General features: G+C 43.5%; 2 protein-coding genes across 9 annotated transcripts; one reads left to right on the top strand and one right to left on the bottom strand.

Moving 5' to 3' along the window:
- Window positions 1-18,084: 18,084 nt before the first annotated feature.
- NSDHL (NAD(P) dependent steroid dehydrogenase-like) lies at window positions 18,085-47,443 on the bottom strand. 5 transcript variants are annotated; one of them, XM_058713953.1, is made up of 9 exons: window positions 47,313-47,436; window positions 40,118-40,185; window positions 39,152-39,263; window positions 35,507-35,665; window positions 27,064-27,210; window positions 23,245-23,373; window positions 20,816-20,958; window positions 19,586-19,688; window positions 18,085-18,503 (listed from the first exon to the last, which is right to left on the bottom strand). In XM_058713953.1, exons 3-9 carry the CDS (start codon window positions 39,221-39,223, stop codon window positions 18,171-18,173), a joined length of 1,086 nt encoding a protein of 361 aa, XP_058569936.1. In that variant the 5' UTR covers window positions 39,224-39,263; window positions 40,118-40,185; window positions 47,313-47,436; the 3' UTR covers window positions 18,085-18,170. The 5 variants fall into 5 exon arrangements, with proteins under 5 accessions (XP_058569936.1, XP_058569934.1, XP_058569939.1 ...); XM_058713951.1 differs by lacking the exon at window positions 40,118-40,185 and having other exon boundaries at window positions 47,313-47,443; XM_058713956.1 differs by lacking the exons at window positions 39,152-39,263; window positions 40,118-40,185 and having other exon boundaries at window positions 47,313-47,439.
- A 158-nt stretch (window positions 47,444-47,601) lies between these two features.
- CETN2 (centrin 2) lies at window positions 47,602-52,012 on the top strand. Of its 4 annotated transcripts, none has more exons than XM_058713957.1 (5): window positions 47,602-47,723; window positions 48,692-48,850; window positions 49,383-49,511; window positions 50,847-50,984; window positions 51,434-52,012. In XM_058713957.1, the coding sequence occupies exons 1-5, from the start codon at window positions 47,625-47,627 to the stop codon at window positions 51,521-51,523; spliced, it is 615 nt and encodes a 204-aa protein (XP_058569940.1). In that variant the 5' UTR covers window positions 47,602-47,624; the 3' UTR covers window positions 51,524-52,012. The 4 variants fall into 4 exon arrangements, with proteins under 4 accessions (XP_058569940.1, XP_058569943.1, XP_058569941.1 ...); XM_058713960.1 differs by lacking the exon at window positions 47,602-47,723 and adding an exon at window positions 47,775-48,109; XM_058713958.1 differs by lacking the exon at window positions 47,602-47,723 and adding an exon at window positions 48,145-48,326.
- Window positions 52,013-71,419: the final 19,407 nt, after the last annotated feature.

Here is a 71,419-nt window from a genome sequence, read left to right as displayed (position 1 = left end):
ACAGAAGTTTTTTCGAGATGAATAAATCTTTATTCATTTATTATATTTCTCCAGGGAAAAAAGCAGGGTAGAGAGAGAAGGTCAGCATGTGCTTCAAGATAATAGAAGGAAGAAAAAAATAATGGAAAAGATAAAAATCTAAAATGCCAACCCTAGGGGCGCCTGGGTGGCTCAGTCGGTTAAGCGGCCGACTTCGGCTCAGGTCACGATCTCGCGGTCCGTGAGTTCGAGCCCCGCGTCGGGCTCTGTGCTGACAGCTCAGAGCCTGGAACCTGTTTCGGATTCTGTGTCTCCCTCTCTCTGACCCTCCCCCGTTCATGCTTTGTCTCTCTCTGTCTCAAAAATAAATAAACGTTAAAAAAATTTTTTTTAATAAAAAAAAAATAAAATGCCAACCCTAAACGGGGGTGGGGGAAGGAGTGGGCTTCCTGCTCCATGAGCTTGGGAAGAAGAGGAAGGGATCAGGAAACTGGCACAGGCAGGGCCCCACCCTATGAAGTCAGGACTCCACATAAAGCTAAGTAAATGTGGATTCACATTTGTCTGTCTTCTATTAGCTCATTTGTGGCCACTTTGATGCAAGTTTCTTGCACCAGCAGAAACATTCCTATATGGCGGGGATATACTTTCATCTCCCCTTTCCCTGGCCACCACTCCCAGGTTCCACAGGCAGTACCCCACTAGACCTCATGTCCCTTGGTCTGGAGGGGTTAAACTGGCCCGTGCACAAATAGGACAAAGGTTTGGTGTTCATTAGAACAAGGAATGAGCTTAACCTGGAGGGAGTTTGGGCTAGGAATGAGAAAGAAAGAGGGTGCCTACTTGCTTCAGTTACTTGGACAAATCTTTTACTCAGGAATTAGATTTATTCATGTGAAATAATTGAGGAAGGGGATGGAGTAGGAATTTAGTCTTCAGGACTGCCATTCTGAGGGGCAGGTAATGAAACTGGTTTGGGAGAGAATGAGACTGAAGAGCTCATGTGACATCCAAGTAGAGAAGATGAGCCGACAGCAGGATATTATAGGGCTGGGCCTCAGAAGGACTTTCCAGAATGGAGACCAAGTGTGTTGGGGTAAAGGCAATTCTCAATGACCCCTGGAGGCCACAGAGGACATGGCATCACCTAAGCAGTATGGTTAAGAGTTGAGTGCATGTAGAATGTTAAGGAAGGTCAGGGAGGAGCCCTGCCCAGCTCCACCAAAAAGAATCCCCAATGAGGAAGGAGCCTGAGCAGAAAAGGTCAGAGATCAGGCATCAGGAGTCACATTTGCCAGGACTCATCCTGTTGCAAGGAGCAGAGGAAGTGAGCATGGCATAGAGGGAACAGGATGCCCACTAGGTTTGAACTGCTTGCTCCCAAATGATTTGTTCGCTCTAAGAGCCAAGGACTACTATAGCCACCAGCTAAAAATGCCCAGGATGTACAAAAGATGGCAACAGAGACCTTACCATTGTCACTAGCCACTTTTGCCACCCCTTGCCACTCCCACACCTCCCCCTACCAGGGAAGGAAGGAGAGTAGGAGCTGGTTTGTGCATGGCAGGGGATTGACAGTGGAGATTCCCAAAAAACCCTCAAGAATTCAAAACTCTCCCATGAGTTAGTGTCCGTTAATTTTCTTGAAGAGGGTGTGGTGGTGTGAGGGCCTCAAGGAGGCTGCACTAGGGGAAGGGAGAGTTAAATCAAGTCTGAGATTGACATTTTAATCTGCTCTCTATTTCAATAACCAAGCTTCTAAAACCTGCCCAAGATGCTATTAATGAATGGGCATGCCTTGCTTGACGTGGCTCAACTGAAGAGAGTGATTAGAGATACCTAAATAGCTGACGGGGTTTAATGCCTTCTATGTTGGACCCTGTGCCCAGAGCTTTATAGAAATCATCTCAGTCTACCCCTACAGCAGCCTTCTGAGGGAAACACTAGGACTATCCCCATTTTACATATGAGGAGACAAAGGCCCAAGGTCACACAGCTAACAAGTGGAGCTGGACTCCTAACTTCCACTGTTATTAGCTCAATTATTCAGTACATGTGGAACCGGGTTGGGGGCATTTGTGGGAGCTACACTAGTCTCACCAATGGCAAAGCTAATACTTATTAAAAGGTTACTATATGCCAGACATATTGCTAACAGCCTCTGTTAGTAGATGTCTTGGGAAAATTCTCTTGAGGGACTTGGCTTCCCTTTTTTCTAACACTTCCTAAGGAGACTTTCTTTTTTTGGTCAAAATTAAGTTACTAGAATTGTGCAGGCCTTAAATGGAAGAGAGGCTGATGCAACTTGCTGCTTATGCCAGAGTTTAAACACCTGTACAGAATGTCACATTTGAAAGAAAGCATGTAATTGGCTTTTAGCAAGATATTTCTAGAAAGATCAGAGAATGACTTGTATTTGGGCAGCCTAACCTTGACTATCTGACTGCTTGAAAGGAGAGAGAGAGAACTACACATGGTCCAGATTAGGACACTGAAACTCAGAGCAATGGGGTCATTTGCCCAAGGCCACTCCACTCAGGAGTAGCTGAGTCTGGAGAGCAATCTGAGGCAGCCAGAGACCTTCAGAAAAATCTCTCTGCTGGGTACCACTAAATTCCCCCAGGAGACTCAGTTTGCTGGTTCTGAAAGCCCTAGAAGGGATAGTACACACATGTGGATGCATACCTCCAGTGTGGATGGGGTGCTGAGGGACTTTATATTTGACAGATTCTACTTCCTCTGCCAGGCTGGAGGTCAAAGCTCACCTTGAGAGGAACCTTCCTGAAGGTGCAGGTCAGGAGGGGAAGAGACAACCTTTGAAACATACACATGTCCAGGCTTTACCCCTAGAGCTCCTAATTCTTTGAGATAAGGTCTGACAATTCTCATTTTTAACAAATGTCCCTGGAGATTCAGATGTACTCCAAAGATTAAGGACTGTGGCTCCTGAGTAAGGCATGCAGGGCGGGGTGGGGAGTTTCAGGAGAGTAAAGCAGGGGTGGAGCTGGAAAAATTGTGTGGCCAAGGAAACTTCCTCAACCTGGTTTGTCAGCCTTGGGTCCTAGGGCATGAAGGTATTAAGGATACCAAAGATATGAAGGTAACTGAAGGATGTTCACATTTATTTAAAATGCATTTTGGGGGGCGCCTGGGTGGCTCAGTTGGTTAAGCTTCTGGCTTTGGCTCAGGTGATGATCTCACAGTTAGTGATTTAGAGCCCCACATTGGACTCTGTGCTGACAGCTCAGAGCCTCAAGCCTGCTTCAGATTCTGTGTCTCCCTCTCTCTCTGCCCCTCCTCAGCTTGCACTCTGTCTCTCTCTCTCTCTCAAGGATAAATAAAACATTTAAAAAATTAAAAAAAATTAAAATACATTTTGGGGCACCTGGGTGGCTCAGTCGGTTAAGTGGCAGACTTTTGATGTCAGCTCAGGTCTTGATCTCAGGGTCATGAGTTCAAGCCTCATGTTGGGCTCCATGCTGGGCATGAAGCCTCCTTAAAAAAATGCATTTCATTAGAAAGTTTGACTATTGGTGTGTTATTGTTCTCAAATTGAATTTTATCATTTACATTAATATGAATTGATGCTGCAAGACTTCGTTTGCAATTGAAGGATAATCTAGAAGTTTGAAATAAAATACAAATTCATAGAAAAAAATGCAACTTAGAAAAGTCCAAATAGTCTTATAACCCTTTAAAAATTGAATCAGCAAGTAAAAGTCCCCTGTCCCATAATAGTCGATTTTACATGTCAACTTGACTAAGCTACCCTCCCCATTTACTCAATCAGACACTCTTCTAGGTGTTGCTGTGAAGGCATTTCATTGATGTGATTAAAGCCTTATAATCAATCAATTGGCTTTCTTTTTTTTTTTTTGGTAAGGGACTTAACATTTATTTTTTTTTTGAAGATACATTTTAAAATAATAGATTACAGATATCAAATATGAGGCATTTTGAAAGCCTCCATCAAATTTCCATTTATTATTCATTGCTGCTTATCTTTTTTTTCCATTTAGAAACCAACTATTTATTTTGAGAGAGAGAGTGAGCACACGAGCAGGGGAGGGGCAGAGAGAGAGAAGAGAGAGAATCCCAAGAAAGCACAGGGCTTGCAACATGGGGTTCCATCTCACAAACCATGAGATCATGACCTGAACCAAAATGAAGAGTTGGATGCTTAACCAACTAAGCCACCCAGGTGCCCTTGTGATCAATTGACTTTAAGGGAAATTACCTTGGATAATCTGGGTGGGTGTGATTCAATCCATTGAAAGGCCTTAAGAACAGAGCTGGAACTCTCACAGGAGCTAAAGTTGCCATTCCCAGGAGGCCTGCCCTTCTTCCTAGTCTGTCCTATGGCTTCCTGGTCAGCCTCCAGCATAATGTAAGCCACTTCCTGGTAATAAACTTGTTTATATAACTATTATTGATTTCTTTGGTTGACCCTGATTGATACACCTCCCCTCAAACAAAATTTTTATGTGTATTATTTTCCTTATTAAAATATTGAAAATAGGGGCACCTGGGTACCTCAGTCAGTTAAGCGTTCAACTTCAGCTCAGGTCATGATCTCGTGATTTGTGGGTTCAAGCCCCGCATCAGGTTCTGTGCTGACAGCTCAGAGCCTGGAGCCTGTTTCGGATTCTGTGTCTCCCTCTCTCACTGCCCCTCTTTTGCTCGTGCTCTGCCTCTCTCTGTCTCAAAAATAAACATTAATTTTTTTTAATATTGAAAATATTTTCAACTTTCCAGTACGATTTTTTGACCTATAGTTATTTAGAAGTATGATGCCTAATTTCCAAACATGCTAAAATTTCCAGCTGCTTTTATTATCAATTTGTAGCTTAATTGCATTATTATCAGAGAGTACACTGTATATGATTTCAATCCTGTTCCCTGTAGATATCTTTTGAGTTTTTAATTCATTTCCTTAAACATAGTAAACGTAGTTCATTTATAGTATGTGTCTGATAAGGACGGTTGCCACAGGTGAGGTCAGGAAAGTGACTGAGAGTTGAACTATGGAGCTAGTGTCTCCCTGTGGATCTAGGACAGGTTACTGGGAGTCAGTATTGTCCACACTTTAGTTACTTGCGTGCTATCTTCACCAATTTTTGCCATATCTAAGTACCACATATACAATTATTTACTTAATGTGTTCTTTAAATTGACTCATTCTTCCAAAGTCATACATATTTACATAAAAGGTAAATTTTATATTACTATTCCAAATGGAAAACTAGTCATTTGCCATAAATAGAGGGGAGCCATAAAAAGAAACATTACAATAAAAAGGGAATAATATGACATATTAACTAAAATATTGTGGTTTTATGAATGGTTTAAGACTGAGGCCTGTTCTTTTATTGTTAAAGTAGAAAATTTACCAAGTGTTTGAGGATCTAATGAAATGCTAGCAGTATAGCGCAGGGCAGTAGGCAAAGGATGGACTTTCCAATACACATTATCTGTAACATAACATTAAAAAACACTTTTCTCAACATTTTGCAATCATCATTGCAAAAAAATCATCAATGGATGCTAAGTCTATGGGAGGGGGCAAGTTACATGAAAATTATTTGCATGGGGGGAATGCAACTATACAGGGGAGAACTTGGCTATCACTTTGGGTAATCAAAATTAACATCATCCACTGAGAAACTTAACAGAAGTCCATGGGGGAGGGGAAGAAGAAGAAAAAAAGAGGTTAGACAGGGAGAGAGCCGAAGCATAAGAGACTCTTAAAAACTGAGAACAAACTGAGGGTTGATGGGGGGGAGGGGGCGTGGGAGGGGGGGGAGGGGGCGTGGGAGGGGGGGAGGGTGGGTGATGGGTATTGAGAAGGGCACTTTTTGGGATGAGCACTGGGTGTTGTATGGAAACCAATTTGACAATAAATTTCATATTTAAAAAAATAAAAAAAAATAATTAACATCATCTATGGACTTCAAGCTGTATTACAAAGGTATAATCATCAAGACAGTATGGTACTGCCACAAAAACAGACACTCAGATCAATGGAACAGAATACAGAACCCAGAAATGGACCCACAAACATATGGCCAACTAATCTTTGACAAAGCAGGAAAGAATATCTAGTGGAATAAAGACAGTCTCTTCAGCAAGTATTGTTGGGAAAACTGGACAGTGACATGGAGAAAAATGAACCTGGACCACATTCTTACACCATATACAAAAATAAATTCAAAATGGATGAAAGACCTAAATGTAAGACAGGAAGCCATCAAAATCCTCAAGGAGAAAGCAGGCAAAAACCTCTTTGATCTTGGCCACAGCAACTTGTTACTCAACACGTCTCTGGGGGCAAGGGAAACAAAAGCAAAAATGAACTATTGGGACCTCATCAAAATACAAAGCTTCTGCACAGTGAAGGAAACAATCAGCAAAACTAAAAGTCAACCAACAGAATGGGAGAAGATATTTGCTAACGACATATCAGATAAAGGGTTAGTATCCAAAATCTATAAAGAACTTATCAAACTCAACACCCAAAAAACAAATAATCCAGTGAAGAAATGGACAAGGACATGAATAGACACTTCTCCAAAGTAGACATCCAGATGGCCAACCAACACATGAAAAAATGCTCCACATCATTCATCATCAGGGAAATACAAACCAAAACCACAATGAGATACCACCTGACACCTGTCAGAATGGTTAACATTAACAACGGGCAACAGCAGATGTTGGTGAGGATGTGGAGAAAGAGGATCTCTTTTGCACTGCTGGTGGGAAAGCAAGCTGGTGCAGCCACTCTGGAAAACAGTGTGGAGGTTCCTGAAAAAATTGAAAAAACAGAACTACCCTACAACCCAGCAATTACACTGCTAGGTATTTATCCAAAGGATACAGGTATGCTGTTTCAAAGGGGCACATGCACCCCAATGTTTATAGCAGCACTATCAACAATAGCCAAAGTATGGGAAGAGCCCAAATGTCCATCGATGGATGAATGGATAAAGAAAGTGTGGTATATATATACAATGGAGTATTACTCGGCAATCAAGAAGAACGAAATCTTGCCATTTGCAGCTACGTGGATGGAACTGGAGGGTATTATGCCCTAAGCGAAATTAGTCAGTCAGAGAAAGACAAATATCATATGACTTCACTCATATGAAGACTTTAAGACACAGAACAGATGAACACAAGGGAAGGGAAACAAAAATAATATAAAAACAGGGAGGAGGACAAAACACAAGAGACTCTTAAATATGGAGAACAGAGGGTTACTGGAGGGGTTGTGGGAGAGGAGATGGGCTAAATGGGTAAGGGGCATTAAGGAATCTACCCCTGAAATCATTGTTGCACTATATGCTAACTAACTTGGATGTAAATTTAAAAAAATTAAAAAAAATTAATACCATCTAGATGATACCCTTACAAGGACACAACATCATTTAATTGGGTACTCATGTGGGAAAAAAATGTCCTTGGATCCTACTGCATATGATACAAAAAATTAGTTTCAGACAGACTGCAGGTCTAAAATATGAAAGGTAAAACAACAAAGCTTCTAAAAGAAAAACAAGAGAATATCTTCGTGAACTTTGAGTGGTGAAAAATTTCTCAACCATGACACAAAAAGTACTAAATATCAAATAAACATTTGATAAGTGGAATAAATGAAAACAAAGAACTTCTGTTCATGAAAACATACTGTTGAAATGAAAATCCACCCCAAACATGAGAGGAGATCTTCACAATACAGAAATCTAACAGAATACTCATCCACAATATATCAAAGAAACAAACAAATAAACAACTATAAATCAACACTAAGGGTAGGTGAGCTAATAGGAAAGCAGGTAAAGATCAGAACAGGTACTCCGTCTCAGTAGTTCTCAGGAAAATGCACATTAAGGCCATAAGATGTCACATTTAAAAGAAAGAACACCAAATGTTGGCAAGGATATGGGGGCAACTAGAACACTCGCAGATTGCAGATGGGAGGGTAATTTGGTACAACCACTTTGGAAAATTCTTTGTCTTTATCTATTAAAGCTAAATATATGAGTTCTCTGACCCAACAACCCCATTATTGTTAGAAGTTGAATTGTGTCCTTCCAAAATTCATATATTGAATTCTTCTACCCTGCCCTGTACCTCAGAATGTAACTGTGTTTAGAACTAGGGTATTTCAGGAGTCATTCAGTAAAAATGAAGTCATTAGAGTCCCACTCGGAACCTTAGGCCAATATGACTTCTTATAATGAGAGGAGATTAGAACACAGACATGCACGGAGGGAGCATGTGAAGACACAGGGAGAAGAGAAGTCTGCAAGCCAAGGACAGAGGCTGCAGAAGAAAGTGAAGCTGCTGACATCTTGATCTTGGACTTCTAGTCTCCAGAACTGTAAGAAACTAAATTTCGGTTGTTTAAGCCACCCCATCTGTGGTACTTTTTCATGGTAGTCTGAGCAAACTAAAACAGGTATATAGTCAACACAATTGAATATACATGTTCGACAAACAGCATACAAAAGGAATATCCATAGCAGCATTATTTATCATAACCAAGAGCAACCCCAATGCCCATCAAAGTAGAAAGAACAAGTCAGTCATGGCATGTCCACAACAGTGGAGCATGAACTCCAACCGCAAACATATGGATGAGGCTCTCCTACATAACGTGGAGGGGCAGAAGCCAGATGTGTAAGAGCACATACAGTGTGGTTCCATTTATGTAAAATATAAAAATGGGCAAAGCTAATCTCTGCTGCTAGATGTCTAGGATACCGGTTAGCCACAGACACATAGTGAGTAGGGGGGGACCAAGAGAAGGGGCTTCTGGTGTGCTGGTCATATTATGTTTCTTGATCTGAGTGCTTTTATACAGACATGCTGTCTTTGTGAGCTGTCTTCAAGCTGTACACTTATATATGATATGCATAATATGCATATTCTTTTGTGTCTATTTTGTTTCAATACAGTTTAAAAACACAAGAGCACCAAATTTGGAGGGTTCCCCCTGCCCCCAGTAGTCTGCAGGATTGGAAGAGAATTGAATAGGAATGGCCTTTCTTTATTTGTTACAAGTACCATTGACAATGTTCCAGCCTATGTGCTGGGACACACGGGGTGAGGAAAATGAGCAGCTTTTGCCTGGCGTTTAGTGGGGACTGGCAAGAGCAGATTGCCTGGCTCATGGAGACCCTGGCTGCTGGGGGGAAGACAAAGGCAGGCTCAAATAGAGTCAGGGAGACCTGGGACGAGGCTGTTGACATCATCCATGTTATCAGTGGCATAGTTGAAGACAGGACACCAAACCAGTCCCCTGACTCTGTGCACCATAGCACATCTACTATCTACCCACGGGGGACCCTGGTGCGGTAAGGACAGCTGCAGCCCTGCCCCTCCCCACCATGCCTCATGATCCTTGTGGTCTAAATGTCTCTCCACTCTAACTTGGAATAGGCTCCTGCCTCCAGGCATTGCAAACAGCTATTTGCCCAGCTCAAGTACTGTTCATCTGCTGGGGTCCTGAATAGAAAGAGTAAGGGGATTCTTCTCCTTTGTTCCACAAGGGGGATACACAGGCTCTGAGGGTGAAAGAAAGAGCCCCACAGGGTTATTTCTGGGATATCTGAAGATACATCTGAGTTTTTGTAGTCTTTTGTTTAAAAATTCCAGTAAGAGCATCTCAGTGATGTGGAACAGGGCAGGGGTGTGTAGATCAGACACACACACAGTCACAGAACCATTTGTGTCATGTGTACTGTATTGGCCAAGAGTGCCCATAGCTGGTCATTTTCTAAAGCCTGTGGAGTGGAGGAGGGTAGAGGGCCCTCCCAGATCAGTGTTCTGTGGGATGGTTGCAAAAGGCACAACATGTTACCACAAGACAGGCTCACAGCCCAGCAGTCACCAGACTGCCTGTGGCTAGATCTGGGCACGGAATGGAAATGATGTCACTAGAGCTTCACGTTATTTCATCCAATTAACTGAGAGTTAATTAGTATGTCCCAAGTGCTTTGAAGCTGAGGAGCACTGTTTATTCACAATTAAGGTGGAAGTGGTAAGCTCAGAGAGGCTGCACAAGGGGGTGCTGGCATTAGAATGGGAAGATGGGCAAGGATTCTGCTTCTGTCTTGCTGTGAGGAGCTAGGGAACATTTGTGCAAGTGTCTGTAGGAGTGTCCTGGGGCTGCTGCAATCAAGTGCCACACATCAGTGGTGGTGGGGGGGTGGGGGTGGGGGAAACTAAGACAACAGGCATTTATCCTTTCACAGTTCTGGAGGCCAGAAGTTTGAAATCAAGCTGTGGGCAGGGCCATGCTCCCTCCAGGGGGGGAAGATCCTTCCTACCTCCTCCAGCCTCCAGCTTCTGGCATTACCCCAGGCATTCATTCCTTGGCTCAGGGCCACATCACTCCAATCTCTGCCTCTGTCCTCCACAGAGCTGTCTTCCCTGTGTCCGTATCTCTATTTCCTCTTCTCATAAAGGCCATCATATTGCATTAGGGCCCACCTGAATGACCCCATATTAATGTAAATGATAAAATTCATTTTGAGAACAGTGGCACACCTAGAGTCTTCAGTCCCACTTCTTCTAGAAGCCTTTGGCTCTCTCAGTCACCCCCACATTCCAGTGCTGAAGAAAGAGTGAGGGAGGGAAACTCTTAGGAATGAAGCACTCATTGGGCACTGGAGATCAGATGATGGGTCCTGTTATGGGTTGCATTATGTCCCCCCAAAAGATATGTTGATGTCCTAATTCCCAGTGCCTGTAAATGTGACTGGATTTGAAAATGGGTCATTACTGTTTTCTCATTGTTGCAGGGCTCTCTCTGGCTCTGTGGAGCACTCCTGCTGGGGTGGAGAGAGGTAGGCACCAGAGTGCCAATGCCTGTGCTGGCCTTGCAGGGATCACAGGCAGGCCCTGCCTTGAAGTACTTCTTAGTGCGGAGGGAGGCAGGTACACAAGCCAGGAGTCTTGGGCTAGAGTCATGGGTGGAAGAAGCCCCAGGCAGGCACAGTGGGAGCCTGGGAGAGAGTACAGCAGGAGCTTCACCTGGCCTGGCTGCCAGCCCAGTAAAGACTTGTAGGAGTCAGCCAGGCAAGGACAGCAGAAGGCATTCTGGGGAGAGGCCCCCATGTGCTGCCATTAGCAATGGGCTTCCTAGTCCAGTGGGAGTCCCTTTAAAGCTCCAGATCAGACTGCCTGCAGGGTCCCTGGTTTAGAGGGGCCATAGATGTCAAAGGTTATCTTGGGCTCAACGCTGAGGGCAGCTTTTTAGCATTCAGTGGACTGGCCAGAACTGACTTTGATGAAGGGAGCAATCAGACAATTGACTGTGAATAGGACAAGGACGTTGGGACCCTTGGTTCTGCGGTACCTCAATGCAGCCTGTCCTGTACAGCCTACAGTGCCTTGGGGCCTCGCATCTAGGCCCAGTCTCTGCAGGCTTGCTCTCAGCACCACCTGGGCCCGTATTAGAGCCCTTTTGGTTGGCTATGGCTAGATGGTCTTCAGGTGGCCTTAGCTTAGCCTGTGCTTCACTTCCCTAAACACTAATCCCAGCCCCAAATATAGCACAAAGAGGCATGTCCAAATCCTAGTTCCTCTCCTGCCAGGACATGAGAACCAGTCCCAGGCCTTGAGGCAGTGCTGAGACCTAACACTTGCTCACCTGGGCCACTGGATTCTTAGGCTGGATTCCAAACCCGCCCTGCAGATCCACCCACATTTCTCAGCACCTTCTAAACCTGCACCATCATATTAGTGACCTCTGTACAGGATTTGCAATCACCAGTCAGTGCCAAACTAGCCCAGTGAGTTATTTGAATAGTATTTGGCAGACAGGGCTGCAGGGATCCAGCAGTTTGTTTGAAGCCCATGGCCTGTCAGGAGGTTGGAGCATCGGCCCTTTACCCAGGGACCTACCTCTGTCACCTTGGTGAGGGGACGACTTTCCCTAGATTCATGGCTGCTGAGCCTGTTGGGACTTGTCTGTCCTTTGGCTCCCTTCCAGCTGGAGGCTGTACCTTACTGGCCACTGTGGTAGATTGAGTAATTGCCCCCCCAAAATGTCCACCCCTTGAGATGTATTGATGGAAGTGGAGATGGGAGCAATGCACTCTGACGATGGACGAAGGGGCCACAAGCCACCGCTTAGAGTGGTGTCTGCCTCTGGTCCCCCTTGCACTCTTTTCATCATATAAACACAAAGGCCACCATGTCACTCTTCAGTGGGCAATCAAGTCCAAGTTCCTTGACCCTTGCAACCTCACGTCCTACCATTTCCAGGCACAGACCACAGTGTTTCCCTTGGCCTGGAAGCTAGAAGGCCATTCCTTCTCTTTTCCAGCTGGCCAAAGTGGGCTTGCCCTATATGTATGTATGTATTTATTTATTTTTTTAGTGTAAAAATATTTGATGAATAAGAGGTCAATAATTTTTAATATTCCTAAATGGAGTATGTTTATAAAACAGGCTAAACTATATTCTATATCTTTCAGATTTACAGTGCTTTGTATTTTTTTTATGTATTTTATTTAAATATAATTTATTGTCAAATTGGTTTCCACACAACCCCCAGTGTTCATCCCAAGTGCCCTCCTCCCTGCCCATCACCCACTTTCCCCTCTTCCCCACCCCCCATCTACCCTTAGTTTGTTCTCAATCCTTAAGAGTCTCTTATGATTTGCCTCCCTCCCTCTCTGTAACTTTCTCCCCCCTTCCCCTCCCCCATGGTCTTCTGTTAAGTTCCTCAAGATCCACATATGAGTGAAAACATATGGTATCTGTCTTTCTCTGCCTGGCTTAAAAGTAGCATGGGTGTGAGGTGGTATCTCATTATGGTTTTGATATGTGCATTTCTCTAACCATTAGAGATGTTGAGAGCATCTTTTCAAGTACCTGTTGGCCTATTAGTCACTCTTAAGCAGAGGTTGGCAAACTTTCTGTAAGGGGGAAGACAGGAAATATTTTAGGCTTTGTGGGTTACAGATCTGTCATAACTGGTCAACTCTGCCGTTGTAGCATGGATGCACCCACAGACATGTCAACAAATGGATGTGGCTGTATGCCAATAAAATTTTACTGACTAAACACAGACAAACAGGATTCAACCCCAAGTTCAGTTTGTGGACCTTTGCTCTTAAGGGAAAGAGCACTTGGGATATTACTTTCTCTGTGGGACTCTCTGAGGGTAAGTGCTCTATCTTGGTCACTTCTGCATCCCTTTGGACTTAGCAGGTGCTCAGTTAATATTTTCTGAATTGATGGTCCCCACCCCTCCCCACAGAGAACAAAGCCAGTGGTGTGTATGTCTACCAGTACCTACTAGAGAAGGTGTCTCCCAAGAGTTGCAGTACAGGGCAAGGGCTGAGAGGCTTTCACTCTCTTCCCTCTTTTTCTCCCCTACCCAGTTCATGCTAGAAAGTTTTCTGGGCTGAAGGATCTAATGTGAACAAACCTTCTGGGGCTGAGTGGGTGAAAGAGCTGGCAAAGCGTAGGCTCTAATTTGGGTCCATTATCATTTGAAGTGTTCCACAATTGACAACTAGGCAGTGCTGGGGTAAAGAGGTGCATGCTGCTGATGGAAGGTTCTAGTGTTTCTCCACATGCCTCTTTTTGGTCTCCATTCCTCTTATTTGTGCCTTTTGAGCCCTTCATGTTGCAAAGCCTCAGATTAGAGCCTGTGTCCCTTCCTCCCCAGATGGGCACCTTTGCTGTGTAAACTGCCTGAATCTTGGTGGATAATGTGGGGTGCACTAACCTAGGGGATTCCGAGCTTGTGGTTTAGTCCTGGCTCCGCTAATTGCCTGAGTGCCCTACGCCATGGTTTCTTCTCTCTGGGGCTCCCCCAGCTGGTCAAAGTGGGTGTTAGTAGCTTTGTCCTCTAAATACCCTTTCAGTCTGGTCCCAGGAGCAGCCACTGCACAGGACTTCAGAGGCAGAGAAACAAATCCAAAGTCCCTGGACCTTGAGGAGTGTAGCGGCTTGTAGGAGACCCGGGCAGCTGAGCCAATGACTGATGGCAGTGCAGGCTGGGCTTTGTAGGAAGCCAGAAGAGAGAGACTGTAGGGCAAAAGCTGTAAGGAGTGAATGATGTTGGAAAGAAAGTTTGAAAGAACAGGCTGCTTGCCCAGCAGGACCAGATACCCTGAGGTGAGCGATGCAGAGCAGAATGCAGCTGAGGAGCCATGAAGAGCTTATAGGGTAGCTTGCTGGTGCTGGGTGGAGAGAGGGAAGGCAAGGGGAGTTGCAGAGAGGTATTTCAGTTCAACAGAAGGGAGAACTTTCTACCAGCAAGGGCTATTATCACACAGCAAGGCAAGGATATCCTAGTCAGTGGATAGAAATGCACACCAGCACTTGAAGGGCTGTGGCCAGGGGCCTAACGCATTTCTGTCCCATCTGACAAGTCCACTTCTACCTTGCTTCCAGTCCTTCTCTATCTTGAAGTCATGGACCTACAGGCAGAGCAGCTGGCCACAGCCACCTCTCGGTCCATGAACACTCACAGATAGAGATGCTAATGAGGCCTGGGAGCTCCACTCTGGCCTCTTCCCTGTCAACTTGTCTCTCTTGGACCCTTCCTCAAAAGCAGGCTTCCCTACAGCTGCTGGCACCCATCCCACCAGCTTGGATTTTGTATTGGGCCATAGTCATCTTTGAAAAGCTGACAGCTCTGTGCCCTCTGCTGACAAAAGACACATACTCACGGATGTCCCAAAGGTTGTGGCCAATTCACAGAATTCACAGACCTCCCAATTCCACGCATGAATGCCAGGCCTGGAACCCCTGCTCCAACCAGTCCCACTGGCTGTTTCCTTCTGTTGCTACAGTTACTCTAGGATTTCAAGCCAGGCAGGTAATTACCCCCATTTCTTGAGCACCCACTTGGTGCTGTGGGGATGTTGGTTGGCTCTGCCCTCAAGGAGCTCCTAGCATGGTAGGGGTGGGAGGAAGTACACCGAGGGAATACATTAAATAAAGCGAAGATTGAGAGCTACAGGCTGGGAGTCCCGAGCAAGTGGATGATTTCCAATTGGGAGAAAGAGGGTAGGCTTTTTGCAGGGAAGGGATCTGGCTATTTTGGATTTGGGGACATAACAGGGAGAGGACAGGACAGGCAGCCAGGGCAATGTGAGCAAGGGGACGTCTGACAAGGCATGAACAGTTTGGCTGGAGTGCAGTAGGTGTGAAGCCCAGTGGAAAAGGCTGGAAAGGCAGGCTGAGCACAGGTTGTGAAAAACTGGCTGCAGAATGTGTTCCAGAGAGTTGGGACCCACTGAAGTGTTTTTGACAGAGGAGGGACAGATCTAGGTCTCTTTTAGGAAGGATGACCTGGAGATACATAAAGTCTGGATCAGGGGAGGCAGACAGATCATCTTGGCTGTCCCAGTACACCCGATACAGGTGCAGAGAGGGCCAGGTGCTGAACTAGGTCAGTATCAACGGGGAGGGAGGAGGGACTGAAATGAGAGACCTCCCCAATGAACATGCAGAACTGGACATGGACTTTCAGCTGTCCTCAAGCTGGGAGAGAACTGCCTTCCCTCCAGCCTGATTTTACAGATGGATATGCCATGGGGGAGAGGCGCAGGCCTAGCTTGGTTCTCTAGGATGTTATTTTAGGGAGGTGTACTACAAGGCTATCAGCCATCAGGAAAGGGACAGATTGGGGTGGCCCAGGGACTCGGGCTGGTTAGCAAGACCAGTTCAGTCTTGCAATAACTGAAGCAAGGTTCTAGCTGGACTTGGTGACCTGGTGGGAGTCTCCTTCAGTGGTGGGGAACCATGCGTGGAGCCCATAAGCAGAGTGGCAGGCTCACAGAGTCTCTGCTCAGTAGGTCTGAGGTGGGGCCCCATCATTTCTAACAATCCCCATAGGGGTGCCAAGGCTAGCCTTCCCGGGCAGTTGGATTTTCTCCAAACGGATGGGGGTGGGGGTGGGGAGTGATGTAGGTCTGAGTCAGGAATACAGGGCAGAGCAAGGAGTCATAAAAGCCCTCTGCGGCAGGGAGGGTAGCTCCACTGCAATGTCAGCTCCAGGTTGTACCTGTTTCATTTACCACTGAAGCCCAGGCAGTGCCCAAAAAACGTGTACAATGAATGGGTGAATAAAACAAGTGAGCAGACCAGAGGTTCCCTGAGGCAGTAGATACGGATGGACAGGACGTACGAACTCTGGACAGTTCGGTGAGGGACACCTTTTGTAGGGGCAGCTGGTAGCATTTTCCCAAGAAAGCTGGGAGGACAAAGCTGTGGGCACTTTGGTCTGCCAGTCTCCCTCTTCTAGGCCTGAGTCTCCTCCTCACAGCTCTGAAAGCAGAGTCCATCAGTTCTATGCCGTGGCCTCCTCCTCCCTCCCACTCTGCCTAAGAAATCAGGCAGCAAGCTGAGTCCTTTCCAGATGCTCCCACTAAGGTTTCATTTCTATTTCCATGGCTACAGCATTGCTCAGACTTTTGTTACTTCCTATTTATCTCCCAGGCCCCACACAGGGTGGTGATATAAGCTTCTTGATTTTTGCCCTCCACTGTGTAAACCCTGAACAGTTTCCCATGCATACAGGACAAAGTTTAAGGCCCCTTGGCTTGGCATCCTCAGCCCTACTTATCTCTTCAACCAAACCAACCTCCCACTGCTCCACGCTGCCCCCCCCGCCCCACCCCCGCCAGGCCAGTCACTTCTGTACTTCACTGAATCTGAGAAAGACAACACACTGCTAATGAACTTATGACAAGTCATTGCTTATGAACCTGGCCTTTCAGCCTGAAATGCCACCTAGGGGTCTACACCTATGGACCCTTTATCCATCCTTTGAGGTCCAACTCAATGCTGTCGCCTCCTCGTTGGAAGCCTTTTTGATGGTCTTGCCTGGAAGCCATGTCTCCTTCCCCTGAAATTACACCACCTTGTCTCCCAGGCACCCCGGCTTGTGAACATATATCAAGCTCCTCTATTCTAAGTGCCTCCGGGGCAAAGACCTTGTCTTATTTCTGCTTGTGCTCCCCTGCCCCATCAGCTTCGTACAGTCTACCCCCAGGCGGGGGTGACGTTCCTATCACACATACCTCATGGCATGTACAAGACCTTCACTTTACTCCAGTCTCTCCTGCTGCCTCTCCACCCCTGGACAAAGGCAGAGAAGAAAGCAGAAATCTTTAACATTACATTTCAATGAGTCTGGGAAGAAAGCAGGTTCTGTAAGCAGAATATCACCAGAAAATAGAGAGCACTGAAACATATGTGCTTTGCCTTTTGGAAACTGGCCGAAGGGTTCTATGAACGTGAGCTGCAGGGAAACAGCCCTTACTGCATCATCTCGTGGAGTTTCTGCCCAAACTCCAAGCAGATCCAGAAGGTACTTCTCTCTGACCTCTTCAGTGGCAGACTGTCAAGTGGCCCCATGTCCCATGTTAGAACAGGAACTACACAGCTGAAATGGCAGGCTGCTGGGGCACACTACCACCTTGCAACTAAAATGGACAATGGGGCTCTGCTGCTAAAGAGACATGTGTCCATGAAAGAACATTTTATGAAAAAACAATGCAGGCAGGCACACCAGCTACACCTGAGAGAGAACCTGGACGCATATATGGAGGTGACCAACAAGCGGTCTCTTCCCTCTGGAGATTGCTGGTGGTGGGGTGACAATTACTTAAAATTTTTAAAAGTTTTTGCTCTAACTTCTGTGTGTATTTGAAATGTACATTTGAAGTTTCACCATGTGTTTATAACTTCTGCTCTTCTTCTAGTATATCTGTATTATGTGGCTCCCCGAACAGTTTGTGGCTTTTCCTCTAGTATCAGTTCACATGGAAGAAAATGTACTTTCTCATCATCAATTAGCAAATGGGTTGTTTCTTCCCTATAGCTTCCTTGATTATGCACAAGCACACTGGAATGATAAGTAACCCAGGACTCAGGAGGGGTGGCAGAGAGGAAGAGGGAAAGAACGAGAACACCAAACAGCAGAATATGAAGCTGCCTGCTTTAAGAAATTCAAATCCAATCCTACAAAGGGAGAAATGTCTGCTGCTTTCTCCACCCTTGTGGTCGCAGAAGAGCTGGGTGTGGTCTCATCTAACTGGCAGGAGGAGACCTAAACTCAGAGGAAACTCACTTGAAGGAGGTTAGTTTATTGATCCATAGGGGACAGTTAGTGGCTGGGGAATGCACTGAGAGGGCCCAGTATCCGGGGTGCCTCACTTGACCTTCCGCAGGTGGTGAAAGCCCTGTATAGTCCTTTCTATGGCATCATCCATGGTGACCAGGGGCCGGTAGCCCATGACCTGTTTGGCTCTCTCACAGCTGTAATAGTGGAATGTGCCAGCCAGTGCGACCCGCATTGGTGTGAAAGTGGGCTGGACACAGATGATAGGACTGATCACCATCACCAGGAGGGACAGCAGAAGAGCCAGGTAGTAGGCCACCCAGTACGGGATGTGGTACTTGGGGGCCTCATAGTTGAGGCCTGTCAGGATACGAGACAGGAATGTCCAGAAAGGGATGGGCTCGTCATTGGTGATGTGAAATGCCTGGAGAGAGAACAAGAAGTTAGAAAATGCTCCCCAGCTGCAGAGGTGAGAAGACCACACATGGAACTTGGGAGCTCAGCCACACGCTGCTGGCTCAGCCTGGGACCAGTATTTTAGGAAGCTAGTGGCTCTCCCTGCCTGCCCACCTAGTGTCTCCAGTCTACCAATGTCAGACTGCGGCAGAGGGGCTTTTTTGGTTTGCAGCTATGGGCAGGTAGCCTTAAAGTCGAGAGGGAAGGTGAGGAGTTTTACCTATGGGCCAGGATTTTTAAGTGAAGCTTAGACTGAATTCAGGAAAGTATGTTTGTTAATTGCACTTAATTTAATAATAATGTTCTTCATGGTAAAACTCTTTATCTTCAGATGCAACAAACAGGTTATATTACATTTCTCAAATGTGATGTGTTTCGTCTAAACCAAAAGCCACACACTTACCCTAGTCCTGCCACCCTAAGTGTTACAGCAGTGGGAAAACAGCAGAGGTCCAGGAGAAAAAGGAGGCCCAAAGAGGGACTTCCAAAGGTAGTGGTGAGAAACAGGAAAATGGAGGCCCTATGAGTGGGAGGAGAGGCTGAGGAGGCCCTAATGTGCTCTCCCCTCTCTGCGTGAGGGCTCACCTCCCCTGACATGGCCATCCTGCCCACCAGGTGCCAAATGCCAGGACATTTAGGTATATCCACCCCTCTGGAGTGGTGAGAGGCATGAGCATGGGTGGGCAATGGGGGAGAAATGGAGAAATTTCCAGAATAAGCAGGAGAAAAGATGAATAGGAAGCACCCCATCAAATGTATGTGGGACCCTGCTGGGAGCAGTCAAGTCCACTGTGTGTATCCAGGTCACATAACATGGAGAACCAGGTCCTGAATGTTTATTCAATCCCAGCTCATTGGCCCCGGATTTGGGCTGTTTGGAGCTGTGTGGCACTGCAATATCACCCCACCACCTACCATAGGGGATCAACCTCGGACCAGATCAGCCAGGACACAGGAACATGAAGGCAATTTGCCAACAAATCCAATCATGGGGAGACACAATCCGAAGACGGGCAAACACACACGGGGCAGGAGGAGCAGGAGCCTTACCTTCCCACTGATGGCCGCATCTTGGGAGAGGTGCTCTGCAGCCAGGATGTGTCCATGCACCACATTCTCCACAAAGGTGAAGTCCACCAGGTTCTCCCCATTTCTGTGGGCATGCCGGGAATGGTTCCACAGTTAGAGATGTGCAGGGGCCAACGTTCCTGGGGCCCTCAGAGGTGGGATATGTAAGGGCCAAGCAATGAGTCTGAGAGCCCAGTGCCCAGCCTGCCCTATCCTGGCAAGGCCAACCCTGGTATTATCTGCTCTGGGCTTCTATTTGGGTAGCGGCTCTTCAACTCCCCCTGGGACACTCTGGGCTAATGGCTTACTTTGGCCTCACACTTTTCTACCATCTCTTTCTAATCCCTCAAAGCAAGAAGACAGGGCAGCAAGGAAGCAAAGCAAGAGGCAGAGAAGCAAGGTGCCAGGACACAGGAATAAGAGGAGGAAAGAAAGAAAAAGAAAGGAAGGAAGCCAAGGTGTACTGGGGAAACAGCCACACTCTGTCACCACCTGCAAGGGTCTTACCACCTGCACTTTCCTTGATGAGGAATGTGAACACCTCTACCTGCCTTCCTAGATGCAAGGAGAGCTGAAGGCCTGGCCCTTGACCTTGTGCCACTCTTTTCCCCCTTGAGCCTATTTCCTCAATTTCCCAACAGGGACACAAATATTTTCCCAGGCTACCTGACAGTGTACTAGGTTGAACACTGTCCTCCCCAAATTCATGTCTCCCTGAAACTTTTGGATGTGACCTTATTTGGAATTAGAGTCTCCGAAGGTGTAATCAAGTTAAGATGAGGACATATTGGGGTAGGATGGACTCTAAATCCAGTGGCTGGCATCCCTTTAAAAGGGAAATTGGGATAGAGACACACAGAAAAGATGCTCTTGTGAATGTGGAGGCAGAGATTAGAGTGACTTGTCACAAGCTAAGTAACACCAAAGACTGCTGGCCACCACCAGAAGCTGGGAGAAAGGCCTGGAAGAGATTCTCCCTCAGTTTCCAGAAGGACCAACCCTGCCAATGCCTTGATTTCGGACTTCTAGCCTCCAGAACTGGGAGAGAATTAATCTCTGTTGTTTTAAGGCCCTCAGTTTGTGGTCACTTGTGGCAGCCCCAGGAGACAAACAGAGAGGGTGGCAGAAAAGGCCACATTAGAAGAGAGCTACACAAACTTGACTGATACTTGTCAAGGGGTCATGAAGAAGACCAATTGTGGGCCAACTTACCCAATCACAAACTTCATCTTGCCTTTCTTGGCTGCCTCAATGAGGATGGGGACCAACTGGGGGTCCTTTGGGCCAAAAATGCCATGAGGGCGGATGGCTATGGTTAAGAAATTCCTCTCAGGATCATTGGCATCCAGGACTGCCTGTAAAGAGCAGAAAGGGCAGGTCAGTAGCAAGACTCACAGGAGACATGGAGGCTGGCCTCTGCTCTGGTATAATTTGAAGCTACTTCTCTATCCCATCCACCCATGCCACCCAAATTTGAAAACACAGGAGAGGTAGCTGGGTCAAAACCAGTATGATCAAGGTCACCTGACTGGCTCAGTCAATGGAACATGAGACTCAGGGTTGTGAATTAAAGCCCTATGTTGGGTGTGGAGCCTACTTAAACAACAACAACAACAACAACAACAACAACAACAACAACCACAGTATAATTAAAGAAAAAGGCCTAAAATGCACAACAGCAGCCAGGGGAAGATGAGCCTTGGCCGCAGTTTGTGGAAAAAATCTGAGGGTTCTAGTTAGCAAGTTAGCCTTTAGCCTCCTGCCTTAAGTTCCACGTGCTTGTTTCCACCAGTCACAGGCCGCTCTGGTCAGTTCTAAGAACCACCTCCCGGGAAGGGTCTCTGATGAACCCAAGTGGGCCAGGAAGAAGGGACTGAGAAGGTAATGGGTCTGGGAGAAACAGTGCAGTTACTGGGTAGCTAAAGAGATGATCCAACCCAGGTAAAGTCTAGAGCAGTGCCTAGTACCTAGTAAGCACTCAAGAAGTGGCAGCCGTTATTTCTGTCATCCACTGTCAGAAAAGATATGTTTCGCGTGGCTTAGTGGACAAACTAGAACTTAAGGACTTGAAGTACAGAGAAACAGGTTTTGCTTCAAAAGTGACAAAACATCCCGAATGATTTGCTATGTTATTGGTAAAAATGTGGACCACGACAGCTCCTACCCGGATGGGGCTGTGCACTGACCAAATGAGGTGACCCACGTCAACTGTTTCGGTATGTGCCTGGTATTTGTACTTATTGTACCACCTCACCTAGGATTTCTACTCTATGGTGGCAAAATTCTTGCACATGTTTTCCTCCCAGTGAGTTTAGGCTGACTTTGAGTTGACTGAGTTTATCATCAGTTGAGAGGTCTGAAAATCAACAGCGAGATGTGTGCCAACAGGGGCTGCCATGGGGCTCCAGGAAGGTCAATGTTGCAGGCATTTATAGGCTTTGCTTACTTCTAATTGAGCAGCCAAAAGTCAACGCAAGTGAGGCACCGATGGTCTGAGGCATGGCTGCCACTTACAGTAGACAGGGGGAGTCCCAGTGCCTTAGACGAGAGTGCTTCTTGGTTCAAGTCCTAGCAGGTGGGAGCTCTGTGAGGCTCTCCATTCTCCAAGGAGAGGGTGGCAGAAGCTGGAGACAGGACTGCAGCTTACAAAAAGCCAGGCTTCCACCCCATAGATTGGGGAGGCCCTTGTGTCTCCCTGCAGATGAGTTATCCAGGAACTTTTTGAGTTGGAGTAATACCAAACAGATGGGAGGCAGCTGGCTCTCAGACAGCACAGTGGGATGCATGCCAAGCCAGCACTAAGCTCAAGTTTGCTGGCTGTGAAATGCAACCTCAGTGGGTATGATATGCTTCAAACACCTGGGAGAGGTAAGGTCACAGCTTCCCCTGCTAAGGCAAGCTGTCTGTGCTCAATGAGCATCTATGGCCTTCAAGTTAAGTATGTCCTTAGGGTAATATTCTCCCTGGACATTAGTCCTGGAGCTAGCTGCTGTCAGGGTCCCTGTAGCCCTGGAGTCCAAAGGCTTATTGGCCCTGTTACTCAACTCGGACTGCTGCTAAAACCAGGCGCTCCTGGGCGAAGCTAGTTTGCCAAGTGGAAACCAGTGCCTTGCCACGTACTTTTCCTTAAAATAAAGCAAGATCCTTTCATTGTTTAAGAATATGGGAAGGGGGTAAGAGTGCCACTAGGGAGGTGTGTTCAAATGAAAACACTTGTGTGTCAAGCCCAAGTTCTGCTTGCGTGCTTGGAATCATCATAAATTGCCTCTGATTTCTATGGCAACTGAGTAACCTTGCATAGCGTAAAGGTTGAGTGCATGGGGTTAGCCACCCACTAGTTGCAGAGTCTCAGGAAGAAAGTGAATCTCTGTGCATCAACTGTCCTCGTCTGTAACCTGGTGATGATAATAATATCCACCTTATAGGGTCATTGTGAAGTTTAAATGAGAAAGTTCCTGTAAAACACTCACATTAAGCTATTGTTATTATTTTTTAAATCAAATTTCATCCATGAATTCTACTTCCCAAGTTAGGTATTCAGGCCTGAGAACACTAACTTCATACACATTTTTCTTAAAAATCTAAACCTTACAGATGTTCACGGAACTCGCTTGTCACTCAACGAGTTCTCAGGTACATACTCTCTCCTGTAAGATTTTTGTCTCCGTGTAATAGTCAATCGGTTTCATGGCATAAGGAAGGTCTTCGGTTCCATTCTTGATGTTGACACCCTCAAAGACGACACTAGCACTGCTGGTTAAAATGAGTTTCTGGCAGAGGAGAAAGGAAGGTTAAAAAAAATAAAAGTAAGAAATGATCATTATTTAAACAATCTGATGGTCATGCATGAAAGAAAATCAAACAACATGTTCACAACCCTCACAGGCAAGGCACCGCACAAATTATTTACTGCAATGCTTTGCTATTCAGGTATTTTTAAAATAATTCAAAAATCAGCATCTTTGAATCCGCTACGTGGATTCGAGATACATTCTATAGCATTCTAAAACAGTAGATTTCACGTTTTTTTCTCTATCACTACTGAGAGATGGAACAGGTATCTCACTGTGGGAATGATTCCTCAAGGGAGAAGGATAGCCCCCAAACTTAGAGGGAGATGTCTGTCTGAAAAAGATGCCTGGTGCTTCTGGTACCAACCCTGGCATGTCAGCACAGGTACACAAGCGCATGTGCACCATACCCACTTGAGAAGTGCTATTAGAAAGGAAATGCTTTCTTACAAGGGTCCCAGCTTCCAGCCCTCTGGTTAAAGGCAGCATGTCCAAAACTGAACACCAATAGCTCGAATCGTATCTTTACCGCTTTTATTCAACATTGTACTGGAAGTCCTAGTAAGTGTAGTGGGTTAAGACAAACAATAAGGAATAATTTGAAAAGAGGAAACAAAACTATCACCATTCACAGATGTTGGAAATGTCTACACAGAAAACATTATGAACATACAGAAAATATTATAGTTACAGTTCAGCAGAGTTGGGGAGTCCAAAATCAATATACAAAAATTGTGTTTGTCATTAGCAATTAAAAATATAATATGAAAGATATTATTTTAATAACCCAAAATTAAGAACACAGGGATAAGTTTAACAAAAGATGTACAAAATCTTTCTAAAGTAAAGGATAAAACTCTATTAAAAGGCATTAAAGAGGGGCGCCTGGGTGGCGCAGTCGGTTAAGCGTCCGACTTCAGCCAGGTCACGATCTCACGGTCCGTGAGTTCGAGCCCCGCGTCAGGCTCTGGGCTGATGGCTCAGAGCCTGGAGCCTGTTTCCGATTCTGTGTCTCTCTCTCTCTCTGTCCCTCCCCCGTTCATGCTCTGTCTCTCTCTGTCCCAAAAAATAAAATAAACGTTGAAAAAAAAATTTTTTTTAAAAATAAAAGGCATTAAAGAGAGAGATAGAGATGTTATTATGTATTTATGGATACAAAGACTGAGTATTGGAAAGGTATCGATTCTCTCCCAAATTACCTTTAAATTTGATGCAATGACAATAACAAACTCCAACAGCCTTTATCAAGGAACTCGAGAAGTTGATTCTAAAATTTATATGGATGAGCGAAGGGCTAAGGACAGCCACGCAAATTCTGAAGAACATGGCTAGGGGGTGAGTTGTTCTAGCACATACTGAGATTGACCTTAAGCCTTGCTTACTGAAGGCAGAGCACAGTAGCATGGGCACAGGCAGAAGCCAATGAAGCAGAAGAAAGAGCTGGGAAGAGACCCGTGGAAGGCACCTACATCTGAGATGTGCTGGAGGGGGCACTGAAGAGCAGGTAAGGGATGGGTCACATGATAAATGATGCTGAGCAACAAAAATTCAATCACTACCTCAGACCACATACAAACTTAAACTGTTGGTGGGTTAAAGATTTGAATGAGCAAAATAACACTTTAAACCTTTGGGGAGAAAACCCACATTAAACAGTCTCTTGATTCCAGTGTTAGGAAATGTTTCCTAAATATAATATGAAAAGCCATTTTCTGCACTGCAGCCCACTAAGCTATTCTGCCACTTCAGTGAATATACTCCATATACATATATTGAGATGGAAAAATCTCAAAAAACACGTTGGGAAAAAAAGCAAGTTGCAGGAAGATATATTCACTATATCATTTCTATAAAGTTTTTAACATGCAAACTGATAACTTATATTGGCTGCACATGGAGCAAAGAGCAATGATAAACCCAAGTTCAGGACAGTCATTCTCCATGGGTGGGGAAGGACAGCAATGGCATTGAGGATGGAAACACACAGGGCTTCAACTTCACCAGTAGTGTTACTTATACTCTGTGATGATTATATGAGTACTATATTATTCTTATTTGTTTATTCCATTAAAAAAAAACAGCAGCAGTGAAATTCACAGAGCTCAAGCATGGTATAGACTAAGGAGTCTGGGATTTGGCATCAGATGATTTTAATCCCACCTCTTTCATTACTGGCAAAGAGATATCATTTAGCCTTCCAAATCTGGTTCCTCATCTATTAAGAGACATTAGTAGCTCCTGGTTACCTATTGAGAAGCAAATCAGGTGACAACTACAGGGCAAAATGTCTTATCATTTGCAAAGTATAAGGGGTCACTATTACTATGATCCAACCTTTCCAGGCACTGACCTCTGAAGAGCTCCTTATCCACTTGTTCTTTTCTTTTAATGTTTTATTTTTTTTTATTTATTGGTGTTTGTTTATTTATTTTGAGAGAGATAGAGAGAGAGAGAGAGCATGAGTGATTGTGTGCATGAGCTGGGGAGGTACAAAGGAGGGAGAGAGAGATTCCCAAGCAGGCTTCATGCTATCAGTGCAGAGCGTGACATGGGTCTTGATCCCACGAACCGTGAGATCATGACCTGAGCCTAAATCAAGAGTTGGATGCTCAACCGACTGAGCCACCAGGCACCCACTTGTTCTTGCTGGGTCAGCTGATGATGCTGGGTGGCCCATTAAGGGTGATGATCCTGAGAACCAGGATTTATAACAAAGCAGCAAGCTATGACAGGGTGGAAATTCATATGCCCTCAGATCTGAATTATAACAGGTTTCTATTGGTAAAAAGTAAACAGCTAATTTTTCTTTGAAAATGTAAGTAAGGTCTGGAAAATAGTATGGCAGTTGCTTAAAAGGTTAAACATAGAATTAGGGTATGATCCAGGAATTCCACTTCTGGGTATTTACCCAAAAGAACTGAAAGCAGAGACTGGAGCAGATATTTATACACCTACACCTCTAGCAGCATGATTCACAATAGTCAAACATGTAAGCAATAGGTGTCCACTGACGAATGAATGGCTAGACAAAATGTGGCCTCTCCACATAACGGAATGTTATTCAGTGGTTATAAAAAAAAAAAAAAAAAAAAAAGACACTCTGACACAGGCTACAATATGGATGAACCTAGAAGACCTTATGCTGAGTGAAAGAAGCTAGATATAAAGTCCACTTCTATGCGGTCTCTAGATTCATGGAAACAGAATGTAGGATGGTGGGTGCCAAGGGCTTGGATAGGAGGGGGAGGGGCGCTATTGTTTAATGGGGATAGAGTTTCAGTTTGGGAAGATGAAAGTAGAGATGGGTTGTGGGGATGTTTGCAGAGCAATGTGAATGTACTTGATGCCACTGAACTGTAAATTAAAAAATGGATAAAATGGTAAATTTTATGACATCATAATAAAAAATATAAGCAATAGACATTTTACAGCTCTTTAACCAGAGACTGATAAGCCTTAGCATCCTCAGATGGTCTACTGAGATGCAGTTAGAATATTATAGCTCAAATTGGCCCAGCAGCTCCTAGGGTTGATTCTAGGATCTTCACAATATTTTAGGAAGCAAGCCTGGCTAGACCCAGGAAGAGAGCAAGAAGAACCCTGGCTCCCACACACTTAGAAGGGGCCACGACATGCTCCTGATAGCACTCACTCCAGCTTTCCCTTTACCTGAACCCCAGCCTCTTTGCAAGTTTCAATGACATTCTTGGTGCCAATGTAATTCACTCTATAAAAGAGTTCCTTGTTGTTACTGGATGGTGGGGGTGATGCACAGTGGAAAACCGTGCTTACACCTTTCAGAGCTGGGTAGAGATCCTAGAAAAGCAAACAGAGACCAAAGAAATTATTCCTGCTTTAGACAAGTAAACAGCCTCCTCACATTCCCACTCTCCAATCTATGGCATGTAGGTGTCTTGCCCTTTCATAAGTCTAATTAACATGGAAATACATCTCATTGTAAAAGATTCAAATAATACAGAAGTACATAGGATAGAAACCATGTTGTCCTTTCAATCGCCCCTCCCCATTGACTGGTCCCCAGGAAAAACTGGTTTAGGGCATGAGAAAGAAGCCTGTGGGGTCCAGACAAAGGCAATTATCTATGCCTCTGTGTACCATGGGGGGTATGTATGCATGTGTGTGACAATTCAGGGCACCTGAGGGTAAAACTCCTGGGAAAACCAGCTCATAGATACAAATTATGAATAATATGAAAAAGTCCCACAACATGAAAGGCAGTACAAACAGCCAATACACAGGAGTAGTCCCTTCTGTGAAAATAGATATGGAACAGCAAGAGCTGAAAGGAAATAAAAACAGGTATGCTTAATTTACTGCTAAAAGGAACCAGAGCTCCTGAGAGCAAGGGCTGATTATAGATCTGGGGCAGGAAATAGATAAGACGAGTCAGGAACACCTTGTTGAGCCAGAAAGTAAGGAAGCTAGCTAGCCAAGACTCCTGGGGTCCTGTTAAAAGGACTCAAGAGTCAACTTGAAGAGGCTCTCACTGGCCAAAGAAGGGGCAATTTGATCACCAGTAAGAGTAAGAATTCCTTCTACAAACTAATAAAGGAAACAAACAGTCAAACATTTAATCTGCATAAGGTGCAAAGAATTGAATTAAGAAAGAAAGAGAGAATGATGGCATGTCGCCATTTTACAAAACCTTCATTAAGTAATAAGATCTAGGAATGATCATCAACAGACGAACATCACTAAAACAAAGACAATCATGAGTTTATGTGCCTAGATCCACTGATTATTAATATTTTGCCATAATTTTCTTTGTAGGTACACACACACAAGATCTTTTTTTTTTTTTTTTTTTGAAACCACTTAAGAGTAAGTTGAGACACTGGTGCCACTTTGCCTCTAAATTCTTCATTAGGTATATTCTAAGAATAAAGACATCCTCCTAAATACCACTAAATAATGATCACACACAATAAATGTAACAGGACGGGACACTCTTATCCAATAATTAGTCTATATCCAAATTTCTCCCATTGTCCCAGTAATGTCCTTTAAAGGCATTTTTATATTTGGATCCAGGATCCAATCATGGATCATATTGTATTTAGTCCTCCTATCTCTTCTGTCTCTTTCAATCTCGAACATTCAGTGATGATTCTTGCCTGGAACACTTATTAACACATTATTGCAAAATGGTAAAAATCCTAATTCAAGCATTTGTTTTACTTTTATTAGTTGGCATTCCTCTGTAATGTAGATGTTCCCCCTCCTCTATACTAGTTTTTCTTTTTTTTAAAGTTTATTTATTTATTTTGAGAGAAGCGAGTAGGGGAGGAGCAGAGAGAAAGAGGGAGAGAGAGAGAATCCCAAGCAGGCTCCATGCTGTCAGCCTAGAGCCCGACACAGAGCTCGAACCCACGAGCTGTGAGATCGTGATCTCAGCTAAAATCAAGAGTTGGAAGCATAACTGACTAAGCTACCCAGGTGCCCCCTAATTTTTCTTTTTATCATTTTCAAGGACACGTGGATTCTTATTCAATGCATTACTATCCACTACTATTACAGTTTGTGAGGTTTAAATGTCCCAAATTTGGCCAGTGGAAGCTCTTCAAGTTGGTTCATGTCTTTCTTTTTTAAAATTTTTAAAGTTTATTTATTTATTTATTGAAAGATATACACACACACACACACACACACACACACACACACACACACATATATCGAGAGAGAGAGAGAGAGAGAGAGATGGGGGGGAGGGCACATGGGATGGGCAAAGAGAGGCAGAGAGAGAGAATCCTGAGCAGGCTCCAAACCTGCCAGAGCAGAGCCTGGCATAGGGCTCAAACTCACAAACTGTGAGATCATGACCTGAGCCAAAGTCAAGAGTCGGACACTTCACTGACTGAACCACACGGGCACCCCAGGTTCCTGTGTCCTTTTGACATATTCTTATTAGGTTTTGAGCACTTTCTTAATTTTGTCCTAAGAAAATGTCTCAGGCTCACTGTATTACCCCTGCTCAAAGTCCTGAATAGGCTATATTCCCAAGGAACCCTGGTCCTTTTATGGGCAATAGCATATAGAAATCAAAATCTGAGCACTAGATGTACATATTGCTATTGGTGCCCCAAAGGAAAAAACTGAACCAGAATCAGATCCAGCTCTTAGTCCACTAGAAATATAAGGCAGAGATCTGACTTTAAACTTTGTAGTACTCACATCAAAAAAGTAAAAATAAATGGATGAAAATAATTATAATGTATTTTATTTAATATATCCAAAATACTATCATTTCAATATGTAATCCAGATAAGAATTATTAATGAATTATGTATATTCCCTTTTTCTGTACTACATCTGCTTTACTGGACAGTGCAGTCCCAGACCTACCAGTTTAGAAACCCTAGAGAACAGAGGGACATGTCAAACAAAACCATGGGAATGCAATCTGCAAAATCCAGTCCATGGGAAATGCTACAGGACAATAAATACAGTTCTAAATAAATATCAGTTATTCAACAAATGAAATGTGAAGGGGAACTTTTATAAGAGACTTAACTAGCTCAATCAACTTCAGTATCTTAACCTTCTTGGTTCATTATTTGGAAAGAAATCTTCTTGGTTCGTTATTTGGAAAGAAATCTTCTTGGTTCGTTACTTGGAAAGAAATCTATTTAAAAGCACTTATGAGACATTTAGGGGTATTTAAACACAGGCTGGAACTTAAGGAATTGTCACCATGTTTTAGATGTAGTTATGGAACTGTGTTTTTAAAAAGGCTCCTTATCTTTTAGTGACAAATACTGAAATACTTATAGGAATAAAAATAATGGTGTTTAGGATTGGCTTCAAAACAATCTGAGGGTGGGGTGGGGATATAGGTGAAACAAGACTGTCTGTGAGTGGATATGATACAGAGGAAATCTATGAAATATTACAAAGACAGAACTTGAAAGAACACACGAAGGAGAAACTAACAGACATGTAGAATATAATTAAGGACTCCACCTTCCCTCCATATATGTCTGGTAAGGTTTCCAGAAAGAAAAGAGAATGGAAGTAGAGTCAGTATTTGAAGAATTTTCCAGAAATGAGGACAGAATTCCATCCTCAGAGTCCAACGGCCCACTAGGTGTTGAGTAGGATTTAAATACAAAACGAAAAGTCAGACCTAGACATGTTTTCCATAGAGTATACAGGATAAAAAAGAAAATCCTAAAAGGCATGAGAGGAAAACCCAGCTGACCCCCAAAGGAATGATCAGATTGAGTGTTGGAAGGAATAGTTATGAACCTACAATTCCACCCCCAGCAAATAAGCACTTATGAGAAAGGGTGACATAACAACATTTTCAAGCATACAAGGGCCATAGAAAGTTTTCTGCCCAAATATTCACTGAAGGATGCTAAAGGAAACATTTCAGGAAGAAGAAGGAACCTAGAAAGAAATGGGAGAGAAGTACTGATGAACGAATTCAAGAATATGGCACAAAACCTAAGTAGTGACTTTCAAACCCATTTTAAACCCCTTCACCCTCTTCACATCCTCTTTAGCTTGGACTTCTTGATCCATCATTGCAATCTTGACCTTGCCTATGTCTGTCTTTATCAAGTTGGTCTGGCAAACTGCAGCCCTGGTTAAATGCAACTCTCTCCTTCTCCCTGCTGGTGCCTGAGTAGCTGAGTGTAGCTGGAGAATACACCATGCTGGCGGGTCTTGCTTTAAGTTTGTGTTTAAAAAAAACTTTGTAAATAAAAGACTAGCAACCATATCACAGGGGTAGTAGAGACTTGAGAGGGCAGTTTGGAAGGAAGCTGAAGTTTGCTAAGGAGTCTCATCTCCTTTGAGAGTACACAGCATTGATCAAGAGAGACAATATCCCTGCCTTCATGGAACTTCCTTTCTCCAGGGATGGTGGGCAGATAAACAAGTAGATACAGAGTATATCAGCTAGTATCAAGTGTTATACAGAAATATAATACCGAGTAAAGGAGATGTAGAGTGGCTTGTGGCTTAGCGTAAGTTGGTCGGAGACTTAAATTTAGGGAGCAAGGTTGGTGGTTCACAAAGAGCATTCCTGGTAGAAAGAGCAGTGAGTACAAAGGTCCTGAGGCAGAAACTCGGTGAGTCTGAGGAGTGGTAAAGACACCAGTATGCCTGGAGCAGAGCAATGAGCAGAGTAATACAAGAGAGGGTTAGGCCAGAGAGGTAGTGAGGGCAAATCATGCAGAACCTCATAGGTGACTATAAGGGCTTACATGTTTGCTCTAAACATAACTGGATCACTGGAGACTTCTGAACAGAGGGGTATCAAGATTTGATTTATGCATTAAAAGGGTGGTGGCTTCGAGAAGCATGGTAACAAATGAAGGAATAAGAAGTTGGTGAATTGGGGATCTATTCGGAGAGTGCAGTCAAAAAGATCTGATGATGAATGTGATGAAGGGTACAAGAGAAAGGAATCAAAGGTAAATGTACGGTGTTTGGCCAAAGCAATTGGAAAGACAGAGTGGGTCATTTATTGAGATGGAAAGGACTTTAGTAGGCTTGCTGTAGTGGGAGAAGGGGCCTGTAGCAGGGAACCAGGAGCTGAATTTTGGATATGGCAAGTCTAAAATGTCTGTTATGTATCTAAATAGAGATATCTGCCTGCTGGACAGATACAGTCCAGGAGAGCTACAGGCTGGAGATATCAAGCTGGGAGCTCATCAGCTCCTAGACTGTATTTCATCGGTGAACCAGGGGAGGGGGGATTCACGTGGACACTGAGTGTGCTCAGAGAAGAAAAGAGATCTAAGCAATAAGCTCTGGAGCCTGCCACATTTAGAAACTATAGAGATAAGGAGAACAAGAACCAGAAAAAAGAAATTATAGAGATGAGACAGAATGGCAAGAGGAGAAATGGGCAAGTAGGGTGTCCTAGGCTTGGCCACTGGATCTGGTTTCCTCTAGGCCCCCCGATGGCTGTGACAGGGAGCTGTTGGTGACAACCTAGCTGGAGTACTTGTAAGAGACAATGGAATGAAGCAATCAGAGGCGACAAGTGCAAATGGTTCTTTGAGCTCCCCCTATGACACGAGAGAGACAAGTGGGGCAATGGCTGGAGTAGGATCTCCCATCAGGGCGTTTTGCTTTCTTACGATGGGTGAGCCTGCAATATATGTCTGTGTGCTGATGGCTATGATTGGGCAGACAGGGCTCAATTGCTGATGCAGGAGAGAAAGGCCAGAATCCCTAGCTGAGTCACTGGGAAGGAAGAGAGGGGCTCCAGCTGGCACAGATGAGGCACCTGCAGAGCGTGGATGTGGTCACAGGCACGTCTGTGTATGTGGTGCCATGAGGTACCATGGGACCAGCTTGAAGGCCATGGCCATGAAGAACAAGGCAAAAAACCTTGTATTTTCTTCTTCGGCCCTGTTCAGTGCCCAGAGGCCCCAAGGGAGGAGGGAGAATCAGATTTAACCAGGACTGGGGTTATACCTAGGAAGTATAACCTGATGTAGAAGTTTATGTGTCCACTTGGTGAGGCTCCAGTCCCATCATTCCATCAAATACCTGTCTAGGTGTTGCCATGAAGGTATTTTATGACTGTGGTTAACATCTATAATCAGCTGACTTTAAGTACAGGAGATTATCCTCCATACTCTGTGTGGGCTTCATCCAATTACTTGAAAGGCCTTAAGAGCAAACCCTGAGGTTTCTGTAAGAAATTCTGCTTCAGGACTGCAGCATCAGCTCCTGCATGAGTTTCCAGCCGGCTGGCCTGCCCTGCAAATTTCAATCTTGCCAGCCCCACAATCCCATTAGCCAATTTATTCAATTAAATCTTATTCTATCCCTTTCTCCATCTCTCTCTCCCTCTTCCTCTTTATCTACATACACACACGTTAGTGGTTGTTTGTCTGGAGAACCCTGACTGATACAGACAAGAAGAAAGAGGCAAGGGGGATAAGTGTCATGCAAGAGAGTAAGTCAGCCTTGGACTCAAAGGCAGTGAGGACACAAACTGGGTGACGGAGAGTGGAAAAGAGCCAGAAATCTGGGTGTGGTTTAAGAATTGGTAGGTGAAGGTATTAGGTTACGAACTAGAAAGATAGGAGGTGGTGCACAGAGTGGGGGGCCTGTAAGTGAGATCATGTTGAGGACACATTTAGTAACAGTAACAGGCTCTGGGGCGGGGGATGACAACAGGCCTGGAAGCCAAGAGGCTGAGTGACAGAAGGCCAAGGAGAGGTGAGGTGAGGGTATTGGCAGGGTCATTTGTGTGATTACTGAACTTATCGACAGTTATGATGAGGCTGACCTCGGCCAGGACCTAAAATCACTAAGAAATGAGATGGAGTCCCCTGGGAAAGGGAACACATGGCTGTGGATGACTGTCCCAAGGAAGGCACTGGGGTATGTACAGTCTGCTGGCACCATCTGCACAGCCAGAGGGATCTTAGGGCAGTGAGGAAGTGGCAATGACAAGGAAGACTTCTACCCCATCTCCAGGCTCAGAGGTGTGGGCAGGATGGGAGAAAAGACAGCCTGCGAGGGAAGCTGTGTCCTTAAAATTCAAAGTAAAACAACTATGGCAAATGACGCCAAAGTCAAGAATAAGAGCCCACGGACAGGCTGAAGGAAGTTGTCTGTGATAGAGCATTCTAAATCCATAAGAGAAACAAGGTAAGCCAAAGACAAATGGACAAAGGTTGTTGACAGGCACTTCACAGAGGATCAACAAAGAGCACAGAGTCTGGCCTCTTGAATAGGGAGGGCACATGACTCTAAGCCTCACCAAACTACCATTCTACATTCTTTGGAATGGCGATACCAAAAAGCCTAAGTACACTGAGTGTTGGCAAAGACATAGAACGATGCGGATCCTACCAACCACACTGCTGGTGTGAACAGAAAACTGATATAGCAGTTTTGTTCAGCAATTTGGCAACATCTAATAAAACTCAAAATATTAATACCCTTATGATGCAAGTAAAGCCTGCAAACATGCTCAGTGAAAGAAGCCAGTCATAAAAGGACATATATTATTGCATGATTCCACTTATATGAAATGCCCAGAGCAGGCACATCTACAGAGACAGGAGATGAGTGGGTTGCCAAGGGCTGGGAGGGCAGGAGAGCAAAAGGGGAACAACTGCTAATGGGCCTGGGATTTTCTGCTGGGATGATGAAAATGTTCTGGAATGAGACCAAGGTGATGGTCACACAACTTTTTGACTACACAACCACTGAATTGTACACTTTAAAAATATGAAGTTTATGGAATGTGAAACATACAAATAAAAAACCCCTGAAAACCAGAGATTGCACTTTGGGGTACGTAGGTGACCCTTGAACAACACGGATTTGAACTGTATGGGCCCACTTATATGCGGTTTTGAGGTAAATACAGTACAGGACCATGAATGTATTTTCTCTTCCTGTGGTTTTCTTTTTTTAATGCTTATTTATTTTTGAGAGAGCACAAGAGGGACAGGGGCAGAGAGAGGGGGACAGAGGATCCAAAGTGGGCTCTGCACTGACAGCAGCAAGCCCAAAGTGGGGTTCAAACTTGCGAACTGTGAGATCAAGAGCTAAGCCAAAGTCAGATGCTCAAGTGACTGAGCCACCCATGTGCCCTACTCCTTATGGTTTACCTAACAACATTTCCTTTTTTGTAGCTTACTTTATTGTAAGAATATTGTACATAATACATACAACATACAAAATGTGTGTTAAGTGACTGTTTATATTACCGGTAAGGTCAACAGTAGGCTACTAGCAGTTAAGCTTTTGGGGAGTCAAAAGTTGTACACGGAGGGTCAGTGCCTCTGACCCATGTTGTTCTAAGATCAACTGAATACTCTGGAACAGTAGTCGGCACAGTATAGCCTGTGGACAACTTTGTAAATAAAGTTTTATTGGCACACAGTTGCACCCTTTCCTTTAGGTACTGACCATGGCTGCTTTTGCACTACCATGGTAGAGTGCAGTTGAACTGACGAAATGAGGGTATGTGTTAAATTCTTTCATGTAACTTTAAATTTTTTCAAAAAAAATTTTTTTGAAACAATTTGGCTGACCTCTGAGCAGGGTAAGCCTGGTAGTTTCCCTTTGGGGGCCTGTGGAAAACTGGCAAGGCTGGGTGGTCCATTACCTGTTGGTTGCAGAGGTCACCCAGAAAGAAGTGCACCTGGGGATTGTCAAACCCTTGCCGTATATCAAATACATTGACAGCGTAGCCTCTTGCCAGCAACTGCTCCACCATGTGCTGCCCCAGGAATCCAGAGCCTCCGATCACTGTGCACTTACTGGCCTGCAGAAAGAGAGGGATGGGCAGGGGGTATATGAGAATTTGAAGCTATAAAGAACTTTGACTCACATGTTCATGAGCAAGTCCATCTGTTTGTTTGAAATTCTTTTTGAGTCAAGTTGGAAGCTTTATATAATTCTGGTGTTCTATCGCCAGTGGCACCCTCCTCTCCAGAGATAAGTAAGAAGGAAAGAGAGATAGCAAATGATACTGAGATAGACTTTGGCTGGATTGGATGATCTGATACATGCATGCTGTGTGTTTAACAAAAGGAGCAGGGAACACCTCTGGAAAAAATGAAACTATGTATGATCAAAACTGGACAATACAAAAAACCCCAAAGTCATACCTTCTTGCTCCTAATAACAGAGCCCTGGGCACTTCTAGAACAGACAGAAACAAAATAAAACACAACACAACATGCCACCCACTCAACTGACAATGTCGACTTAAAATATCAGTAAGAAGAAAGCAAAGTCTCTATGCTCGCAGGAGAAAGTCAGCCTCTTTTCCTCAAACTGACCATTACAGGGCTGTGCTGTGTGACTTTGGACTTGTCACCTAATCCCTTCCCACCTTAGTATATCCAAGACTGTTGCTGTCTGATGGATCTCCTGGAGGGGTTGCAGGGAGGATCAGTAAACTGTTAATCAGCCAGGCCCTCGGCTTTGCTTTCCCTTCTCTGAGCTCTGAGCAAACCGACGAATCAGGGAAGAGCTATGGTGCTTACATTTCACCTTCTGCAACATGTGCACTTTCTGGGCTAAATTCCAAATCTGGCAACTGGGGATAATGGAAGGACAGAGCACCAGATGCAGACACTTCAATATTCTGATGCCAGGGAGAATAAAACTGTCTGTTGCACACTGATTAAGCTGGCCCCAACAGTCTCCAAAGGAGGACCAGTGATATCCATCCTCCCTGGGGTCTTTCTAAAACCGTATCTGGGCTTCCTGAAAATGACAAACACCCATTTTCCCTAAGCTCATGTACAGTAAATCAAAGTTGGGAGTGTGGAAACTAAAGATATTAAAGAAATTCTGATCCTGATTAGAAAACAAACAAACAACCCCTCTATTTATCCCTTAAATATCTATATAATTGAGTTATGCAGGAGACTTCAGAGGTGTCAGGGCCCCTACTACAGACTCGCCCCTCCCAACCTAGTATCCCATGGGCTGGCATTTTTACTGGAGTCCACTGGGCCACCCAGAGATGGCTCTGGAGCTTAAGCGTCATTTGTTCAGGCACATGTAACCTACTGATGTAATCAGCTTCACTATTCCACACCGCACCCCATCCCCAACAAAATGATCTCTTCAACCCATTTTTGTCTAGGTTTTGTTTGATTACTCTCATATACATGTAATCACACCATGCTAAATAATTTGTACCTTGACTGGAATTTCTAAGATATTCCCAGGACATAGGCAAATTAAATACACAAATCCCATTTGATCCTCATTTTGGCTATACCTTCTCCTTCCCTCAAGTCAGCTGTACAGGTAAATGTAGGTTTTTTAGAATAACTCTGAGCCTCCCTGCTCCCCAAACTGATTTTTCTTGGTTTGCTAAAAGCTTGCCTTAGTTCAAAGAGGTTCAAACTAGACATGTTTTGACAGTATTCCAAAGGATTTCAGATTCTCTTGTTATCTAGCATCTCTAGTTACAATTGTTTCATAGTTTGATGGTCTAATTATTTTAAAAAATCAAATAACCTTTCTACTATGTCCAGTGCAATTTCCTTTCATGATTTTATTTATTTATTTTTTAAAGTTTATTTATATTAAGAGAGAGAGAGAGAGAGAGAGAGAGCGCACGAGCATGAGTGGGGAAGGAGCAGAGAGAGGGAGAGACACAATCCCAAGCAAGCTCTGCACTGTCAGTGCAGGGCCTAATGTGGGGCTTGAACCCATGAACCACAAGATCATGACCTGAGCCAGGATCAAGACTGAGCCACCCAGGCGCCCCTGTTTTTTTGTGTTTTTTTTTAATCATTATTATTATTTTGAAATGTGGCACCAATATTGCTTGGAACAAGTGGGCCAATGGCTATTCCACAGAGAGTTCTGTAGTGATGAGAACTGAACTGACATTTACCCCAGAAAAGTCAGGTGTGTGATGGGCCAACGTCTTTAATCACACCTATAATACCACATGGTTAGAGATCATATGAAATAACCACTTACGTTTTATGGCCATGAAAGATGATGCAGAGGAAGTGGGCACAGTGGACAAGAAGGAACATGTACTAACAAGAATAAAACTCTGGACTGTAAACAGGTAATGAGACTCAAGAATGGGTTACTGAGAGAAGTTATAAAATCAAAATCTTGGAGAGAGTTTTAAGAATAGAAAAGAAAGCCATCTAAATGATTTTAATTGCAATATGACCTTGAGGTAAGAGAATGATCTAGGCCCCTGTGTTTCTTTTAACCTGTTCTGTTTTCCTTTGTCTCTAGCAGCGGGCCTCTTTTCAGAGAAGTCTTACACAGAACATATATATAAGGTAAGATGAAAGTGTTCTTTTTAAATTTTTAACTTATACTTCTTATAAAGGCAACCAGTGAGAAAGAACACCATGACACAACCATTGAAATGTAATTTTTTTGGGTTGCTGAGTATCAGTAAAATCCTAATTTATACAAACAAGGAACTAGATGGCAAGGGACTCTGATGGTTCATCTGAACATTAGAATCTCACATTAACCTTCTATTATAGAGGCACAGAGGAGGCTTTATTCTGAGCTACCCACCAAGACAAGTGTGATCTAGTGGGGAAACTCCTGGGCATCTTTAATTTATTAACATTTGATATAAACACATTTTATCTTGACGTGATTTCATTTCTGAAACGTTAGCATTCATTAAAAATGAATCAAACCAAACCTATGCAGACCTACATGAAGAACCTCCAGGAGCCCTGACAATTCCTTAAAGTCCTTTCTGATACTTGCAATGCTAGATCTTAGGAGTCCTTGCTACTGCCAGTGTGGTTGCTAGGGAAGCCTTCTGCCATTCCAACCAAAAGCCTAGTCTAGCCTGTTGAAGGCCACGTGAAGGCAAACTGAGGCACCCAGCCAATGCCAGCAGTTACTGCCAGGGATGTGAGTGAGGCCGCTTGGAACTCACACGTCGGGGGCGGGGGGTCCCCTTGACTGCAGGTGGGTGGGTAAACCCAGAGGAAACCAGCCAAGGACTCCCAAGTGGGGCCAGCCTGAATCACAGAATCAAGAACAAAGAAATGGGTATGGTATTGTTTTAAACCACTATGTTCTAACACTGTTACATAGCAATAAGTAACTGAAACCTTGAATATATATGTATATATGTGTGTGTATGTGTATAAACTCAACATTAATTGATTTGATAAATGTACCAAATACAATTTTTAATCCACAGGTAGTATCAGTGGCTTCCTGGTATATATGTGCTCGACTTTCCCCTTATCTGGTTTTGGTTAACCTTTTTTTGTGTGTCAGTACTCACATTTGGAATGTCTTCTGTCAAATGTGTCCGTGTGACCTGGTCTCTCATTGGCTCACCAAATGCTCGTTCCATTTCAGCTCCAAATACCGTTATGTTTGCGATGAAGTTTTCTCTTCATAAAGACATATTTAGAGACAGACATTTATATAATATAAACTGAAACATTTTTTAGGCATTAGTGTTTTTGTGTGGATGCCATTCCCCTGTCAAGTTTCCACAAAGAGCTGAACCACAGTGGTAGCTATTAAATGAAGCCCTCCGCTTAATATTCCTGTGACAGGCTTCTTTCTGAGGAAAAGGTGTAACTGGGCCCATAACTCACTGCATTCTTGGATTAGAGGCAAAATGGGAAGCCAGTTAAATGGCCTCTCGTGTCATTTACAACAAAAGGAGCATCTTTGGCATTGTAGCTTTTTCCATGGCACTCACACATTTCAATTATTCTCGATTTTCCTTGTGTTGATCATTACATTGTGGGAGTGCAGTGGGAAAATGCACAGACCCAGGGAGTGCTGGGTTCTGGTGCCAGCCCTATGACAAACTAGGTAAATCCACTCCAGTCCTGTCTTTCTGCTGCAGCTGAGTTTTCCCGTGAATAAAAGGGACTATGTGCTCATCCCCATGATGCTAGGGCAGGGGGTGCTGGGAGTGGAACAGCATAATAGAAGACAGAGCTCTTCGTGGTGAAATTAAAGCCACCCTGACTATGTGTGGAAGAACTCTGTCTGGGGTTGTCAGAAGCCTTCAGGAAGTGGTCAGAGTATGGTGGGGACTGAGCACTTCACAACCAAGACACAATGAAGCATACCAGCTGATGGAAGAACCGTAACACCAAACAGACGAGTAGTTTATAAGACAAGCTTTTGTGACAGCCCTTAGGATATGCTCCTCTCTTCATTCACCCATAATACTGACTCACAAACAAAGAGAAGCATTCAATTTTGGGTTAGATGTATTTGGTCTTACATCTGTTTTCTTGGTAGTGGTCAATTTACTTAAGTCATGGATCTCCTAACATCTGGAGACGGTGAAATCTGTGACAAAGAAAACAGTCCAACTGTGTGCAAAAAGCTAGATTCACAGAACACTTATCAGTGAGAAGGTGGCTGCCAGGCAGCCAACACCAGGGTCTCAAACACCATGACTGCTCCGATCCAATTCCACACCTCTAGTCTCTCTCTCTCTCTCTCTCTCTCTCACACACACACACACACGTTCTTGTAGGAAATGATTGTGGCTGGATGAAATGGCCTTGAAATGGATATTATGAACCTCTGTGTCTGATGGGGCTATTTTACGGAAACATGTTTCTGAAATCATAATGGAAGTTATCAGGAAAATACATTTTAAAACTTCACTTTTCACATAATATATTATGCTAAATGAAATCAGCCAGGCACAAATACCATATGATCCTTTTTTATATGAGATATGTATAGTAGTCAAACTCATATATGTAGAAACAATGGTGGGTGCCAGGGGCTGGGAGGAGGGGGAATTGGGGACTTAGCGATTACTAGGTAGCGTTTCAGTTCTACAAGAGTCAGACTTCTGGTGATGGATGCTGGGGATGGTTGCACAACAATGTGAAATGAATGCCACTGACCGTACTCTTAAAAGTGGGCTCAGAATAGCTCTGAATGGGAAAATAAGACCCTAAAGAGCAACATTCAGGGGGCTGGGATTGTTAAGGTTCACACATCAGAAGCCTCAAGTCTTTCTCCTGTAAAATGTTAGTTCTTTGAATCCATTAAAAACCAGTATATTCATACTGAGACAAAGCTTTGAACTAAAAAAAACAAACTAGGAAGAGATCCACCTTCTACTGGTGAAATCTAAGTGCCTTGCTCAACTTCTGGGCAAGGGGAGAAAGGCTGCTGACAGGATTATATAAGAAGACAAGCAAGTGAGCCTAATCTCCTTCTTGCTGGGGAAAGTTCCCAAAAACCAAGTCCTGGAGGCAAAAGGAAGGGATAGTCTGTCCACCTCAAACCAGATAGAAAGAAAAAGTATTCCCTCCTTTGAAAACATGGGAGATCAGCTTCTTTGTAAAGGGGTAATGCAGAGCAATTCAGAGGGGTGTGTTAGGGTGTGTGGGGGTAGTCGGGGCCCGGCCTGCTGTCTTCCATGGAGTCAGTGCAGGAAGGTAAGATGTAGCTACCACAAGCTCACCGGTCTAGTCTGTGGACAGACAATGTCTGTGTATGCAAGAAAACTGCAAACAGGAGTCAAGGCAAAACACACTTCCCCAAAGGACTCAATCAGCTAAATCTTGTCCTTTCATAAACCTGAGGCGTCTGGTTGTTTCTGTTAGTCATTCGTCTCTCTGATTGTCTATTTTTAGGACACAGAAAGACCCTGGCTTTGGATTTGTAGTGGCCCCCGAGAAACCCATCAGCATGCCTGCGAGCTTGAGCTTATGCTATCCCCTCCACCTAGAATATCTTCCCTCTCCTTGGTGAGTTCCTCCTTATCCTTCAAGGCCTAGCTCAACTGTCACTACTGTGAACCTCCTCTCCCTCCCTGGGGACAGTCAGCTCCTTCCTTGTCTGCTCCCGTTCTAATACTCAGCACACTCAATTATACCTTTTTTTTCCTACTTGGTTGTGAGCCCCCTGAGGGCCAGCAAAGAGCCTGGAACAGAGCAGGGGTTGTATTGTTCTCCTGCAGCTGCTCCCAGAGGTCTCTTCTGTAGAGCAGTGATCCTCCCTGCTGACCTCAGAGCTGCTACGGGGCTCAAACAAGGCTCGGGGATAAAAGTGGAGCTGCAACTTGTAAAAGAGCAATCACCCAGGTTTTGGCTCACTCACCCAATGCCGGCCACTGCCAGGCAGAACCCGCGTTAAGACACAGCACCAACCTCCAGGGAGCCCACGATCTAGTGTGAGAGACAGACTTAGTGGACAATTGTGGAATGCTTCTGAGTTCTCATGAAGGTAAACCCAGAACGGGGAGGCTGGCCCAAGAAGGCGATCCCTGAGCCAAGTTCTCAAGGCCATGGAGGAGTGAGTCAAACAGGGGTGGGTGTCCTAAAAGCCTTTCCATGGCCAGGGGTGGGAAGGACAGGTGATAGCACAGAGCCAGCATGTTCTGGCAACTGTGACAAGTTGTGTCACAGTGAGTATGAAGCAAGATTGGGAGCAAAGTTGAGAATATGAAGGGACTGTGTGTCAGGTTAAGGTTACACTAAGAGGAGAGGGAGAAGCCCTGGGAAGTTGTAAGCAGGGTGAGTGTTAAGATCAGAAGGATCACTCTGGCTGCAGTGCGGAGAAGGGATTTTACCCAAGTCTAAAGTTTTGGGCATGCAGGGTAGGGGAGATGACAAGAGCAAATCAGAGAAAAGAAATAACATTGCTCGAAAAACTGCCAAATGCCAGGTCTTTTTACATCTAAGTATATTACACCATTAAGATCCCTAAAGCACCCAGTTAGGTCTCATTCAGCAAAAGAAAAACTCAGGCACAGAGGTTGAGTGACTTGCACCACACAGATTTTACACAGCCAAGGCAGAACTTTGTGGCTGTTCTTTCTACTCTGCCAGGCTGTCACCCTGCAGACTGGGAAGTAGGGTATGGAAGACAAGACATATAAGGACCAGCAGAGGCAAAACTGGGCAGGGGGCTCAGATGCCAGGTTGGGTCTGGACTTGACTCTGTAGTCATGGGAAGCCTCTGAAGGTTTAAGAGCAGGGGGGATGACCTGACCAGACTGTTCACCAGGAAGACAAACCTGGCAGAGCAGGTAGACTAGGCAGGTGAGAAGCAGGCACAGGGACATTATTCACCAGTCATTCAAACAAGTTTTACTGAGTACCTAATATGTGCCCTTCACTGTTCCGGGTACTGGAGTACCAGCAGTGAACAAAACAAAGATGCCTACCCTCATAGAGCTTACCTTATAGTGGGTGGACAATAAAGAACAAAATAAGCAAGTACCAGGAGAAAACAGTAGAGCAAGATACGGGGCTCAAGCATGCTGGGGGCTGCAGTGCTAAACAAATAGGGTGCTTAGGGTGGCTCACTAAGAAAGAAGGTGATAGTGGAGCAAAGACCTGGAGGAGGGAAAGAAGTGGAGCAAGTGGGCAGAAGGGCCAGCTGGAGCCAAAGTTCTGAGGATTGTGCCTGTGCGTTTGAGGCCCAACAAGGAACCTAGTGTCCCAGCTGGAATGAGCCTGGAGAAAGGAAAGGGCATGCTATGCCAGGCCCTGCAGACCACGGTGAGAATTCTGGCTGGTAGGAGTTAGGAGACTGCTGACAAAGGCCTGAATTGGAAGAGGAGCAGCAGAGGTGGAAAAGAGAAAAGGAATGGCCTTTAAGTGGGAGAACGGATAGAACCTAGAGGCTGGTTAATGTGGAGGGGACAGGAAAAGAGTCAAATATGACTGAATGGTTTTGGACCTGGTTCATGCTGAAAAAGGAAGGGAAAAAAGGGTAGAAGGTCAGCAAAGACGTTCATTTAATAGATGCTAATATATCTCATGCCTTTCTCAGCCTAAGAAGCTTATGCTCTATGCCCTGCCTCCCTAAATTATGCCCCAATGCCCAGAGGGGAAGCATGTAAGGACTGAGAGCCCTCTTACACTAGGCTAGCTGTGGAGGGCAGATCCTGGACCTCCAGCTCCAATGCTTCAGCCCATACCCTTGCACACACACCCTTGTAATTCTCCAAGCACGCATGAAACCTGGAGCTGCTTCTTTGAAAAGATCAACAAAATTGGTAAACCTCTAGCAAGAATCATCAAAAAAGAGAGAGAGAGAGAGAGAGAGAGAGAGAGGACTCAACTAAACAAAATAACTAATGAAAGAGGAGAAATAACAACCAACACCAGAGAAATACAAAAAATTGTAACAGAATATTATGAAAACTTATATGCCAACAAATTGGACAACTTAGAAGAAATGGATACATTCCTAGAAACATAAAACCTACCAAAACTAAAGCAGGAAGAAATAGAAAATTGAACAGATGAATTATCAGCAAAGAAATTGAAGCAGTAATCAAAAAACTCCCAAAAAACAAAACTCCAGCACTAGACGGCTTCACAAATTCTACCAAACATTTTAAGAAGAGTTAATACCTATTCTTCTCAAACTATTCCAAAAAATACAAGAAAGAAAACTCCTAAATTCATTCTATGAGTCAGTGTCACCCTGATACCAAACCAGATAAAGACACCACAAAAAAAAGAGAACCACAGGCCAATATCTCTCAAGAATACAGATGCAAAAATCCTCAACATATTAGCAAACCAAATCTAACCATACATTCAAAAAAATCATTCACCACAGTCAAGTGGGATTTATTCGTGGGATGCAACGCTGGTTCCATATTCACAAATCAATCAACGTAATATATCACATCAATAAGAGAAAGGATAAGAACCATATAATCATTTCACTAGATGCAGAAAAGCATTTGGCAAAATACAACATCCATTCATGATAAAAACCGTCAACAAAGTAGGTCTAGAGGGAACATACCTCAACACAGTAAAGGCCTTGTATGGAAAACCCACAGCCAACATCATACTCAATGGCGAAAAACTGAAAGCTTTTCCGCTAAGATCAAGAACAGGACAATATTGTCTACTCTTGCCACTTAATTCAACATAGTACTGGAAGTCCTAGCCACAGCAATCAGACAACATAAAGAAATAAAAGGCATCTACACTGGTAAGGAAGAAGTAAAACTCTATTTGTAAATGACATAATACTATATATAGAAAACCCTAAAGACTCCACCAAGAAACTACTGGAACTGATAAATGAACTAAGTAATGTCGCAAAATACAGGATCAATGTACAGAAATCTGTTACATTCCTATACACTAATAATAAAGCAGCAGAAAGTGAAATTAAGGAAACAATTCCATTTACAACCGCACCAAAAACGACAGAATATTTAGGAATATACTTAACCAACGAGGTCAACGACCTGTACTCTGAAAACTATAAAACAATGATGAAAGAAATCCAAGATAAGGCAAAGAAATGGAAAGGCATCCCATGCTTATGAGTTGGAAGAACAAATATTTTAAAAATGTCCATACTACCCAAAGCAATCTACATATTTACTGCAACCCCTATGAAAACTACCAGCAGCATTTTTCACAGAACTGGAACAATTCTAAAATATTTATGGAATCACAAAAGACCTTGATTCGCCAAAGCAATCTTGAAAAATAAAAACAAAACAGGAGATATCACAATTCCAGATTTCAAGTTATATTACAAAGCGTAGCAATTAAAACAGTACGGTACTGGTATAAAAATAGTCACATAGATCAATAGAACAGAATAGAAAAGCTAGAAATAAGCCCACAACTATATGGTCAATTAATCTTTGACAAAGCAGGAAAGAACATGCAATGGGAAAAAGATGGTCTCTTCAACAAATGATGTTGGGAAAGCTGGACAACCACATGCAAAAGAATGAAATTTGACCATTTTCTTACACTATACAAAAAAATAAACTCAAAATTTGGATTAAAGACCTAGATGTGAGACCTGAAACCCTAAAAATCCTTGAAGAGAGCACAGGCAGTAATCTCTCTGATGTTGGCTGTAGCAACTTTTTTTTCTGGATGTGTGTCTTGAAGCAAGGGAAATAAAAGCAAAAATAAACTATTAGGACTACATCAAAAAAAAAAGCTTCTGCCCAGCGAAGGAAACAATCAATAAAACTGAAAGGTAACCTATTGAATGGGAGAATATATTTGCATATGACATATCTGAAAAGGGGTTAGTATCCAAATTTATAAAGAACTGATACAACTCAATACCCCTAAAACAAATAATCTAATTAAAAAATGGGCAGAAGACATGAATAGACATTTCTCCAAAGAAGACCTCTAGATGGCCAACAGACACACTAAAAGATGCTCAACATCGCTCATCATCAGGAAAATAAAAATCAAAACCACACTGAGATACCACCTCACACCATTCAGAGTGGTTCAAATTAACAACTCAGGAAACAACATATGTTGGCAAGGATGCAGAGAAAGGGGAACCCTCTTGCACTGTTGGTGGGAATGTACACTGGTGCAGCGCCTCTAGAAAACACTATGGAGGTTCCTCAAAAAATTAAAAATGATCCAGTAATTGCACTAATGGGTATTACCCAAAGGATACAAAAATACTAATTCAAAGGGATCCATGCACACCAATGTTTATAGCAGCACTATTTACAATAGCCAAGATATGGGCGTAGCCCATATTTTGATGGATGGATGAACTGAGAAAGAAGATGTATAAATATACAATGGAATGTTACTCAGCCATTAAAAAAAAAAGAAATGTCATTTGCAATGACATGGATGGAGCTACAGAGAATAATGCTAAGTGAAATAAGTCAGTCAGAGAATGACAAATACTATATGATTTCACTCATATGTGGAATTTAAGAAACAAAACAAATGAGCAAAGTGAAAACGAGAGGCAAACCAAGAAACAGACTCTCAACTATAGAGAACAAATTGATCCTTACCAGAGGGGAAATAGGTGGGGAGATGAGTTACATAGGTGATGGGGATTAAAGACTACACTTATCATGATAAAAACAAAATAAATAAAAGAAAATCTAAAACCACACTCTCCAAGCACCCCTCACACTTCAAAGTCCTCCGTGACTTTGCTCATGGCAATGTCTCGGCCTGGAATGCTCCCCCCTATCCGCCTGAGTGACTATCAAAAAAGTCTATTTTGACGACCTCTCCCCTCATGCTCGCTCATATCTCCTTCACTTCCTTCAAAGTCCGTTCCCAGGCTCCCACCTCATCTCCTTGGCTGCTTTTAGCCAGGAAAGAACCAAAGTGATCCACTCTTAAAATCAGTTGCGGGCAGGGCGGCGGGGGGGGGGGGGGGGAGGCAGTGCTATAGAATGGACACTCTCGAAGAAATAGCCTCAGCGGGACACGGTTTCTAAGTCCCAGCCGTCCAAACCTCTGCAACATTCCCCTTCACTTCTCTGGATCTCAGTTGCTCCTTGTGTAGTCTCCGCTGTAACACGCAAGGTCACGGTCTTCTCTGGCCCTTCTGACCCTAATTTTGTCTTAGGCCAGACCAGAAACCTCCCGACCAGACCTCCTCACCCAGCCCCTTGCCCTCCTGCCTTGTAGCCGGTAGAAGGCAGCTTCCCAGGGCGAGGTCGTAACCCTTACCGTCCGTAGGCGATCCCCTGGTCAGCCTCAGCGCTCCCCCAGCTAGCACCCAAAGACCTGCAGCCGCCGGCGGGCACCGGTTTCTCCACGCCCGCGTGAGCAGAGGATCTGCCGAGACTCCTCCGCCAACGGGATTGGCTTAGTTTGGCGCTGGTTCAGCCAATCGGCGCTCATAACGTGATCCTGCCCAATGAGGCCAGGTCTTAGCTGTGAGTGCACAGCCCCCTGGCCCTGGGCCAGGCCTTTGTCCGATTAGCCCCACCCACCACAGCCCTGTGCCAATGGGAAGCGGCGGCGGCTAGTGGGCCGCCAATGGGGAGCAGGGCCGCGCGCGTGGGGCGGTGGGAAAGGCGCCGAGTCAGTGTATACGTCGGTTGCCGTAACAACGGGCGGTGGAGTTGGTCGGCAATGGTGAGTGCAGGCCGTCCTTTGGTGCCCCGCGCCCAGAGGCTGAGCCCTTCCAAGATTTCGTCTGGCCCTGCCAGCTCTCCTGCGCCGTTCTCGATTTTGGCGTGCCCTTCCTTCCTCTGAGTTCTTTCCCGGAAGCGTAGTGTAGAGACGCCTGCCGCCCAGCTGGGCCTGTGATTCGCTGCTGCTCCCCTTCACCCGGTCTGCGCTGCGCCCACCCATCCCTTAGGCTCCCCTGATCTTCCCCTGCCGGCCCCCTCGGTGACCGCCCCTGGACAAAGAAAACTGACGTTACCTGCAGGCCCTGACTTCTCAGATCCTGACCTGGCCGCGTCGCTCTACCAAAGTTTACCCATAGAACTGGGGAGGAGGTTTATTATGTTTGATTGGTAACATGCATCCTGAAATTTAAGTACAGGGATATTCGGGACATGTTTTGAGCTCCTTGCAGGAGGGACAGATGTGTCAAGTGGATTGAGTTTTATTGTTTAATATTGGCAGAATATACATTTTAGCAACCTAGTAATATTTGGCCAAATCTGGAAGCGTGGTTACTTCTTAAAGTCGGACTGCATAGAGGGAAGTGGAGTACCGCGAGTGGGTGTTGTAAGGACATTTCTAGATAATTATTAGGATCCCCAAAATCAAGGTCACCTGGTTATCTGTACATTTATGCAGTCAGCTCCTTGGCTAGATCTCTTTTAGGATGATTTTCAATCAGAGATGTCCAAACGAACAAGGGGTCTCCTTGCTTCTAGAAACAGTAGTAAATAAAGAAGAGGGAGGGATAGAGGTGCATGGAAGGATTCACTGTTCTTTCCAGTAAACCCTGTTATCTCTTCTGTTAAGCAAAGCTTCGGAATTGGTTGGTGTAAACAATTTTAAAATAATTTGTTGTCTGTAACTATTTTATGTAAAATATAGATTATATTACATAATACTGTGCTTCTGTGTTTGTAAAACGTCTAAAGGCCTCTAACTTTAAGAAGGCAAGCATGGCAACATCTGCCCAGCGAAAAAGGATGAGTCCTAAGCCTGAGCTTACTGAAGAGCAGAAACAGGAAATCCGGGAAGCTTTTGATCTCTTTGATGCTGATGGAACTGGAACCATAGATGTTAAGGAACTTAAGGCAAGCCATTTACATTCCAACTCCCCAGCCTTGCCTTTCCTCTACATCTTTTTGTTTCCCTGTCACCACTGTACCTCTTTTTTCCTCATCTCTCTGCAAGAAGTAACGGGGGAGGATGCACTGTGTTCTGTTTTCCTATCTTTTTTTTTTACCTCAAGTGTTATTAAATAAAATGGAGCACAAATATCAATCTGCATAATGTTCTAGTGTTTCCCAATCATTAAAAAAATTTTTTTAATGTTTATTTATTTTTGAGAAACAGAGCGCGGGTGGGGGAGGGGCAGAGAGAGACACACAGAATCTGAAGCAGCCTCCTGGCTCTGAGCTGTCAGCAAAGAGCCCAATGCAGGGCTCAAAACTCACGAACTATGATCATGACCTGAGCCAAAGTCAGACTGAGCCACCCAGGCGCCCCTCCCAATCATTTTAATGAAATTGTGTCAGATGCTGGCTTAATACTCTCAATGCTGTCATTTTTGTTCCTGTTAACGGTTTAGATGTGCATATGGAGATGATCCTGTTTTCATTGTAGGTGGCAATGAGAGCACTGGGCTTTGAACCCAAGAAAGAAGAGATCAAGAAAATGATAAGCGAAATTGATAAGGAAGGGACAGGAAAAATGAACTTTAGTGACTTTTTGACTGTGATGACTCAGAAAATGGTAAGTTAGCTGGAATAATCAGCATATTTTCCACCCATAATGGTGAACAAATTTGAATCTAGATATGAAAATGTCTTCACTGAAGAAAAGTTAATACAAACTGGAGGGTTCAGCTGATAAAGGATGGTATTTATGACTGAAAATTAGAATGCTTAGGTTCCTCTTGGCTTTCTTCAAGGCCACACAAATCACAGGAAAAGTAAAGTCGTAAAAGTACTACTGCTGTCACTCTTTTGTGATTATTTTTCTCAACTGATTTCTCAATATGATAACCACAAGCAGTAAAACCTGTAAACACCAGCAATATTACAGTGCCTGACAAGATGAAATGTCTATACTTTGAAGGTCAAAATTCTTCTCTCTCTCATTTGTTATTCTGGGCAGCCTTAGCCTGAGGGCAGGTTACTTCAACAGCCTAGTTTTTCACTGCCCTGGAAATTTGGTCTTTTAGCATTTTCAAGGTTGAATGCACCCATTCTCTAGTCCCTCAGGTGTCACCCTTTTAACGGGCCCAGGGGGTCAAGAAAGACATGTCACCTGACCAATCCACCTCACTCCCCTGAGTGTCATTCCACCCAGGATGTATGTTGATGTTCCCGTTGGACCATTGCTCATTCGTTGGCCTTCCGGCTCCCCTTTTGTGAGGCTTATCTTCGCTTTAGTAGCATGTAAAAAGTAACTCCATGTGTGTCTCAGGTCACAGGTCTGTTCCTACTCTAATAATTCTGTGGCTTTGAAATCATCTAATGATACCTGTATTTTTCTTTGTGTACTAATTTAAGTGATCAGGAAGCTTAACCTTCTGTAACCACCTAGTAAAGCTGTCCCACCTTAAAGGTGGGTTCTGAAATTGCTCTTATTAGAGAGGTTCTGTCTATCTTTAGCTACCTTTCAGGAATTTCTGGAGTTTGAGCTGTTGGGGTATTTTCCTCTCTTCCTCTTTTGGAATACTTGGGATCCCAGTAACTCTCTGTTATCTCATAACAAGTTAAATAGCCCTCTCTTTCCTCCCTGCACCCCCCTTCCCCCACCGAGAGGGCCCCTCTTCTGCCAGCTCAAGCACTATATTTCCTCTAGCTTTAACTCTACCCTCTATTCCTGTTTCTTTCTGCTTTGTATAGAAAGAATATTTTAAGTCAGTCCTTTATATTTCCTTTTTAGCCTGTTTATAATAATGTCATTGAGTTTGTCCTCTTCTACCCTGGATGACGTTTGATCTCCTGTGAGCTAGGACCTATGTCATGAAAGCCATCACCAAGACCACGTAGAGGGGTTAGGTGCCGGTGAGCTGCTGCATAAGTAACTGCTTCTGTGTTATCTGTTTTACTTGCTAAGTCTGAGAAAGATACCAAAGAAGAAATTCTGAAAGCTTTCAAGCTCTTCGATGACGATGAAACTGGGAAGATATCATTCAAAAATCTAAAGCGTGTGGCCAAGGAGTTGGGTGAGAACCTCACTGATGAGGAGCTGCAGGTTTGTAAGGCATCGGACTTGAGCTTAGCTCCTGCTTGGAGCCCCTGTGTGACTTTTCTGAATAACATTTTCTCTGATGTGAGCCCCACTTTGAAGGAAAACTAGTGTTCTCTTGTCCCTCTCTTGACCACTTAATTTCTCCTTTAATAGTGTGACAAGCCTATGGGCCTTGCTCCCAGAAAAATGCACACATAAAATTTTACCTCCTATTTTAGGTTTTAAGAATCCCCCTAGTCAGGATGATTTTCAGGCTCTCTTCTGGATGATATGTATGACAAAGTATTGCTTGATTTTCAAATAACTTTTTGGGAACCAAGCTATTCTAAAAAGCAGCACATTTGCAATGGGTGGACCACAACTGTCTATTCATGTAACCTTATGAAAGCCATTGCTCAGTCATTTTAATTCATTTATGAATGAATCTAAGTTGAATCCTTATTGTTCCACAGGAGATGATCGATGAGGCTGATCGAGATGGAGATGGAGAAGTCAATGAGCAGGAGTTCCTGCGCATCATGAAAAAGACCAGCCTTTACTAAGATCAGTGTCTTCTTTTCATATTGTGTGAAATCTGGGTTTTGAGAACACAAACTATTTTCCCCCACTGACCTCCCTGTATAACTTTAGTAACAACCTTGAATCTCTTTTAGGTATTTGAAAGTGTTCTTAGACATTAAAGTTCTTTGTAAGGTGACCTGCTGGTTACTTTAGTTCCCCAAAGCAAAATGAGAGCATATCAGAGTGGAGAAAAGGGTCTTAAAGCTTTCACCCACCTGCAGTTCTGCCTTGTATCACCTCACTCTTGTCATGCATTTCCACATTGATGCCACCACAGAATGACTTCTTGGACTAGCACATGTTGTACCCATGTCACCAGAAGCAGGGGGCCTCTCTTTGAGGTTTCCAGTTATAATTGACACCTGAGTGCAGCTTTCTCTTTTATAAAACCCAGTGAAGTTATTCGCTTGCATTTGGATGTGTGTTTGTGCTATTTTTTTGTCTTAAAAATAAAGCCTTTTTTATTTTGACCTTTTGTTCTCTAAGGGTGAGTTCTTTAACCTTGAATATGAGTTCATCTTCTAAACCACTGTGTTGAAGACAGCCTGGTAGATCCCCAACTCCTTCCCAGCCGATGGACAGAAAATTAATCCTTTACTACTGACTTGAATTGTTTGTTTCTTTGGGAATCCATCAGTGTGTAAAACTAGTAGAATTTCCATTTCACCTAAGCATAAATGATGCCTTAAAAATAGTTTGGGCGCAGTTAGTCTGAGAGTCTTATTGGTAATTTGTGCTTGGACAAATTGGGGAAAGGCAAGTTATTATGACAGTAGGTTGAATTCAGCCAACCTCTGGTCAGTTTATTTGCTGGATGGTGTCTCAGAATCTCTGTGTCAGATTGGGCTGAATGACCTTGTCTAGCCCCCTCTTCACCCTACATGGGATAACCTATAAGAGAAGCCATGGCAGATAATATTAAAATCTTTGCCCCAGGCTGAGGGTGGGGAACAAGAAAGGCAGAGGGGAAATGGAAAATGAACAACAGTGATGGAATGCTCATTCACCCACACGTGGAGAGGAAAAGAATGGGTTTCAAACTTCTGGGGGCATCCTAATCCCAGGATAGGGTTGCCTCATTTAGCTAATAAAGAGAACACCTAGGTCAATTTTAATTTTAGACAATTTTTTTTTTTTTTTTTTTTTAGTACAAGTATGTCCCATTTGGACTTTGTGTTGTTTATTCACTGTTGATCTGAAATTTAACTTTGCTTGGGTTTCCTGTATTTCAAGTGGTAACCCTACATGGAGAACATGTAAAGAGGCATGACCCTGGGCCTCATCCCTGGACACTGGCATCCTGAACAACTTGGTGATCCACTCCCAGACAAGTCTACAGGGGCATAACTCTGAGAAACACTGGGGGGATGTGGTGGGGGAACCCAGAGTAGCCTCAGACCTGGGTTCTCTCATGGGCTCCACCAGTTTCTGGCTGGGTAATTTGGGACAAGCTCCCTCTCCAAGTGCCTCAGGTTCCTTGTCTGTGTAGTGGGGAGAAGAGTTGTGCTTAAGTCTGAGTCTCTGAGGGCACAATGCAGACTCACACAAAGGGCCAAGAGGGCATTTCAGAACTGTTTGTTCTCAATGTCATTTCCTTGGTGTGATTGTCACATAGCTTTGTTAGATGTGCATCCATGAAGTTTTTAATGTATACTGTTCTCCAAAGTCGAGTTGACAGCATTTACTGGGAGGATTTGACCTTTGTCATATTTCTGTTTTCTAATAAGAGGCATGTGATCTGATAAAAGACATACGATAATGGAAAGGAGCAGGAAGACTGGGTCCTACTTCCCATTTTACTGTTAACTGTCACCCTGGAAACATTCTTATCTCCTCCTTCTTAATGTTCTCATAAATGAAATATAGTCAGGAATCTTGGGGGAAGGGAGAGTGGTACGTAACATGTTATCCTTAAGGATAAAAACAAGCATGAGGTACTCACTATATTGGTGCCTGACAGCCATTTTAAAATAGGTTTGTGGAGGGGATGGGGACAGAGGGAGCAGCATGAATCAGTGGGTGTGAGACTGGAACAGAGAGTCACATGAGGGTCAGGAATACGAGGACGGAGAGGCAGCTGGGACCACTTCATGTGAAGGCAGAAAAGAGGACTACAAGGGGGCGGGGGAATGTGGATGGAGGGAGGACTGCAGTCAGTTTATATAGGGCTGGACCAGGTAGTTGAAGGGAATGGATGGGATGGGGAAGAAATTGTAGGAGAGGTCCGTGCAGGTGCAGGTGATGCAGAGTTGTAGAGTGGGTGGAGAGTGATGGTGACAGGGGGGGGGCAGAGTCAGCTTAGGTGGAGCTGAACCAAGAGATGTAGGGGAGATGGCAGAGGGTGGGGATAGAGAAGTAGAAGCTAGTTTTTGTGAAGCTGGATCAGGGAAATGTAGGAAGAGTAGTTAGGTAAGACTTGGGGGGTGTAGGGTAGATGGGGAGGGAGAGGCAGCATAGGACAGTTCACAGGAAGGGTCTACAGAGTTGGAGGAGAATGAAGGAAGATAGGAAGGGAGATAAAGGGAACAGGAACCAACGATGGAGATGTTTGGAGAGTAGGGTAGGGTGGAGTGGGAGAGGTAGGAGAGGTCAATTCAATTGGATATGAATTAGATCCTGAGGAGAGGTGGCTGGGAAGTAGAGGGCCCAAAGTCAGTCTATGAGGGCAGGAAAGAGTGATTCAGGTAGGGGGAGGAGGAAAGGGGAGAGAAAGGGAGCAAGAATTAGTTTCTATGTAGATGGCCCAGTCCATAGTTTCTATGTAGGGGCTTGGGGGTGATGGGGAGAGCAGAGGTCAGTTCATGTGGAGCTGGACCAGGGAGCTGTAGAGGAGTGGGGTGGGATTTGACATACACAGAGATTTGTTCATGAGAGTTGGGAAGGGGAGGTGGGGGGCGAGATTCCTTCATGTGGAGCTGAGGGGAATGAGAGCAGAGGTTAGTTCATGTTAGGGGGTAGTAGAAAAATGTAGGGGTGTAGTAGGATGGAGAGCAAGAGAGGGCATTTCATGTTGAGCTGGGTATTGGAAAGGAGAGGGAGCTGAAGTTGGTTGATGTAAGATGGACAAGAGAGAGTCATAGGGAGATGGCAGGCATGTAGATAAAGAGGGATCAGAAGTGTCTTCATATGGAGCTGGAGCAGAGAGGTGGAGGGAGGTGGAGGGGTGAGGATAGAGAGGGAGCTGGGGTCACTTCCTACGAGAATCCAGCAGAGAGATCCAGGGAGATGGTGGGAATGGGGGCTTTGGGGTGGGGGGAGATGGGTGGGATAAAAAAAAAGCCAGTTCCTGTTGGGCCTTGTGGGCCTCCATACTAACTGAGGGATATACTGGATTTCCTTGAAGGAACTTTCCAGTGGAATAGTGTTTTCTTTGCTCCAAAGCATTCCAACTGCTAGGAACAGCTGTCTTAATCAATAGCCATACTCAGGCTTGATATAAGTAAAATCTATCTCAGAAAGTTGTTTAAAGAAAGGAGGTAGCTCAGTCCCCATCTTTCAGACATGGAAGAGCTGCTGGATCCAGGATGTTGATGGGACATCAAAGGGCAGAAATATACATTGGCTGCCTGGGGGCATCTTCTGGGGTCTGTTCACCTCCTATCAGATTTTAAATGCTTGTTTTGGTCACACTTTCAAATACTGAGTTTTGGCAGCACACTCGAAGGGAGTAATACACTCAAAGCAGCACTTTACCAACAATTACAACTCTGTCACATCTCCACAGCCATCCCACTATGCATTGATATATTGCTTTGACTAGAACTGCTTGCTCCCTGATGATGCTCCCTCACGAAGCCAAGTTCGCCCACAGTCTAGGTGCTATGTGTTTCTGAGCCCTCCATGGCCATTGTGATAAGTGTCTTGTAGCAAGTGGCTCCCTCGTCCACTCCATGTCTCAGAACTTGCTCTGCTCAACATCCTATATTCTAATTAAATTTTTTTTAATTTTTTGAATGTTTATTTTTGAGAGAGAGAGAGAGCGCGCGCGCACGCGCATGAGCGGGGGAGGGGCAGAGAAAGAGGGAGACACAGAATCCAAAGCAGGCTCCAGGCTCTGAGCTGTCAGCACAGAGCCTGATGTGAGGCTTGAACTCACAAGCCGTGAGATCATGACCTGAAGCGAAGTCGGATGCTCAACCGACTGAGCCACCCAGGCGCCCCCTGTATTCTAGAAGCCACTGTATTCTAGTGGCTGTATTCTAGAAGCCACCGGACTACTGCACATCTTCAGCTGTAGCAAAAGTAATCACTCTGCATTGATCACAGCTGTGAAACAGTGACATCATTCTAGTGTGCCATGCTGTGACATATCAGACATATTTAGTGACCCAAATCTCCATCAGTGGCCCCTAAGACTCTCACAGAGGCTCCAAGCCCATTTCTAAAATATTACAACCAGAACTTGTCTTTTCTAGCTTTTCCCTGCTGACTGCCAGTCATCTCTTCTAAGCCTCCTAGTAACCACTGCCTTTCTCCTTTTGATTCTGGTTGCTAACTACCATTTAGAGGCTTGTGATTTTCATTTCCTTTCTCCTCTTTGCCCCAAAAGTCTATTATGTCACCAAGATTTCCCTGTAGTAGTTATTGTGATGCACCCCTTTCTTTTTCATTTCTGAAACTACCACCTCAACCCAAATTTGGATTGCTATAATGTCCTTTCTTCCTTGTCACTGTGGGACCTGCGATCTCTACAATGCTGTATCTGCCCCTGGTTAGACTTCTTGGCAACTAGTCACTCCTTGGATCCAGCAACCTCATCACTCACCTGGACTTCCTGCGATCTTCCCTCCCTTCCCTCCAGTCTTTTTTAGCTTGAAAAATCAATCCTCTTCAAGGAATATGCCAACAAAAGAGGATTTATTTTCTTTCAGAAAGTTGCTTTTTTTCTTACTTGCACTGACTAAAAGGCTGTTTACCTGTCTTCAGCAGTTTTTGAAACCTTCAATCCATTTTCAGCTTTAAACTCCCTGAATTTTTTTTTCTTTGGGATCCACATCATTGCTTTTTTTTAAAAATCCATTATTAGATCTGTTCTCTCCTTTCTTTTGCATTCATTCATTCATTCATTCATTCGTTCATTCAGCAAATACTTAATGAGCACTCAGGCCTTGACCCAGGCTCTTAAGTGAAAAAGAAACACACAGTTGCTAGCTTCATGGGATTTACAGTCTATTTATTTTTTATTTTTTTAACATTTATTCATTTTCTGAGAGACAGAGAAGACAGAGCAAGAGTGGGGGAGGGGCAGAGAGCGAGGGAGACACAGAATCCGAAGCAAACTGCAGGCTCTGAACTGACAGCACAGAGCCGGATGCGGGGCTCAAACCCACAAACCATGAGATCATGACCCAAGCCGAAGTCAGATGCCTAACTGACTGAGCCACCCAGGAGCCCCATGGGATTTACAATCTAGTGAAGGATTGAAGGGGTGCTATTTTAGACAGGGTAGACAGGACCTCCTTGTAGAGGTGACATTCTAGAAAAGACCTGAAGCCATGTGGAGATCTGGGGAAAGAGTACCCAGGCAGAGGAAACACCAGGTGCAAAGTCCCTGAGGCAGCAGTGAGCTGTTCCTCACTCACACCAAAGTGAAAAATGGCAAGTTGCAGAAGGAGGCAGCAGTTGGTTAAGTTAAAGCCTTGTAAATCCCCAAAGTAAGGGTTATGTTCTGTGGGTGATGGGGGTGGTGGTCAGCACTGGGATCTGAGCAGGAAAGTAACATGCCTTACACCGGAGTCTCATGCTGGCAGCTGTGTTGAGAATTGCCTATGAGAGTATGTATCTTTTCACAGTATGAGCTCATTTAAAGGTCTCCCTGCATAGCTACATGGCTGACTTAGACATTTTTTTTTAATTTGGATTATTTGAGATTGAGAAATTTCTGGGGCAAGTTTTGTTATGGAATGTGAAGCGTTAGAGGCAGATTTCTCCTTTTTAGAATTCCCATCTTTCAGGAGCCACATTCCCTTCTAGAGTCTCTAGCAGTGGGATCACAGATTATACTCCATGCTATTTAGCTTCCTGCCTGTTTCCTCCCAGAATTTGCCTCCTCGGGTCCTCTAGTCTAAGCTTATAGCTAATGTCTACCCAAATGGGTTTATTATTATTATTATTATTATTATTATGAACTTCAAAATGTCATTATTATTTTCTCTCAAGTTCTGGTTATTTTCTCAGCCACAGTCAGTTCTCTCTTGCTGGTCAGGTTTAATAGATCATTCTAGGGAAAGTGGCTTATAACTCCCAGACCTAGGATTTCCCAAACTCTTTATGGTTTAGAAAGGACTTGATCTTTGTATTATCAGTGTTGCACAGTGATAATTATTACCCCATTTTACATATAAAGCAACTAAGTCTCAGGAAGGTTAAGCATGAAAGCCAAGACTGAAGCTCAGAGTTTGACTCTAAAGCTCATGCTCTTTCTACTCTATCACTCTGCTAAGTAAAACAATTTGATTCTTATTTCAAGGATTTTAAATACTTTTAAGTGGAAGCTGGATGGTTTATCTCTTTCTCTCTGGTTTGGCTTACACGATTTCTATCTTAATTTCTCACTTAGAATTCTGATTGCCTACAACACCCATCAGGGCAATTACTTAAATGCATTACAGCTTCCTACTATGGGGTTAGGTCTCCAAAGACATTCACTTGGCTATTGCAGTGATCAAGTTTATGTAAAAACTTGACTGGGCTATGGGGTGTCAAACATTATTTTGAGTGTTTCTCTGATGGTGTTTTTAGATGAGATTAACATTTAAATCTATAGGCTGAGAAAAGCAGATTGCCCTTCCTAATGTGAGTGAGCCTCATCCAATCAGTAGAAGGCATGAATTTAACAAAAAGGCTGACCCTTCTCTTAGTAACAGAGAAAGAATTCCTCCGTTGAACTGGGGCATTGGCTTTTTCCCTGCCTTCTGACTCAAACTGAGATATCAGCTCTTCTTGGATCTTAAGCCTGCCAGCCTTCAGACTGGAATTGCACCATTGGTTCTGCTAGTTCTTAGACCTTCACACTCAGAAACTTACACCATTGGCTCTCTTGGATCTTCAGTTTGCTGATTTATCCTGATGATCTTGACAGTTGTCAGTCTCCATAATCATGTGAGGCAATTCCTTATAATCTACGCATGCATCCATCCATCCATCCATCAATCTCTCTCTGTGTCTCTTTGTTTCTGTCTAGATAGATAGATGATAGATAGATATAATATAATTAATTATATGTATATGTATAATCTGTTGGTTCCGTTTCGCTGGAGAACTCTAATACAGCCAGCAGGGGGCAATCTCCCATCAAACATTGTCTGTTTGACAATTGTTTTCTTTAAAAAGGAGAAAATCTTTCTAATTCTTTTTTTCCTTCCAGACAAAAGAAAGGTAACTTCAGAGGGAGAAAGGGGCATAAAGAGCTGTTGGTATATGTGATAGGAAATGGTCATCCCCAGAACAGGCTTATTACAGTGACAATGACATCATGATTTTTCTGCATGAGATAGACACCAAAGTTCTGCTGGAAATCAAAGACCACATTATAATCAGTGGGATAAACTATAGGGCCAGATTTCACAGGTGGAATTTCTCTAACACAAAGAAAAAGGGAATGAATGGAAAGAAGGATGGAAAATGATATTACTGACATAGTTTATGTGTATACATTATGTATAATCTTACATTCATACCTATGTAAAATATAAATGCAGAGAATGAGGTCTGGAAAGACGCATACCAAACTTTTAATAGTGGTTTCCTCTGGAGAGAGGAAGGTGCTTGGTGGGCTATGGGAAATGGATTTCTTCCTCTTATTCTGTTCTGGGTTTGAATTTCTTAAAACAAGATTGTATCGCAGTATGACTTATATTTTTAAAATATTATTAAATAACACTTCACACATATTAGGATGGTATAATAAAAACGCCAGAAAATAATAAGTGTTGGTGAGGATGTAGAGACATGGGAACCCTGATACATTGTTAGTGGAAATGTAAAATAGTGCAGCCACTTTGCCAAACAGTTTGGTGGTTTCTCGGGTTAAACATTAAACTACCATATGACCCAACAATTTCACTCTTTAATGTTTTTTTCACTGTTTATTTATATTTGAGAGAAAGAGAGAGAGAGAGAGACAGAGCATGAGCAGAGGAGAGGCAGAGAGAGACAGAGACAGAATCCTAAGCAGGCTCCAGGCTCTGAGCTGTCAGCACAGAGCCCGATGTGGGGCTCAAACCCATGAACCGTGAGATCATGACCTGAGCCGAAGTCCGACGCTTAACGAACTGAGTCAATCAGGCACCCCGCTTTAAAAATTTTTTTTAATGTAAGTGCATTTAAATGATCAGTTTTTTTCATTATGATTTATGGATTGTGTGCCCCTGAAAACCTTAACCGACTGAGCCACCCAGGCGCCTCTCAGCATTTTCACTCTTAAATATGTTATCAAAAGAATTGAAGTTAGGGACTTGAAAAGATATTTGCACATCCATGTTCATAACAACATTATTCACTATGGTCAAAAGGTGGAAACTCAAGTGTCCATCCACAGATGAATTGATAAACACAATGTGGTATACATACCCAATGGAACATTATTTAGCTATAAAAATAATTAAATTTTTATATATACTATAGTGTTAGGATCCTGAAAATATTATGCTTAGTGAAAAAAGGCAAGACACAGAAGGACAAATATTATACAGTTCCATTTACATGATATACCTAGGATAAGCCAATATATAGAGACAGAAAGTAAAGAAGAGGTTACCAGGGGCTGGGAGAAGAGGGAAGGAGAAGCTGTTATTTAATAAGTACAGAGTTTTTCTGGGGATGATAAAAAGTTTTGAGTGTAGGTAGTGGTAATGGCTATACAACAGTGTGAATATATTTAATGTCACTAAGTTGTACACTTATGAATGGTTAAAATAATAAGTATTATGGTATATATATTTTACCACAGTAAAAAAAAAAACCTGAACAATTCTTAAACAAAGAAAGAAACAAACAAAAAACAAGTGTTGCACTATTTAGATACACAAGGGATCTCCTTTCACAAAGGAGAGAAGAGTGGCTTCTAGGGACTACAGAGGCCTCAGTTATATGAATGATGTGTTTGAAGCAGCAAGTGCTGAGCAAGTTTCTGACAGTTGGAATATAATAAGGAGATGTGGGAATTCGTTGTCAGCCACTTCATGCTAAACTCCATGAGAGTGGGGACTAAATTTATCTTTGCTCATCATTACAACCTTAGTGCACAGTGTTTGGTGCACAGTAGGCACTCAGTAAATATGCATTGATTAAATGAATGAATATCTGTGACTTGCTAATAATCTACCTTAAAAAACATTTTCAGGGTGCCTGGGTGGCTCAGTCGGCTAAGTGTCCAACTTTGGCTCAGGTAATGATCTCAAGGCTCGTGGGTTCGAGCTCCGTGTCATGTTGGGCTCTGTGCGGACAGGTCAGAGCCTGGAGCCTGCTTCCGATTCTGTGTCTCCCTCTCTCTCTGCTCCTCACTTGCTCACGCTCTGTCTCTCTCACTCAAAAATAAATAAACATCTAAAAAAATTTAAAAACATTTTTTGTCCTATCATTTTGGGCACCATTGTCAATTATTTTGTGTACAAAGAGAATTAGAAGCCTGGAATTCACATATTTGGTTATCATTAGCATAGAGATAGTGTATTCGTTGGGGCAGGCTAACTGCCATATCAAAGAATCTCGTATCTCAGTGAGCCTACTCAATAAACTATTATTTTTCACTCATGTTGTAGTTCAAAATCAGTGGGGGTGGGTGGAGTGGGGGTTGGGCTCTACTCTATGCAGGCTATTAGGGACCCAGCTTCCTTCTGACCAGTAGCTGCAGAGGCCCTAGACACTCCAAGGCCTCCCCTGGCTTCTTTGCATTTGGCTGGCAGATGAGTGAAGAGAAAGATCTTGGAGGACCATGTGTGAGGCTTGAGTGGCCAGACCTGCAAATGTCATACATCTCTTTTTCCTATACCCATTGGTCAGAACTCAGTCACATAAGTACACTGAATCACAAAGGATTCTGGGAAATGTGGTCTAGGTACAAATAAAGGAGGAAAAGGTAATGGTGTTTGATGAACATGTAGCATCACCAATGTCATAAATAATATAAATGGGGGGAGCACTCCTAAGGCAACTGTGTATCGTGTGTGCTAAGGGAAAGTTGCCCAAAACCAAAGTCCCAGGAGCTTCAGTGTTTAAGAAATGGGAAGAGAAGGCGAGGGAAAGCAAAGACACTGAAAATAAGGAAGGTGATGGCAAGAATGTCACAGAAGCAAGGGAAAACTGTGAGAAGAGACAGATCTTAGAGCAATGTCTGTGGAAATCAGACTGTGGTGGCTTAGGAGTGGAATGTGGGTAAGAAAGTAGACTACTATAAAAGGGTAAGAGAGGAATAGTAGCTAGTGGTCATGCAGAAGTGGCATGGGGAGAATTGCTTTGCTTTGTTTTGATTTTTAATGGGAGAAACTTGAGAATGTTTGAATGTTTAAAGGGAAGGAACTACAGTAAATACAGTGTGGTGTAGGGTGAGGAACAAATAAATGATTATTGGAACAGAAGAAATGGTCTTGAATCAAATTTCAGTGTATATGGCGATTTGGTTTATGTCAGGAAAGGTGTGAAATGACAGACTGCCTGTGATGCACCTATGTATATGGTCATCTATGTGTATACCTTTCTTTTTTCAAGAAAGGACTTATGGCAGCTTGGAAATATACATTCTGGCAACAAAATAAAACAAATGTGTGAAGAGGAAGAAAATGACATGTTGGGACAATGACATGAAACATACATTTAGGTTTTCTAACTTTAAACATCACTTTAATAATGACTGCTTTAAATATCAGTGCTAAGTTGATTTGAGATGCCTTGATCAATTTGTGCTGTGATCCATTAGATAATTCCATTTATGTAACTTGCTCTGCAAAGTCACTTTTCAGACAGAGGCTCAAATTTATTCTGGATGTTGCTAAGAGAATCACGCAGTCCCTGCTCCTTGCCCTGTATATTGTGCAACAGCCTTTGACCACAAGCAATAAAACCTGACATGAACATTAGACAGGCACTGACTGTTCTGGCCTCAGAAACAGTTTCTAAGTCAGACAAGAAGCTCAGTTTCATTTCTCTATAATCATATCTTGTTCCTGATGCCAGTGGCACCTTCTGAGCCATCCCATTTGGTCTGAACTGTTTCTCCTAAGCTGTTTGATACCCCCTAAGGCTTCACACATCCTTTTGTCTACAATGTCCTCTAATTTCTCCTCTACCCCCAGCAGATTCACTTTTAGCCTACAAGATCCAGCTTACCTGTCACATGCTTTAGGGGACTTTTTTGTGACTGGCGCCAGGCTGGATCTATACTCCTCCCTGTGCTCCGCCAGCCCATGTCCTCTCCATCATAGCTCTGGTCCTGCTAGATTAGCAAGATCATCCACTCCACTGACCTTGTGCTTCAACTCTGCATCCTTGGGGCCCAATATCTACCATGGCCAGAGTTGACATACTATGTATGGAGACTTTGTAGCAGAGAGGTGGGGATTTATATTTAAAACCACAACTACCCAGGACACCTGGGTGGCTCAGTTCATTGGGCGTCCAACTTCGGTTCAGGTCATGATCTCATGGTTCACGAGTTTAAGCCCCATGTCAGGCTCTGTGCTGACAGCTTAGAGCCTGGAGCCTGCTTCTGTGTGTGTGTCTCTCTCTGCCCCTCCCCTGCTTGTACTCTGTCTCTGTCTCAAAAATACATAAAACATTTAAAAAATTTAAAAAATATGTAAAAATAAAACCACACTACCATTTTGAACTTGGTGATGATTACATGGAAGTGTACCCTTGTCAAATTTCTCATTGAACTTTACACTTACAATCTGGGCAGTTTATTACATGTATATTATACCTTGGTAAAACACTAGTAACCTACAATTTTTTTTTTTACTTTAGAGAGAGAGACAGCACAAGCAGTGGAGAGGGGCAAAATGGAGAGAGAGAGAGAGAGAGAGAGAGAGAGAGAGAATCTTAAGCAGGTTCCACGCTCAGCATGGAGCCTGTTGTGGGGCTCAATACCATGATCATGATGACCTCATGACCTGACCTGAAATCAAGAATTGGACGCTCAACCAACTGAGCCACCCAGGTACCCCTAGAAAATTTTTTTAAAAAGAAAAAAAGAAGAAAAATCTCTTTAACTACCTGCAGTTGCTTTTGCTTTCCAGGGGAGTAACACAGTTTTGTCTTGGGGATGAGAGGAGAAATTCAAAGAGAGAACTTAATTGCTCCCCCATGTGAAGGCAGCAGAATCTGGGATTTCCTGATGCAGCCACTTTAACACTAAAGAAAGGTGTCCCCCTAGTACTGAAGGGCTTAAGGACTTCATGCAGCTGCCACTTTACTTTGTAACACCTATCAAAGGCCTTGCATATCCACTCTATTTATTGTTTGGTCTTCAGGACCAATGTCTATATAGCCTCAGAGTCTTTCTGTGAAAGGAACCAACCTGGGTGATCATCTCAGCCTGGGGCATGGGTGCCAACCACCAGGAAGCTTTGAGACACTGGAATGCTAAGCAGAAATATGCTAGTCATGGGCAATAGGGCAGGAGAACTGTGCCAGAAGTCCTTGAGTCCACAGGACAGCAGAGGGACAGACATGCCCTGGGAAGTCCTCCAGATGTTCATAATTGGATGAGCTGGGGTGCAGTTCATCTAGGCCTGCTGAATTGTAAACACAGGCTTGGGGGGCAAACTTAGCTGAGTCCAAGTCCTGGCATGACAGCCTGGTAGCCTGGGTGATGCTGAGCAAGATATTTAACCCCTGAGTTTTGGGTCCCTTCTCTGTGAGATAGTCATAGTCCTTGTTTCACAGGAGTGGAACTGAAGGATACTGTATTAGTCTGCTTGGGCTGCCATAACCAGGTACCACAGACTGAGGGCTTAAACAACAGAAACATATTGTCTCCCAGTTTTTAGAGGCTGGAAATCTGAGATCCAAGTGTCAGCAGAGTTGGTTCCTTCCGAGGCCTTTCTCCTTGGCTCATAGATGGTCCTCTTCTCCCTGTGCCCTCACAGAATCTTTCTCTTGTGTGTCTGTGTCTTAATCTCTTCTTATAAGGACACCAATCAGATTGGATTAGGGACCACCCATAGGACCTCATTTAACTTTAATTACCTCCTTAAAGACCCTGTATCTAAATATAGTCACATTCTGGCACTCCTGGGTAGCTCAGGTGGTTAAGTATCTGACAACTTCCACTCAAGTCATGATCTCACAGTTCATGGGTTCCAGCCCCATATCGGACTCTGTGCTGACAGCTCAGAGCCTAGAGCCTGCTTCGGATTCTGCGTCTCCCTCTCTCTCTGCCTCTCTCTCTTTCTCTCTCTAAAATAAACCTTAAAAAATAAATATAGTTACATTCTGAGGTACTGTTGTTGAGACTTCAGCATGTGAATTTTAGGAGGACACAATTCAGCTGAGAACAGATATTATCCCAGAGTCTGGCATGCAGGAATCTCACTAAATATGTATATAATTTTGCATGGTTATTTTCCCATTGCCATAGAATTAGTGCCTATGGGACAAAGAGATGGGAAAAGTCCACTTTCTAAAGAATCCCAGGCAGTAGGAAGCAGACATACTTTTCAGGGCTTTCTAAGACATGAGCAGAACCAGTAACTGCTACAACCCTGCCACCCACCCACCCCTGCCAACAGACTTGCCACTGCCCCAGACCTTATTCCAATTATATCTCCTTAATGCTGGCAGTTTCCTGTACTAGACTGGAGCTCCCTGAAACTCTACTTTCTCCAGTTCTCTGTTCAACCCCCAGAACAACTGAGAGGACCATGACTCTGGTCATTCTTATCTTCCTGCCATTGCAATCCCAGGAAAGCCTCCCCATGCTGAAAACCTGTTTGGGTTAAGCCCCTCCAGCTGCTGGTGTCTGAAAGCAGCTAAGGGCAAATACAGTCACCAGTAAGATGTGCTTTCTGACACATGAACTTGGGCTAATTATATCTGCTCCCTATCGGTCAGTTTTCTCTTTTGTAAAATGAGGGTTATAATTATGATTGGATAGATAATTTGTGGATCCCAGCACAAAATAAAAGTCCAAGGCTTCTTGTTCAAAAATTGAATTTCAACATGACGACAGAGCATTATACCAACCATTCAGAGCCCTTTTAAGCAGGGGCTCTGTGGGACTGCCTAGGTTACACACCCATGAGGGAGGCTGGCATTAGTTCTAACCTTGGGCTTTCTTTTGAAACCAAACAGGTGTGTGCTGCATGATACTCTTAGGGAAAGTGCTTTATAGACAGCCAAATGTTGGACTTGAAGACTAAAACGCTTCCCAAAGCCCACCATCTTCCACCTCCTGGTATCTATTGAGCTCATTTGGAATTTTCTAATTAGTTTGCTTATTGTACAGCACTCCCTCCTGATCCCCCTTTCAAGACCTCTCACCCGGTGTGCATCCCCCTTTCACTTGGCTATGGGCCGGGATGACCTAAAATGATCAGAATCAAAAGGGATCATCTATTCCCTAGGAATAGACCCACAGCTGTGCTCACACCTCTGCCCTCGGGCTAGAGAAGTCTTGCTCAAGGGGCAACCTGGGAAATCCCAGCGTTCCCTAGCAACAAGGCAGAACCAGAGCTGTTGCTAAGGAAACCCTGGGATTTCCATAGCTACCGAGAGCGCAGTGAGCATCTCTGCTTCCACAGCTGAATATATCTGGTGTCAGCAGAAGAGGGGGAAGGGCAGCTATGTTTTGCTGCCAAGGGAGGCAGGGCTGGTTCCTCTGAATTTCATTATCTGTGCAAAGCAGGGCAAACAGGTCACCAAGGACAAAACATCCTCAAGGCTGACAAGTGGATGGTCTCTCCTTTCTTTTTATTTTATCTTATTTTTTAAATTTAACTTAATTTTTTAAATTTGCATCCAAATTAGTTAGCATATAGTGCAACAATGATTTCAAGAGTAGATTCCTTAGTGCCCCTTACCCACTTAGCCCATCTCCCCTCCCCAAATCCCTCCAGTAACCCTCAGTTTGTTCTCCATATTTATGAGTCTCTTATGCTTTGTTCCCCTCCCTGTTTTTATATTATGTTTGTTCCCCTTCCCTTATGTTCATCTGTTTTGTCTCTTAAAGTCCTCATATGAGTGAAGTCATATGATATTTGTCTTTCTCTGACTGACTAATTTCACTTAGCATAATACCCTCCAGTTCCATCCACGTAGTTGCAAACGGCAAGATTTCATTCTTCTTGATTGCCGAGTAATACTCCATTGTATATATATACCACATCTTCTTTCTCCATTCATCCATCAATGGACATTTGGGCTCTTCCCATACTTTGGCTATTGTTGATAGTGCTGCTATAAACATTGGGTTGCATGTGTCCCTTCAAAACAGCACACTTGTATCCTGTGGATAAATGCTTAGTAGTGCAATTGCTGGATCATAGGGTAGTTCTATTTTTAGCTTTTTTGAGAAACCTCCATACTGTTTTCCAGAGTGGCTGCACCAGTTTGCATTCCCACCAGCAGTGCAAAAGAGATCCTCTTTCTCTGCATCCTCTCTGACATCTGTTGTTGCCTGAGTTGTTAATGTTAGCCATTCTGACAGGTGTGAGGTGGTATCTCATGGTGGTTTTGATTTGTATTTGCCTGATGATGAGTGATGTTGAGCATTTTTTCATGTGTCAGTTGGCCATCTGGATGTCTTCTTTGGAGAAGTGTCTATTCATGTCTTTTGCCCATTTTTTTCACTGGATTATTTGAACAGATGAACACTAGGGAAGGGAAACAAAAATAATATAAAAACAGAGAGTAGGAAAAAACATAAGAGACTTAAATATGGAGAACAAACAGAGGGTTACTGGAGGGGTTGTGGGAGGGGGGATGGGCTAAATGGGTAAGGGGCATTAAGGAATCTACTCCTGAAATCATTGTTGCACTATATGCTAACTAATTTGGATGTAAATTAAAAAAATAAAATTAAAATTAAAAAATTAAAATAAAAAGCAAAAAAAGTGAAGGTGAAATTTACTTTTCAGAAATTGTGCTATTGGGCATTTATCATAGAAATAGGAACTTAAGGAGATTTAACCTCAGTACTCAGTCTTTATCCAGTCCTTGTACCCAATGTCTGGCTAACTGGACTTAAAAGTCTGGCCTCAACCCTGCAGAACCCACCTTCCTCCCTTCTCACATACGTGCTTCTTCCCGTCCCCCCTCCCCACCATCAAAAACTTGCAGAGACACACATCTTCTCACAACACTTTGATTTTATTTTAGTCATTATTGTTGGTGTACCCTATTGGTGTAAATTATGATGTCTATACAGTTCATCATTTCTCAGAAGCCAGATCCCAGAGACTTTGTAGATAGTTCTGAGGCCTCGGTCATCATTCCAAAGTTACTGGCTGCTCAGGTTGTCACTTGAAGTAGTGGGATTCTCCATGCTCTCTTGGTCCTGGTATGGCTCATTTTTATTCAGCCTACGATAGTGGCCTAGTAGTGTTGATACTCTAGGTTTCTTAGCAATTGTATTTTGTATATTATAGCAATGAATATTTGGAAATTGAAATGACAGTGCAATTTAAAATATCTTTAGAAAATATAGGATATTTAGAAATAAATCTCAAAAATATATGTAGAGGTTTGTACACTGAATACTATAAAACATTGCAGAGATAAATTAATTAAAACCTAAATATATCGAAATAGATATCTTGTTCAAGGGCTTGAAGACTCAGTACTATTAAGATATCAATTCTTTCCAAGTTTATTGATAGGTTTAATGCAATCCCAACTAAAATCCAGAAAACTTTTTAGTAGAAATTGGCAGTTAGATTCTAACACTCATATGGACAGTGGATAGGACCTACATAACTAAAAGAACTGTACATAGGGGAACAAAGATAGAGGGGTTACACTAATTGATTTTAAGGTATATTATAAAGTGGGAATAATCAGTACAGTATGATATTGGCATAATGACAGAAATATATCAATGGAACAGAATAGAGAATGCAGAAATAGACTCAAACATGTCCACATATACAGACAATTGATTTTATTTTTAAATTGTTTTTAAAAATGCTTATCTATTTTTGAGAGAGAGAGAGAGAGAGAGAGCACAAGCTGGGGAGGGGCAGAGAGAGAGGGAGACACAGAATATGAAGCAGGCTCTAGGCTCTGAGCTGTCAGCACAGAGCCCAACACGGGGTTCAAACCCACAAACTGTAAGATCATGACCTGAGCTGGAGCCGGACGCTTAACTTACTGAACCACCCAGGTGCCCCACACAATTGATTTTAAATAAGGATGCAAAGAAAGATTAGAAAGGGAGAAATTGTCTTTTCTTGTGTGTGTGTGTTTCCACAACTTTTGGTTTATTGTTTTTTTTTAAGTTTATTTATTTAGAGAGAGACAGAGAAAGAGAGTGGGAAAAGAGCAGAGAGAGAGGGAGAGAAAGAATCCCAAGCAGACTCCGCACTGTCAGCACGGAGCTCAATGAAGGGCTAGAACTCAAGAACAATGAGATCATGACCTGAGCCAAAACCAGGAGTGGGACACTTAACCGACTGAGCCAACCAGGTGCCCCTCCTTTTCAAATTTAGATTCAAGTTAGTTAACATATTGTGTAGTATTGATTTCAGGAGTAGTGACTTATCACTAGCCCATCATCCATTCACCTCCCTCCATCAACTCTCAGTTTGTTCTCTATTGTTAAGAGTCTCTTGTGGTTTGTTTCCCTGTCTTCTCTTACACTCTTCCCATATGTTCATCTGTTTTATTTCTGAAATTCAACATATGAGTGAAATCATATGATATTTATTTTTCTTTTTTTTTTTTTAATTTTTTTTTTCAACGTTTATTTATTTTTGGGACAGAGAGAGACAGAGCATGAACGGGGGAGGGACAGAGAGAGAGGGAGACACAGAATCTGAAACAGGCTCCAGGCTCTGAGCCATCAGCCCAGAGCCTGACGCGGGGCTCGAACTCACGGACTGTGAGATCGTGACCTGGCTGAAGTCGGACGCTTAACCGACTGCGCCACCCAGGCGCCCCATTTTTTTTTTTTTTTAATTTTTTTTTATTTTTATTTTTTGATATTTATTTTTCTAACTAACTTATTTTGTTTAGCATAATACACTCTAGTTCCATCCACGTTGTTGCAAATGGCAAGATTTCATTCTCTTTAATCTCTCAGTACTATTTCATTGTATATATGTGTGTGTGTGTGTGTGTGTGTGTACACACACACACAAACACAAACACACACCATTCCATTGTGTGTGTGTGTGTGTGTGTGTATACCACATCTCCCTTATCTATTCATCAGTCAATGGACATTTGGGCTCTTTCCATAATTTGGCTATTGTTGATAGTTCTGCTATAAATATTGGGGTGCATGTGCCCCTTCAAATCAGCATTTTTTAATCCTTTGGATAAATACCTAGTAGTGCAATTGCTGGGTCATAGGCTAGTTCTATTTTTAATTTTTTGAGGAACCTCCATACTGTTTTACAGAGTGGCTGCACCAGTTTGCATTCCCATCAATAGTGCAAAAGTGTTTCCCTTCCTCTGCATGTATGATTCCATTTATATGAACAGGCAAACTTGTAGAAACAGAAAGTAGACTAATTAAAGTGTCTATGGCTGGGGGTGTGGGATTGGGAGGAAATGAGAGTGAACACTAATGATACAGGATTTCTTATTGGGTTGATGGAAATGTTCTAAGGTTGACTGTGGTGATGGTTGCATAACTGTGAACATACTAAAAATCACTGAATTGTATACTTTAAGTGGGCGAATTTTATGGTATGTGAATTATATCTCAATAAAGCTGTTTTTAAGAAAGAAAGTTGCAGTATAATGTGAGCAATATGATGAAATTTATGTAAATTAATGGATGGTTGGGAATATTGGAAACCTCTCATAAATAGCTGACATTTGTACTTACTGAATCAATTACTAATTTGAGTAAATATTATATATCCCCATTGACAGCCTAATTCTGTGTTAGCTGGTCTGCTTTTCTCCCATGACAACAGGCCATGCAGGAAACTTGGTGGCATCTCTAAGTCTCCACATACCCCCAGTGACAGAAGAGACAGACCCAGAGAAGGGATTACACTTGTAACTTAGTAAATCAGTGGCAGAGCAGTGACTAGAATGCGAATTCCCTAAAAATCCCTGTCCTAGGTTTTTACCACTAGACAGTTTTTCATTAACCATTTTTTACTTCCTTTTGCTTCCCTTTCTTTTCTGCTCGCCCAACAACCCCCTCCAGATCAGCCCTTTCAATTATTTGCTTCATGAATTCATAAATAATTTTCCTTTCCTCCTTCCCTCTCTCTCTCTTTCCTTTCCTCCCTTTCCTCCTTCCTCCCTACCTCCTTTTCTTCCTTCCTTCCTCCCTTTCCTTCCTGTTTTAAAAAACAAAGTTACTATTTTCTCAGGGAGCAATTTTACCTGGTTCTATATAGTCTACTGTAATCAAGGCCACACTTTCCCTTTAATCCTCATCATTCTTCAAAGTTTCAAGTTCATCCCTCTGAGGTTTGCTTTACAAGCACCATAGGCAGTGAGGATTGAAGACTTAGCAGGGGATGGGGGAAGGTCAGTCAAGAATGGGGGTGGGAGAGGGTTGGGGCAATCGCCATTCCACACAGGTCTGAGGCTGTGCACTTTCTAACTGAGTGTCTTGGTTTCTTAATCTTATTTCCTCCTCTCCTCAGTGCTGCTGAGTGTCTTTACATTCCAAGTGGGAAATATGCATTTAAATCATTCTGTCTGGTTCTTGGACCAAAGACTGTTATTTTTTTCTCCTTAATAGTCTGTCTTATATT

This window comes from Neofelis nebulosa, chromosome X, assembly GCF_028018385.1.
Source record: "Neofelis nebulosa isolate mNeoNeb1 chromosome X, mNeoNeb1.pri, whole genome shotgun sequence".
NCBI classification, from domain to species: Eukaryota; Metazoa; Chordata; class Mammalia; order Carnivora; family Felidae; genus Neofelis; species Neofelis nebulosa.
This window is presented reverse-complemented; position numbering and strand designations above follow the sequence as displayed.

Bases quoted from the DNA above. Each gene is read 5' to 3' on its own strand.
- CETN2 (XM_058713957.1), top strand. From the start codon at position 47,625: ATGGGGAGCAGGGCCGCGCGCGTGGGGCGGTGGGAAAGGCGCCGAGTC. The intron at 47,724-48,691 runs GTGAGTGCAGGC...AAACGTCTAAAG, and splicing joins GGTGGAGTTGGTCGGCAATG to GCCTCTAACTTTAAGAAGGC. The intron at 50,985-51,433 runs GTTTGTAAGGCA...ATTGTTCCACAG, and splicing joins TCACTGATGAGGAGCTGCAG to GAGATGATCGATGAGGCTGA.
- NSDHL (XM_058713951.1), bottom strand. From the start codon at position 39,223: ATGGAACGAGCATTTGGTGAGCCAATGAGAGACCAGGTCACACGGACA. The intron at 23,374-27,063 runs GTAAAGGGAAAG...CTCCTCTGCCAG, and splicing joins GCAAAGAGGCTGGGGTTCAG to AAACTCATTTTAACCAGCAG. The intron at 19,689-20,815 runs GTAAGTTGGCCC...GCATGCCCACAG, and splicing joins AAGATGAAGTTTGTGATTGG to AAATGGGGAGAACCTGGTGG.